The sequence below is a fragment of the Protopterus annectens genome, chromosome 8.part0, assembly GCF_019279795.1.
Source record: "Protopterus annectens isolate FY-2018-M chromosome 8.part0, PAN1.0, whole genome shotgun sequence".
NCBI lineage: Eukaryota > Metazoa > Chordata > Ceratodontiformes > Protopteridae > Protopterus > Protopterus annectens.
In genome coordinates this window covers 1,880,060,991-1,880,133,079 of record NC_056741.1, presented here as the reverse complement: position 1 = coordinate 1,880,133,079, position 72,089 = coordinate 1,880,060,991, and the positions used below count along the sequence as shown (strand labels likewise).

Below are 72,089 nucleotides of genomic sequence, written 5' to 3'. Positions count from 1 at the left end.
GCAAAACCCATGTGAATAAAAGCAGGAGCACTACCTATCTTTTAGGACATACTCCTAAAAGACTTAATACCAGTCAGATAATAATTTAAAACAACTACGCTCCTCCCAAAAGCTAACAGTTAACATTACCAGAATTTCAAACTCTGCAGGGAACTGCCTTTTCTCCAACTCAGTTGGCAAAATATGGAATAACCTTCCCTTACATATCTCCTCTCTAGCCACTTTTCCTTTCTTTAAGAAACAACTTCTTTCACATCTGAACAATTTCTGGCTCTGCTCTTGTACCAATCCAGACTAACCTACTTTCATCTTTCAACTATATTTGTATTTATTTAACACTCCAATCTTTCTCTCTAATCACAAATAACTTTATGATTCTATTGTTACTACTGATAAAAAAAAAAAAAAAAAAACTTTTATTTATTTATTTTTTTGTTTTAATTACATAATTAGTATTACATAGTTGGTATTATTTGTTTTTTGTTAGATTTGCATTACCTGACCTGAACTAATATCCTTGTATTTGACTCTTTGCCTATATCATATGTGATTATTTTACATGTATTTCTATAACCATGCTTTAATCTGTGGAGCTTTTCTCCCCGGGCCTCCACTGAAAATGGACAACGATCCAGTTGGACTAACCTGGTCAACAAATGTAAAATAAATAAATAAATAAAATAAATTAGGGGGTGATACCCTCTTCTGTTGATAGTTTTATAAAAATATAAAGTTATTTTTTAACTGCCTTGATGATTGAGGATTATTTGGCTTAATGTTATGCAGGGATAAAGGAGCTTTGTTGCACTGAAGTAGGGGGACATGGTTTATTGAACCTGATAGAGAGTCGGGACTTGGCTGGAGGATTATTTGGCTTAATGTTATGCAGGGATAAGGGAGCTTTGTTGCACTGAAGTAGGGGGACATGGTTTATTGAACCTGATAGAGAGTCGGGACTTAGCTGGAGGATTATTTGACTTAATGTTATGCAGGGATAAGGGAGCTTTGTTACACTGATGTAGGGGACATGGTTTATTGAACCTGATAGAGAGTCGGGACTTAGCTGGAGGATTATTTGACTTAATGTTATGCAGGTATAAGGGAACTTTGTTGCACTGAAGTAGGGGGACATGGTTTATTGAACCTGATAGAGAGTCGGGGCTTGGCTGGAGGATTATTTGACTTAATGTTATGCAGGTATAAGGGAGCTTTGTTACACTGAAGTAGGGGGACATGGTTTATTGAACCTGATAGAGAGTCAGGACTTGGCTGGAGGATTATTTGACTTAATGTTATGCAGGGATAAGGGAGCTTTGTTACACTGAAGTAGGGGACATGGTTTATTGAACCTGATAGAGAGTCGGGGCTTGGCTGGAGGATTATTTGGCTTAATGTTATGCAGGGATAAGGGAGCTTTGCTACACTGAAGTAGGGGGACATGGTTTATTGAACCTGATGGAGAGTTGGGACTTGGCTGATTATTCTTTTCTGTTTTGTACAGTGAATATGGCATGTTAGCTTTCGCTGGGCCAGTGAGAGATGTCAAAGGAGTCACTTGAAAATGAGGAGTGGTTCACTCCATGGAAGCATTTACTTCTTTGTGTATATGTTAGTTAAAATGACTGTTATAGAGTGTTAGATTTTGATTTATTTTCTTGAATTGCATTGGATAATTTGATGCAGATGATACATTTGTTAAATAGCATGCACATGCATGCAGGGTTGTCCTGAAGTACATTCCTGGGATGGATGGACAGTTAGGAATTCATTTAGTATCACTCTTTGGTAGTAACCTAATTGTAAGATGTGATATATCTTACATGTTTATGTCATGTCAGGCAGTCAGTACTAAACCTTCTACAAGGAAACAGCTCCAGTACTTATTATTAATGCCCACCCCTCCAGACATGTCTAAAGGTCAGTTCCCTGTGCTTTCTCCTGTTAGCCTGGTGAACTTGGGCATTCTGAGGCAATGTAACAACTGCCTCATGTACACAGACAACCCTCTCCTCTTACCTCCCAACACACAGACTTACGAGAGATGCACTTATATATCCTAACTGAAAGCCACGCACTCTCCAGCCAAGACTGGAATAGCTGGTCAAGAGGAGGTCAAAAGTTGCACGCCATGACATGGAACACATAGCCCTCCAGAGCACACACCAGCACTGCTTTCACATAAAAACACAAACCACACACTACACCTTTGTGGGGGCTCTCAATAAAAATCTATCCAAACACCAGAGACCTCCAAGGCAGAAATGGACTCGACCACCAAAACACAACACTAATCATGAGACACATAACTCTCCTAAACAGTGTGCCACTCAACCAAAGCCCCTAAGGCAAAACATCAAGCCCAACACACTAGTCATAGATGACTCAATAGTGAGGCACACTAATGTCCCACTCACTAGGGTGAATAAGGAGAAAGTAACAGTCAGCTGCCTGTCAGGTGCCAGGATCTGCCACATAATGCATGCACTCAGGTCCCTCAACAACAGGTAAAAATATGACTCTGTCATTGTACATGTGGGTGTGAATGACCTGAGACGTACCTCCCTGGACTACATGAAAAGAGATATGGAGGAGCTCTCAGATTATGTACCCCAGGCAGGTATGACCCTAGCCCTGAGCAGTATTCTACCATCACCCAGAATGATAACACAGTTCAAGCAGAAAATTATTGAATTCAGCAACTGGTTAAGTTTCTGGTGTCATTCTTAGGGGATCTCTGTCTGCTTGGTATGACATGATTGACAGACCTCAATGCTTTGTCAGAGATGGCCTGCATCTGTCATCCCTGGGCTTCCGGATACTGGCCAAGGCTCTTGCCACCCTTATAGTGCCTTTTTTAGGTGGTGTTCAAAAGACCAAATTACCACCGTAACAGCTACAAACAAATGCAATCTGAGCATCATGCTGCTCAATGCTAGAAGTCTAAATTTCAAAATGCACTCACTGGAAGCACTCCTTAAAATGGAGAACATGGACATTTGTGCTATAACAGAGACTTGGTTCAAGGCAGCAGAAAGCATCCCTACACTACCAGGCTATAACTCATTCCACACCTTTCACCCCTAGAACTTGGACTGAAGCTCCAAAGGTGGTGGTGTTTCCATATTCATAAAGGATGCGCACACCTCCAGACTTGTAGCCCAACATAACGCATCAGAGATACTTCAGGTGCAGCTAACTTTGGGTAAGACAGTGATTAAGTTTGTAACCTACTATAGGTCCCCACCATGTCCCAAGACTCACACTCCACATTCTTAAGCACCCTGGAGAATATTAGGGTCCAACCTAACACTCTCATACTGGGTGACTTCAAGTACCCCTCCATTAACTGGGAAAACAACTCATGTACCAATACACTTGCCCAACGTTTCCTGGAATTCAATAATTCCAATGCCCCAATGACTGGTGTCAGAACCATGGCCTTAAGCTCAGTGTTAAAAAATATGTAGTCATCCCATTTGGGAAAAAAACTGTTCCCATGAATTACCACATTGATGGTAGTCCACTGAACACAGAAGGAGTTTTAAGAGATCTGTGAATACAGGGTTGATAACAACCTCTCTTTCGACTACCACATTGCCACTGTGGCACATCTCATTACTAAGGATTTTGCATCCAGGAAGAAAGAGATCATTGTCTCCCTCTACTCTTCCCTCATTAGGCCAGTCATCGAGTACAATGCCCCATTTGGGATGTACCTCACTAGACATATGCAACAACTGGAGAGGCCACAAAAGTACCTCACAGAGAGGATTCTAGGCCTTAAACACTTGTTCTGTATGGACAGACTGAAAAAACTCCCAACTATTCTCTGTCTCATATTGCCTGCTTAAAGGCAATCTCTGCTTGACTTACAAAGCCATGTCTGACCCAGCTCTGTTAGAAATGCTATATCTAAAGAAATCCCAATCCCTCTGCACCACACACTCCAGATACCTCAACCTCATTGCCACAATCAACAGAACATGCTGGAGGGACAGGTTCATAACCCAGAGACTGCCCATGCTATGGAATAGACTTCCCATACATGTCAAACAGACCACTTCACCGGGACACTTCAAAAGAAATCTTGATGAGTGGATGGGAAATAGAAAATTTACCCCAGGGATCACTCCAGTGGCTCTACTTGACAGAGGCACTGGGAACTAAGGTCGGGTGGCACAATGCCAGGCAAATCCTATGGGCTAGGCTTGTAGAGGCTCCAGGGCCATTAGCCTAGTACACACCTATGAACCTATGAACCAATGAGCTGGAACATAAATGGGATTAATAGCCCCATTTAGCAATATAGGGTTTAGACACTGAATGGATATGGCAGCTTTATGAGAGGCACATTTGGTGGAGCAAAATAAGGAGTGGCTGAATAAGAAAGGCTTTAGAATGCTGGCCAGGTCAGTATACTCCAGTATATTTACTTCTTAACTCTAAATATTCCCACATACAGAAGCTTATAATTGCACTGTTGGATTTTGCTATAGGCATTTTAATTAAAGCAAGCAACTAGAACTAGACAGTAAATACAAAATATGTGAAGGTGGGACCTAGAAGTACTACCCTTCCCAAATTTAGTAATCAACCATGGAACCTTTTAAAAAATGTAGTTAGATGCAAGTTTGAGGCATGCTAATGGGATGGATCCAGGATGTGCACATTAAAATAGATAGACTATGTCTGTCTTTAGAATACATATATGGGACATACTCCTATACTGCTGGTCCCCTGTACCTGCGTTATCCTGCCTCCTTGTTTAAAGATATCAATCCCCATCTCATAGGCAGATATTTGAAGCACTGGCAATTTCCAGTCTATATGTTAGAGGATTACAATGGTAACATTGTTGCCTCACAGCAAGAGGTTCTCCTGTTCGATTCCCGACTGGAGTGCTTTCTGTGTGGAGTCTGCATGTCCTCCCCACAGTCGAGTGGCTTCTGAAAGACATGCGTGAATGGGTGTGCTTTCGCTGAAGGTTGGGCATCGGGCTGGCAACTCGGCACCATAAAAATCTACTGCCAATCATTAACAGACCAGAGTTCCGCTGTGGTGACCCCTAACCGGGAAAAGCAGAAAAGACAAACAATGTTAGAGGATATTAAATTTGAAGAATGGATTCAGGAGTCTTTGAAAGAAATATTTGAGGGCAACATAGATGGGAAAGTTGAGCAATGGGACTGTTTGAAGGAGTATTTTGTTGACAGGGTTGAGAATTTTTGTTCAGAAGAGAGAGAGGATAGTAAGAAGAAATACAGGACATCACTGGATGATAATAGAGAGGTGCAACTACTGAAGTATTCATTACACAAAAGACAGAAGGACAAACTCAGACAGCTAATCAAGAGATACAACACTAAGCTTCCTTTCAGAAGGATGCTTTTGATAGCGTATTTGCCGTTTTGTCCCCAGATTAATACCTAGCTGGTTATCTAAGAGAACAGAAAGTAGAGAGAGAGAATGATGACACAGGTTAGCAATAAGGGATGCAAAACTAAAACAAATAACCCAGATCATATTCTCTGCATTTTTAAGAACTATTACGAAGATTTGTATACTAGCCAGGGTTTAGTTAATAGGAAGGGTCTACCATGCTCATCAATTTTTAAGTGACAAGAATATGACTCATTCTCTGGGGTTCTTATGGCTCTAATTACCCTGAAAGAGCTAGATGTGATAATGTCAAATCAAAGGAAGGGAAAATCCCTTGGGTCCAATGGGATCCCCACTGAGATTTGGAATAAGCTTGGGTTTGAATGAAAAAGGTGTGGCATTATATGATGCATAAAATACTGTCAGATGAACCCCCTTCTAAGTCCTGGCAACAAGAAGTCATATCTGTAATCTTAAAAAGTGATAAAAACCTACTTTATCCCTCATCATATTCACTCATAACAGTTTTGAATCATGATTATAAAGAATTTCTGGGCATTTTGGGAAAAATGGTCAGCTTATCAAGCACAACTGGTCCACATGGATTAATGTGGCTTCATACCAGAGAGAAGGGCTTGCATAACATTATAATATTCACTAATCTGATTTAAAGACCTGAGGTAACTGGGCATCTGCTTCTCCTGTTAAGTCTAGATGTAGCTAAAAATCCAATAGGTATCCAGGAACAAGAAGGCAACTCCGAGAGTTTTAGTACACTCAATTTAATATATCTCGGAGTTGCCTTCTTGTTCCTGGATACCTATTGGATTTTTTGAGTTACCAGTTCTAGTTCTTGTTGGATCTAGATGTAGCTAAAGCATTCCAAAGGGGTAGAATAGGAGTTTTTATTTTTTGTCAAGTAAACAATGGGATTTCCCGGAGCATTTTCCCATGCAGTAAGAAATATATATTGTGGGGCACAGACTAGGGTGAAAGCAACCACAAGTCTTTAAGACACATTTTAAATTTTCAGGGGAAACCATCAGGAATGTCCCATACCACTCTTTTGTTTGCTATTTATTTGGAGTCTGTGGCAAAATAAGTCCATGATTTTGACATACAGAGATGCCGGTGGGGAAGACTGCATTTAAAGATTTGCCTTTTCACAGATGATATATTAACATTCACCAATCCACAGAGGGACTTGTAAAACTTAACTGACATATTACAAAGAAATGGGGGATACTGAGCTATAAAATTAATTTGGCAAAGACGAATGCTGTTCCTCTTAAGTGGCACCCCCCACAGAAGACATGATACAGAATTTTATCATTCTCCCTGGTATTCTAAATGAAATACTTGGGGAGTGGGGTTGTTACCTGCTACACTGCAAAAGGCCTCTTCAGTTAATTTTGACCAACTCTGTGTATATTTTGCTCAGCAGATTCATAAATGTCAATGTTTAGTAATAGATCTGGATAAAAAAAAAATCTGGTCTTTCAAGTATTTTTTACCCCGTGGTTTATATCTGTCTCAATCAATTTGGTCACCACCCCCTCCACAAGACTCTTAAAAGATTAAAGGATATGATGAATGTGTTTTTATGGGAGCAGGCATAGCCCAGAGTTTCTTGGAAAAAAAATAATATTTCCATATACAAAAGAGAGTTGGGAGTCCTATATTTTCTTAGATATTAGTGGACAGTTCAAGTTGTTGACCTTTTTTATCTTGTCATCACATTTTACCATTTGGTCTAGAAGCAAATGCTAGTAGAAGTGTCCAAAAGGGTATGGTGGCTGACCGGGGGGCTCATTTTTATGGATGTTATAACATAATGCAACTGCCAGATCCATTGGTTGGGATGTGGAAGGATATCAACAATATTTTGAACAGGGCATTCCAAGCTTTTGATCCTAGTGAGGTCATGCCAATTGGTTTATCTCAAAATTATGTTAAATATCCATCTGTCAGTCTTTTAGCATTTTCAAAAGCTTAACACCAAACTGACTCATTGGTATCAAATGGTCGACAGAGCCCATATTGTATTCTGGAACAAGGCATGGGTTAAATTTCAACTACCACAGATGGCAAAGTTCTTATATTCTTGCCTCTGCATAAAGATTAAAAGAATGGATCTGAGCACCAGAGATAAATCTGAGTGGTGGAGTTGATTTTAGTCTTACCCCATCCAATATTTCAAGTTATGGCAATAGAGGCTAGAATCTGCTGGCACTTTATTTGACTAAGAGCTCAGCAGTGGCCAGGCAAAAAGTCATTAGGGAAACATTGCTTAAATTAAATATAACTCAGACTAGACTGATGCAATTAGTCAAATATTTGCAGGTGACTACCAAACAAAGGAAATTCAGGATATTCAGCTGTAAATGTTTGTATTTCTCCATGCCACATAGACTAATTGTTTTATTTCCAGGCTCAGGCCCTTAGTGTTGGTAGTACCAGACAGGAGAGATCAGACACTGGCTCCATATTTTTCTGGGATTGTATCAAACTGGAGCAATTTGGATAGACTTGGGAGTACTGACCATTCAAATATGTGGGAATACTTACACAAGAAACACATTTCTGTGACTGGGGGAAAGACAGGAGGCCAGATAGTTAGTTAGGTCATTACTGTTTTTAATAACTCTCTGTGCTAAGAAACCAACAAGTAAGAGATGGAAAACTACTGACCCATCAAACTTAGAATGTTCAATGGTTAGTCACAGCTCTAATGGAGGTAGAGGAAATGAGAGGAATATGCTCAGAAAGTGAGTGTTTTTTCAGAAATGGGATCCATGGGTTAAATACTTCGATAATGAGACAGGTAAAAATACTCTGTACTTTGGAGATTAGTGTACTGTAGACTGTTATTATCCCCAAGTAAATGCAAATGAGGCAAAGTAGCTTGTGGGTTGTTATTTACTTATATTTATGATTTGGATTTCTTGCCATTTTATTAATCTATCATTTTACAGACATCAAATATTCTTGATGTTAAGAACGCGTTTTCTATGTTGCATGAAATGTACAAATTTAATATTTGTGTTTAGCCGTTTTCTTTTCTTAAAAGTTTTGTACACTGTTTATATATTTTTTTGCAATAAATTATCTGGCAAAAAAAATAGTAAGTATTTGAAACTAAAAATAACTGAAAATATGTGTACTTATGAAACAAAACTGGCTAAAGATGCAATAAATAAAATACTTTTATAAATACATAAATTGGAATACTAAACAACAACATATGTTTACCTTATTGATGGAGGATAAAAATAACATATGACCTAAATGAATAGCTATTGAATGTAATCATTATTCATAAATATTTGTGGCAATGTTTATTTTTGTTGCTGTAAAACATTTGAATGGAATATTCCTGTCGACCCTCTTTGCCCTCATATCATTAGTATAAGTATCCATGGGACTGCTTATTATTCTGTATATTCTTATTAATAACATTAAAGATATTATAATGCCATTACTAGAATCCATATTTAATAAAGTACTGTGCAGTTTGGAAAATTTCACATGTAACTCCAATATAAAACAAAGGAAACAGAAATTACCTCAAAAATTACTGTTGTAAAAGCTTAAAAAAATCTTATAATGAGAGATACTGAATGCTTAGCTGCTGCTTTGTATAAATCTTACATTAGACCAGCCCTTGAGCATAATAATATTTTTGGGGTCTACAGTAAAAAGTAAGCTAAATGCCTTCTTGTCAGAATAATCTCATAACAACTCTATGGTTAGGCCCCATAGTGTTCTCGTGGTATGTTACAGAAGTAAATTGCCAGATCTTTCTTTCACACAGATACTGCTGCTGCCCAGTTATGATCCAACCAAGTTTCAAACCTAGGTCTACAAGTTGGTAATCCTGAACCTTAACCTCTAAGCTATCATTATGCAGTAAAGGCAGCTTAAAACCTTGGAAAGAGTACAACATAAATTAACTAAGAAAATATTATGGCACAGGTACATGTTTTATATGAAAAGATGTAAGAAACTAAAATTATATACCATGTACTAACATTATATCAGAGGCAAACTGATGTTAGCATTCAAGATTTTTCAAGCCATGTTAAATGATGAAGAGAACACTAGTTTTGCTTCCCAAAAGCAGTCTTAAACTTTGTACAAAATGTTTAGGACTAGGAAGAAGCAGTTACTTAAAGCACTCAGTATACTAATGATGTAGAACAAACTTCATCCCCTGTTCAGAAACTCAGCGAATATGAAAATCTTTAACACTAACCTGGACTTAAGATTTGCTGGTTTGGTGTATGATCTGCATTTAGTGGAGACCTTATTTCTTCATGGTCTTTGGACTTAAAACGCTGTCCCTCAAACTTATGAAACTTATAATGTTCATATAGTATTGGTCCTTTTAGACCGAGGAAGTGATGTATGGAATGTTTACATAACTGAGGGTAGATTGCAGTGGCTGAGTGATGGAAGGATTGTTAAAATAATAAAAATAGTTTAAGAGAGCAGCAAATAGAGGAGTAAGAATGGTTTGAGACATGGATACCAATAAATTCACCTCACAAGTAAAGCTACTCTTTGTAGTACATGAAGCTTTATCTGCTCCATGTACTACAAGTTACAGTAAATATGAAATAAATAAAAATTTTACCAGCTTTCAAAGCTGTAAAACACTTAATGAGCGCTGTCAGAAAGACAGTGTAACACAGTCCCGCATGTTTAAACTCACCTTCCATGTCCCATTACTGTCCAAATTCTCACAGAATGTCCAGATTTTTGCCTCGCATGTTTGATCTGTTCCTCATAAAGTCTGTGGTTTTCCAATTAATTAATGAGGACTAAAGTTACAAAATTATGCCCTACATTTATGTTTCATACTATGCAGGAGAACATACTTCCTGTTATTCTAGAAACTCTCTTAAGGTTATAACACAAAGTCATGACACATTTCTGGTAAGGGTGGTAGGCAGAAACATTTCTTTTATTCTGCCTACTATCCTTTGCTACTCAATAGTCGCAAATTAGAGGGCCTAGCACTAGAACCGACCTTAAAACGTAAACTTGGGGTGCTTAACTATTGTTAAGGTCAGGTCTCGTGCCACTCTAGCACTTAACTGGCTTGCCTTTTTCTGAATATTGGAGTGTAATCACCACACTCCAAGTACTACATATATTTAAACAAAGTTACCGAGTATAAAACAGCTTCTTTTAAGAGGAAGCAAAAAAAAAGATTATATGAGATGATAATGATTACAAGGCTAAAAAGTTCTACTCTAGCCCACAAAGAGGAAGTGAATTTAAAGAAAACAATAGTGTGCTTTCCAGCAATAATTCAGACGAAACATATGAGGCCCATGTGGAGGAAGTTAATGGTCACCGAAGATCGAAGAGAGTGCAGGAAAGGAGGGAAAGACAGGCCAACAATGTCTACAATTCTGGTGGAAGTCATTACAACCAGGATTTTCGGAAGATTACTTATCAAAACAGATGATATCAGAAGTAATTTCTTCAAAGCTAACAACTGATGGAGACCACAGTACCAATTTTATTTTCAGTTTTGGAGGTTGTAAGATATACAGTTTTCTACCCTCATTGTTACTAACACCTTTGGTAAATACATTGCTTACTAGGAAGCTGAACTGAAACTGTGTTTTGTCACCCAGGGACAACAGTGCACTTAATTCTTGCCTGAGGAGAACTAGCACATTCAATCCTCCACTACTACTCAGTGTACACATATTTGAACAATTGTGTGAAGCAAGTATGAGGGAATGGTGCAACGAAAATAGAAAATCTAAGTTTTATAACCTCACTAATGAGGAGAGAGTTGTTACATGTATTGACCTGTGACAAAAACTTACATTACATTATGAAATCAGATAAGGGTGGGGGGGCGTGGTCATAATGGACAAACACCTTTATTCCTCCAAGATTTTGGACTATTTGCATAATTTATTTATTTTATTTTATTTATTTGAATTTGTTGACCAGGAGAGTCCACTGGGTCAGAGCTACCCATTTTCAGTGGAGGAACGGGGAAAAAAGCTCCACAAGTAGTTACATTCATGGCATAATTTTTGAGAGAATATAGTCTTAGAAATATATATATAAAAAGCCAAAGGCTTTCATGCATAACATTCTTTACAGGAGGATATACAGACACACAATGCATTGGAAAGTATCATATGAAAATCAGTTTATGAACATTTGAACAGCTTTGGCAAAGATAACTCAGATAGTAATTTCTTTGTCAAGGTTCAGTTTAAAATCTTTAAACATTTTAAGTAAAGAATGTATAGAGGTTACTTGTTGATTTAGGTAGTTCATTTAAAATCATTCAAGTAGTTATAGTGCATATAGAATATAATTGATTAGCTTGAATAGCATTTGAGTAGTTATAATGCATATAGAATTCAATGTTCTAGTTTGACAGAATATAGAATAGAATACAACTGAAAAAGAGAATGGGTAGAATACAAATAAGAGAAATGGATGCAGTACTGTGGGACAGTATACTGATCCTATATCTTTTTAAAGAGTGGTAAGCATTTAATAGTAGGGGGATTGTTTAGGTAGGAGCATGAGAAGCGCATTCCCATTTGGAGCACAGATGAGACAGCAGGACAGATATGAAGTTGTTGTGGTTTGGTATACTGCATAGTGGGGGAGGGGGGGTTCCATAGTTTGGCTATGGTATAAGATAGTAGTAATTGGCCAGGGGGGTGCAAGGGTTTGTGCACTTGTAGGAGGTTTTGGCTTTCAGATCTCTGGGAGTGGCTGGGTGTGTAGGATATTAGGGATTTGGCAAGAGAAGGACATTCTCCAGGTTTGAAGATGAGTTTGTGGGCTGTTGTAAGTTGTAGGTATTTTAGGTAGTTGGGAAGTTCTAGCCATTTGAGGATGTGTAGAGAGTGGCAGTGATGAGATTAGTTTTTAGAATTGGTTGCAAATTTGCAGATTTTGGGGTAGCAGGATTCGAGTTTGGAATGCAGGCCAAGTTGTAGGTTGGAGAATGGGGAGCACCATACATGAGGGGGGAGAAGGAAGGTTGATGTGAGAGCTTGTCAGGTGGAGGGGCTAAGGTAGTGTTTATGTCTGTAGAGGAGACCGATTTTTGATGGGTTTTCTTGATTGCAGATTAGATGTGGGAGTCAACGGTTAGGTTTTCATCAATGGTAATGCCTAGTAGCTTGGTACTGGGAGCAATTTCTTGGGGGTGTTATTTTGGTTTTTAATGGAGAAAAGGTTTCTGTTGAATTGGGAGTTTTTGGTAGGAGTAAAAATCATTAGTTTTGTTTTGTTAGCATTTAGGGCTAGGTGATTGGATTGCATCCATGATTCTGTTTTGGAGAAGGCTATTTGGGTTTTTAGTAGCAGTTCAGAGGGGCAGGAGGCTGAATAGATGGTGGTGGAGTCATCTGCATATTGGATAACTAAGGCATCAGGGATGGAGTGGTGGAAGTTGTTGATGAATATGTTGAAGAGGAGTGGGCCCAGTACAGATCCCTGGGGAACTCCTGTGGTTGTTGGTAAGAAGGAAGAGGTTGACTCTTTCCATTGGACAGCTTGTTGGTGCATGGTTAGGTAGCTGGAGAAACAGGCTAAGGTTGAGGGAGACAGGTGTAAGTATGAGAGCTGGGACAAGAGTAAAGAGTGGGAGATGGTGTCAAATGCCTTTGAGAGATCTAGAAACAGTGGAGATACATATTTGCCATTGTCGCGTGCTAGGTTGATGGTTTCAAGAAAGGATAGAAGTACGCTCATGGTACTGTTGCCTGAGGTTAAAGCTGTGTTGAGTAGGGGAGAGGAGTTTGTGTTGGGTTAAGTATGGAATGAGTTGCGAGTGGATAGTTTTTTCTAGTATTCTAGAGAGAGAAGAGAGTATAGCCATGGGTCTGAAATTGGTTGTGTCTGTGTTTTACCACCTTTATGGAGAGGGATTATGAATGCATGCCGCCAGATGGTTGGGACATAGGATTCTTGTATGGATCTATTTATAAGAATACATATGGATAGGCTATACTTTCAGCAGATAGCCTGAGGAATGTCAGTGGTAGGTTGTCTGGCACATTGCAACAAGGTTTTAGCTTTAGGAGTAGTCTTTCTATTGTGTTTGTGGAGACGGGTCTAAGGTTGAAAAGGGGATAGGGAGGAAGGAAAGTAGGACGGTGAGGGGGCAGGAGGGGGTTGGGTTGGAGGGGGGTTAGGGAAGGAGGAGTATAGCTTTGCTATGCAGTCTATAAAGGATGAGTTGAATTTTGTGGCAGTTTCAAGGCTGATAAGGTTAGGATTGGGTCATGGGTTGTCTTTATTACCAGGGTTAAGAATGGAAGAGATGAAATTCCAAATTTTTTTAGGGTTGGTTGAGTGCATGGATTGCAGTTTGCAGTAGTAGGTTTTGCAAAACTGGAACATTTTTCATTGAAGTATCTCACAGTGAAATTAACATTGCATACCATGCTATTGATCTATTGCTAGAGGATATTTTTGTGACCTATGACCTGCCTTTGAGCCTGAGAGAGTTTCTAGTGGTCAACCAACCACGAATACCAGTGATTTTCAGGACTCTAAAGATCCATAAATCAGTCACTGACCCTCCCCTAAGACCCACTGTGGCATGTGCAGGGTCCATAACAGAACCTCTGGTCAAATTTGTAGACTACAAACTCAAATCATTCCCTGAGGACAAACAACACTTAGTTAAGGACTCCTGGCATTTTCTTGAGACCATTTCTGGAATTACATTTTCTAGAGAGGTTTTATTTGTCATCGCTATTGACATCAAAAATTTATTTTCTGTAATCCCTCATGAGGAGGGTTTGGATTGGTTCCACCAAGCAATGGTTTCAGTACCAACCAAAGCATGACAGAAACTAGAGTGATAGTACAATGTATGGAGTTAATGCTGACAAATAATTACATTTACTAAGAGGATGGATATTACAAAACAACACAGAGGTGTGACTATGGGGCAGTTTAAGCCCCAGTTTTTGCTAATATAGTTTTACGGTTATTGGAAACCTCCATGGTTTTGAAGTCACTCTTTTCTTCCAAGTCAGAAGTCTATTTGGGTACCTGGACAATATTTATATTCAGTGGAAGGGTGACTTAGAAGAGTTGAAATCATTTATGGATTATATAAATCATTCTACTGACCTCTTAGAATTTACCCATTAATATGATAGACATATTTAGAAAGAACCCTTTTTCAAATGCATATTTGCATTTTGACAGTCAATAGGGATCTGGCAAAACAGAAATTAGTGAGGGGACAATTATCTAGACTCAGCAGCTTGGTATCTGATGGCACACAATTTAAAATAGAGGTCAACATACTGTCTGATATGTTCAGAAACAGGGGTCACAGAATATGTTGGACAATGTTGGTCGATTTGTTTTGGAATATTGGAATTCTCGCTATGGTCCCATTATTAGACAGTCTAAACATATGATGGGTACAAAGAATATCAATGAGGAAAACATCAGTTTGAGTGCTGGGGATCATACAATAGAGACAGTTACTATTTAAAGAATGTTATAAGTAGTCATTGGTGCACTCTCTTTGGAAGCCTTGGGCTAACCAATAGACTGGGGGAGCAGCCCAGATTTGTTTTTATGAACAACAAAAATTTCAAAACATTATATGAATCCAGTGGAAGCTGTCTAAGTACATTTACTAAAATTGGGGCAAGAAACGGTGTGGAGTGCGCAAGCAGTGTAGGTTCATTCTAGAAGGCAGTAGTTTCCCAGGACATGGTTTTCCATGACTGATTACAGTCAAAGGCAGATTTGACTGTAACACAAAAGGGGTAGTGTATATTGCCTTCTGTTCATCTTGCCCAGCATTTTATGTTGGGAAGACTGTTGGACCATAAAGACAAGAATTTACAGGCATGTATATGCAATCAGTAAGTCACATCAATTAAATCCACGTTATAAACATTTGCTGCACTGTGGTGATTTCAAAACATTTTCTTTCACTATTTGAGAGAAAGTAGAGCTCCTTGAAAGAGGTGGTGACTGGGAAACATTTGATGAAAAGAGAAAACTCCACTGGCAAATTTTACTGAATGCCACCCCTCCCAGGCATCAGTGATTTAATATCTATTAAGCCTGATTTGAAAATCAAATCTATTTGCCTGTCATAATCTTGCAAGGTCAATGATATCTGCAATTTTTAATACCTTTACATGAACATTTTATGACAGAATACTTTTTATGGCATCCACCAATTTTTTCTTACTTATCTTTACGAAAGCTTTTAAACAACTTTTTTACAATTAAAGTATTTGAAGAAATTTCTATTGACATATATTTTTTGCAATAATATTTCGTCTAAGTATATTCTATGCAACTATTTTTTAAATGTGTATTTTTAGTGTTACTTTTAAGAGTATATTTACAAGTGTGTGTTCCTTTAAATGATGCTGGTCTAGGCATGGTGCCTCTTTCTGAGGTTATAAAAATGAAGGAAGTCACTTTTTACAGTTTCTGATGAAGTTCCTGTGTTTTGGAATGAAAGCGCTAAAACTGTGGTGAATAAACATTTGGCTGGGGCTACTGGTGCAGCGTTTTTACTATTTTTAAATACCTTTATCTATGTTCTGCATAAACACAATCACACATATCTATGTGTGTGTGTGTGTGTGGGGGGGTGCAATGGTGCAGAGGTTAGCATTGTCCCTTCAGAGCAAAAGGTTTTCCTGTTCGATTCTTGCCTGGGGTGCCTTCTGTGCATAGCCTGTATGTTCTCTGTGCGTTCATGTAGGATTCCTCCCACATTCCAAAGACATGCATCTGAAGCATTTCTTCCTGGGCCTCTGCTGAAAATGGGCTTTGTCCCCGGCAAACTTTCCCAGTTAACAAATGTGTTTTTATATAGATATATATTATAAGCCCATACATCGCCATGAATATGTATTTACTCACTTAGGGGTACTTTTGAATACATAACTGCTTATAAGAGGGAGTTATACTGAACAACCTTTAATAGCCTACACACACGTCTTGCTTAGAAAATGCAGTAAAGTAGCAGAGCTATAAGATATTATGAAACAGGAGCACTATAAGTACACAAGTCCCACGTGCTCAAAAAACACTTCCTCAAAGCCAGGGACTCAAGTGTCCAGTAACTTATTTAGGCTACTGTGCTCTCTTGAACTCAGATACGAAATCAGGCAGTCATGCTTTGCGAGATAGTGGCAGGGGTGGTTTAGGGTTAGGCAGGAATCAGAGAATTTAGGATCAGGGAGGAGGGTTGAAGTTTTAGCTTTAGGGATTGATCTGGAACTTTACTGTAAGGGAGGGGGATTGTCATTTTCAGGTAAAGGAGCCAAGAACTAGGTGGGAGTTTTAAGAGTAGAGTTTAATTTCTGGGAGGGCTACATTGACAACCAATTTATTCTTAAACAAACTGATGTTGTATGTGAGAGATGTATTTACACAATGCCGCTGTAGGCAAAGCTCTCACATAAAAGCACTCCTAATGTCAAGCAAGTTGTCAGTACTACTCACACTGCACCCATCACACACAGTACAAAGCAGAAACATAGACCCACGGTATGCTGAGGCACTTAAATGTAACCTTCCTAAACTCCAAAGACCTCCTAGACAATGTACACATAACAAATACCTTCAGCAGCTCCGAATGCACTGTTTCAAAACAACATCCTCATCAGCATATACATCCACATCTCATGGAGCCTTTACTTCTAAGCCCATAAGGCAAGCCACCACACAGTCTTCTGCTGTTTGGAGACTGTATTGTGAGACACACTGATGTCCCTGTCACTAGGCTGAGTAAGGAGAAAGCCATGGTCAGTTGCTTCTCAGATGCCAGGATCCATCACATTATGCATGTACTCAGGTCATTGGACCACAAGTACCAGTATGACTCAGTCATGGTCCATGTGGGTGTAAATGACCTGAGATATACCTACCTAGATTATATGAAGAGAGACATCATGGAGCTATCAGAATATGTGTCCCAGGCCGGAATGAGCCTAGCACTGAGCAACATTTTACCTTCACCAAGGATGATGTCATAATACAAACAAAATATGACTGACTTTAATAATTGGCTTACTTTCTGGTGTCATTCTAAGGGGTTGCAATATTTATCAGCATGGAAGGAGATGGTCAACAGGCCATGCTGCTTCATCAGGTATGGGTCTGCACTTCTCCCCTCTAGGCTTTCAAATATTAGCTAAATATTGTGCTCCCCCATAGTGCCTTTTTTAGACAATGCAAAACTGAAAGTACTTCCAACATGGCAAATCAAAATCAAGAAAATCTAAAGGTGTTACTGCAATGCTAGGAGTCTAAACAAGAAACTCCACTTCCTAGAAGTTCTCCAAACACTAGAGAATGCTGACGTCTATGCAGTCACTGAGACATGGTTTGAAGCAGTGGCTAGCACACTGTCAGTGCAAGGCTATAATGCTTTCCACACATTTAGACCAGCTACTATACAGACAGGGACTAAAGGTGGAGGTGTCTCAATTTATATCAAAATAAATATACCTCAAGGCTGGTCAAACAGGATGATGTACTTGGGGTTCTTCATGTTCAATTTACCATGAGAAAAATACCACTTCCTTCCAAGCTATATGTCCGCCTCTATGACCCAGGAAACCCATAACATGTATTTAAACTTACTGGAAACACATCATCCTACCAATACCATATGCATGGGCAACTCTAATTACCCCATTAATAACTGGGAATCATATACTGGACCAAACGTGGAGTCACAGGGATTCCTAGATTTTGTAAATACAATCTCTCTGGACCAGATTGTCAATATGCCGACCAGTAGTACAAAAATACTGGATCCAGTCCTCACTAATATGGGAGAGCACTGAACACCCCATAGTGTGATGTTCTCTTGGGTAAAGTCAGGCTGCAAAATGATCTCCTTTGAAACAAAAATAAAATCTGGAACTACAGGTCACCCTGAAATATTCAGGTAGTACTCTAAGGCTAATTGCCTAGTATTAAGTGATAACGTAACAAAATTCCAAGCACCAAAAACAACAAAAATGTCTAGCACACAGAGTGTAGGATTCAATCAATTTTGAATTATTTGTTGAGCAGCAAAAGAAATTTCATTACAAGATGATAACAATACAGACTGGTTTCAGCATACTAGCCTTCATCAGTGTATAAAAATAATAAAGCCACACAACTCAATAAATACCAGCGCATACGCTAGCAAACAGACTGTCACTGGATGATTATAAGTGCTCATTTAGAACAAGTGCTAGTCTAATTATCCAAGTTTTCTCCTTTTTAGTCAAAATATTGTGCTATCCTGCTTTATAATTCCTGTGTCCCTGAACTTTATCAATTCTAACAAACATGAAATCTGCAGTGGGATGTTTAATTGTATATTTATATAAAGTAATGTGTATGCGTTTATTCCTAATGTCATTCAGATTGTCTGTAATACGCATTCTAAAAGGACATGAAGTTTATCCCACATAAAAAGTGGCACATATACATGTGACTAAATATATGATCCAGTCGGTACTACAATTGTCAACTATTTTGATGTCATAAACCTTAAAAGTATTAATGGTAGTGAACTGTTTGCTCTTCAGAACAAATTTACACAGTGAACAATGATCACATGGGGCACAACCACTGAAAATATTCCCACTAGTCATAGTTTGATGTGAGCTGAGGTAACTTTATTTTTTCTCATAATGTTTAAGTAAACCATCCAACTTTTTGCCTCTTCTGAATGAGAAGAGGCATCTAGAGATCACAATATTACACAACTTATCATCAGATAATAAAATATTCCCGTATTTCTGAACCAAATCAATAAACAAAAATGTATTACAACCTAGCTGGTTTTCACCTCACACACTGTGTGGTGGCCATTTTTGTTGTTTTTTGGATCTGATTTTGGCCTTTGCACCTTGCCATACATGCAGAAGCATTGTTTTGAAAATTTCAAGCCCCCCCCCCCCAAACACAGAACACTTCTGCCCATGTGGCACTGTTTACAGAAACCCTATGCAAGCACATTAATAGCTGCACAGAGGCAGCTGTATCCACCAGGAATAAATGCAGAACTAACTCAAAAAACAAGCCATCCTGGTGGAATCACATCAGTAGGCTGCATAACTAAAGGAAGAAAACATGGCAAAAATTCAAAGGTCTAGCACCCAGCAGGATAAAAGCACCCTCATCAAATTAAGCAAACACCTCAGAGGACAAATGTTGCCAACAAAAGCCAAATTTGAGGTATATTTGGCCTCCTGGGTCAAGACAATCACAAGGCATTCTTTAGCTATGTTTACAACCTCAAAGGCAATACACAATTGTGTGCAGAGTTCATTGTTAATGGAGCTACATATACTGAGCCAAAAGATATAGCAAACCTATTAGCAGATAAATTCAGCTCTAACTTTACCCTTCTCATCCCCCCTCAACCTTCCCTTAAGAAATACCATCAAATATAACTCTCTCTAATATCACTCGGGAACAGGTCCTCAATGCCCTCTCTAAAGCCAAGAACACTGCATCGATGGGGCCAGACGATATCTCAGGATGCCTTCTAAATAACATGAAACATGACCTATCATACTGTCTGAAATCACTATTTAACAATAGCTTTCAAACAGGTTTTGTGCCTCATGAATAGAGAACAGCAGCAGTCATCTCTTTGCCCAAAGATGGACCACCTACAAACCCTGGAAACTACAGATCCATAAGTCTAATTAGTCTCATATGGAAACCAAGGAAATAATTATCATGGATATGATCAATAAAGGCATAGGAAACTTCTAAACACAGGACCCAACTCAGTTTGGTTTCATCAAGAGCAGATTATACCTACTCAACCTAGTGGAGAATGGATGAGGGCAAAATGGTTCACAATATCTGCCTTAACCTGGAGAAGGCATTTGACACAATATCCCACTCAGCCATCACTGATAAACTCAAGAGGCTAGATATAAGTCCTACTGTCACCCAGTGGATAGCCAGCTGACTCACAGCAGGACCCAGGAAGTTATAAATGGGGAGTCTACCTCTACAAAGAGGCCAGTCACAAGTGAAGTCCCTCAGAGATCAATCCTGGGACCTCTCCTTTTTGGCTTTTACTTCTCTGAAGTCAAGGCCAATGTCAAAGACTTCTAACTGGCCAAATTTGCAAAAAAACTGCAAATTAAGAACAGACAAATAACTTGTATCAGAGTCATGGACTAAAACAAAATCCCAAGAAATGCATAATAGTATCCTTCAGGAAGCCATCCACCCCTGGTAATGATCATGTTGACAACACATCCCTAAAAGGTGACCTAGTAGGTAGAGAATTGGGGACACATGTAAATAGTAATCTAGCCTTTGGCCATCCCTTGTCTCCAGTAGTGAGGAAATCATTCTATGTTATGCAATTTATAAACAAAAGTATAGTATCTAGGTCCAAGAAGGCCATTGTTCCACTATATTCAGCATTTATCAGGCCTATCATTGAGTACAATGCTCCCTTTGGTATGTACTTAACCAGCCACATCCAACAATTAGAACATCCACAGAGATTCCTCATTAAACAAAATAGAGGGTGTAAATAACATGTCCTGTACAGACCACCTCAAGGCCCTATCTCTGTACTCTGTCTCCTACAGGCTGTTGTGGGATGATCTGTGCCTGCCGTATAAGGCATTGTTGGATGCCACCCTGATGGACATCCTGCATATCCTCAAAACAAAATACACCAGAATTACTCATTCTAAAGACTTAAACATTGCCTGTGATATAAATAGGACCTGCTGGAGAGACAGGCATGTATCTCAGGGACTACCCATTCTCTGGAACAAGTTCCCTATCTATATAAATCAGAGTTCCTCCCTAACCCAATTCAAGTGTAACTTGGACAACTGGATGGAGAACAGGAAATTCATCCGTGATTTGGCACCTATGTCTCTAATGGGCACAGGCCTTCGGTAAATGGCTCATCTCTCAGGCCACTGCTAACACTTATCAAGGGTACAGAACTTGTCAGAGATTTGGGATGCATGGCTCAGCTTAAAAAGACCCTAGTGGTCCTTAGCGTAGTACACACCTATGAACCTATACAGTTTAATAGAGGCAGGTGTTGGGAGGAATACATCGAAAAGGAAGAGCAGGCTACTGAGAGTGTGAGCACTTGCTTTTTCAGGCAGGTAGCAGTGAGCATGTTTGTTGTAACCTACTAGCACCCAAGAACCTGAAGTAAACTTGCTCTTGGCATTATGTTTCCATTTAGGTGACTCTTTTTTGCCTTCTTTAATTTACAGTACAATGCAGTAGCAGAGTTGCAAGTTGTCAAGAAAAGCATATTGTAAGGTTCTTGACATGTTCATATTTGGGTGAGTGTTTTATTTCTTTTTGTAATTGGCAGTATATCAGACAGGAAAAGGTTCTTGCTAATGATTCTTGTTAGTTTCTTACATTGATGATCACCGTGAATATTTAACCACAGGCCTCACGGTTTAAGATCCAAGCAGGATATACTAAGTGAGATGAAAAACAGTAATTAGAATCTGCATTCACTGATTAATATAATTTGCTTCATCAAGTTTTCCTGTTTTAATATGCTTAAAGCATGATATTTATTTTTTTTAATGAAAACCATGTTTAGTTTTAGTACATCTAGTCTAGTATATCTGAAGAAGTATATTTTTATACTAGACTCGTTACTAACCTAAGTTCTGCTCAGTCATGCAGCATAAAGTATACCAAGTTTGTTTTGGTGTGACATTTATATTCACTTTTCTGTTGATGAGTAAAATAATAGTGACTTGTAAGTATATTTTAATTCACTTTTGTGCATCTGCAACAGCTGTCCATCTATCTGGATGCCAGGATACTGCCTAGCAGAAGACAATCACTGTATGGTCATCAGGCAGGAAGTTATCAGGAAGTTTTTGTTATATGGCCCAGCCTTCCCCTATGTGCTACAGAAAGTATACCTGAGATGATTATATAATGGCTATAGCTTGGGAACATCTTTTCCATGAGAGATGCAGCACCCCCAAACAGCCCTGCACCTGATAACTAGATGGCTTCAATATGATTTCTGATGTCCATCAGGGATTTATTTACATGAGATGGGGCTTTGCCATATCCTTCCTCTCCCAAGGAAAGGTAATCAGGTAATTTCATCTTACATTCTGTTCCCTCCATCCAGCTTCACCAGTGCTTGAGTTAGTACTTGAACCTGGGCCCTCTGGGCTGCAGTTAGAGCCTTATTCCTCTACAATACTAAGCTGACATAACAAGTTCTATGAGAAAGAAACTGTGCCTTTAATTTCTAGAATGGTCTGAATTTTTTCAGTGTACGATTATTACATGGGATTGATTTTACCAAGCAAGCTAAAAGATGAAATTATCTGTAGACTGGTGTATATAATATTGGCTCACAATCTAAGTTTATATTCACAAGAGGTTCATCAAAGCATTTCCTGATGCTACTTAAACTGTCAGACATCAGATTCAATTCTTCCTTTTTATTAAAGGTATTGTCAAGTTGTATACAGATGAACAGCACAATTAATTGAATTAAATCAGACAAAATGACAACACGGTATTAATTGCCTTGTAATAGTTTTCATACACAGTGCTAATCTTTAAGCTATCTCATTGGGCTTTGTGTAATTAATAATGGTTACTTATTGGTAAATACTGTGTTAACTGTTCTTATTGGCCATTTTTGGTCTAACCATTTTGGCTTTCAAAGGTGAGGATCAAACCTTGCACTTTGTGACTGTAAGGTAAACACCTTAACCGATATACCAACTGCCAACTCTTAGCTACATCAACCTTATCTAACTAGTACAAACTGTGATGGAACCACAGTTGTAAGGTGCTTGCATAACCTGACACATGGTGGATACAAAGCAACTCATTCTTAATCTTGCTAGTAAATGTTTTCATAAACCACCTACGTACCTGATGTAAACATACCACCATTATTCCCCATGCTGATAATTCTATACTCACCTGCACTGCTAAAAGCCTGCAATTTCAAACCCAAACACAATAATTCTTCAGCTCTGTTGAAACATGACCCTGTAATTTTAAATTGGTATTAAGCTCTATGAAGATCAAACTTACTCTGTTCCTTCATAAACAATACTCTGATGATAAATCTCATCACCATTGCTTCTTTTGACCAAACCAAAATTGATCTTGTAACTCATACCACCTCCTAGATGTCATTATAGATGATGCCGTGACATTTGACTACCACATAAAGCAAAATATCAGCAAAATGCACAAAAAAGAATGCATGTATGTAGCTGACTTTCTGTCTGTATCCTGTGGAGCTTTTCTCCCCAGACCTGTGCTGAAAAGGAGTTTTCCACCAACTCAGACTTTTCCAGCCAATAAATGCAATAAATACATAAATAAGTAAATAATCTAGCAACCTTTAGAGAACTATATACATCACAATTCACAACAGAGCTAAAGTATTAACGTATGGTGATTTTGCAAACTGGTATAACAGATATCTGGGTATGTGGTCGACTTTGGGAAATAAAAGCAAGGAATAACACAAGCTTCGCAGACTATTAAAAAATAACCAAGGATATAAATGAAAGCCTAGTGTGAACACATTTTGAAATAAGAAGAATGAGGACTTGCTGTTTGTATGTAGGAATGATATCAATAAAAAAGAAAACAGTTTTTAAGTTTGACCATAAGTTATCTATGGTGCAGAAGGCCGTGGGTTCTTTTCCCATATCAGGTAAATTGATTGCTGACACTGCAGTGCAGTATAAGAAGGGGTGGTACTGTACTGCTGAATGTCATCCTTCAGATGAGGCATTAAACCGAAGATAGCTGCTTGAATTTGTGGCAGCTCAGGTGAATGTAAAAGATCCCATGGTACTTATCTGAAAGTGTAGGGGAAGTTCATTAGCGTTTGGCCAAATCTTCCCTAATAGGTATGAATACTACCTTGAAAAGAGGCCACAAGTCTAGTGGGACTAATCTGGACAACAAAGGATAAATATAATAAATAAATGAAAATACATAAATATATCTTAGCCTAAGTATGAGCAAATGGAATGGAAAAAGAGAAAAAATGTTTTACATGAGTTTTGGCTACTAGAGCTCCACTGTTAACATTTACAGATTGCAAGAAAATGCCAGTAGCCTATACAGAAGTGAAGTCAAGCACTGTAATACTGACTGAGGTTTCCTTTTTGGGACCAGCATGAAAATGATTCTGGCTCATATCTGAGGGTTGGGAAGAAAATTATTATCTAATAATATCTGGAGCATTTCTCCCTGGGCCGCTGCTGAAAATTGGCTTAGTTCCAAGTCGGACTTTCCCAGTTAACAAATGTTAAATAAATAAATTTAAAAAAAAATTAGTCTTCCATTTTCTGTGAAGCAACAGATTTGCTCTCATTCATAAAGCATGTCTTAACAAAGACATATTTATTACAACGTTCTCTGAAAAACATTTTATAAAATGAATGTTTCCCTTTCATTCCAGATGAGCAGTCATGCATTACAGCCTTTATTTTTAACTTATTTCTCTTATAAAATCAAATCAGCTTGGTTAATTCTACAACTATCCACATTATTATGTTATGTACTCATTTTCTGGTAGCTTGTGTATACCACTGGCAAAATATTTTGCTCAGATTTTATTTTAAATGCCTTGTTCATGAGCATGTCAAAGTCTAGTACCATGCACAATACTAGTTATTTAATTTCTTATTTCTCCCCCTTCTAATAGTACTTTTATGTTTCAGCTTCAAGAAGTTAACCAGTCAGTCTGTGTTATAAAAACTATGCAGAAAATAAATAAATAAATGATCAGAATATATTCAACTAATTTTCTTAATTGAAATGTACAGCAGAATATGTAATTATATTGCAGATACTTTGTATAAAACAAAATGAATAAAGCTCTGTTTATTTTTTTAGAATATCAAACATCATAAAAAACATAAATTATTCAATTTCTGCCTCTTTTTAAAAACAAGAAACATGTAATGTTGCTTAGGTTATATTATTTATAGCAAAATATGTGAAGTATAATGTTTATTAATGTTAATTTAATACCGTTTGTCTACTTATGAATAAATGTCTATGTCACAAGTGATAGTTCAATAATGGTGTTTAAACAAATTAAAAAAAACATACAAATATGGTTTAATTAGCTGCAATAGTTTGGTTGATCCAGGAGACCAGAGCAGTAATACGAGAGTAGACTGCAGGGGTTTTCTGTGGGCATGAGCCACTTCCCCAAGAAACGATACCCACAAGGTACCAGGCACTTCCCTGCTGGCAGACGAGAGGGCCTCCAGAATCACCCTGTGAAAATAACCAAGGGAAACATTATTATACAGCCATTTAATAATTTCCATTTCATTTCCTGTAATCCTTATTACCAAATAACTGAGACTTCACTGGAAAACCATCTATGCTATTTATCTGCCTATGGAATGTACAACAAGATTTTCCCACCCTGTCCTGTCAAGATGCTGGACTTCCTAACCATTAGAGTGGTGTCTTGTTAATCGTGGATTATAGATGTTTTCTACAAGGGCCATTGAAGAGTGTTGTGTAAACTGAAAATAGATCATTGCACTCAAAGAAGCAACTCATCTATGGCTGGTAAGAAACACATATGTAGTCTTTACTGAGTCTGGTGAGACATACATGGATACCCTTATCCTCAAATGACTGAAAAATGTTCATTCCAATCCCCTACTCTAAGAATACTTAGCTACTTATTACAAATATGCCAATAACATCAACGATATATCATCACACTTCTAACACTCTTTTCTCATGAATTGGGAGCAAATATCCATAAATCTGGAAAGTATAAACCATAAGCAGCTCAAGGACTATCTCAGTGGACATAATTTAACAACATCCTAGCATGGTTTTACACGCAGACACAATACGTATGCTGCTTTACTCAATTAGTGGATTATATAAAAATAAATAGATACTGAACTTAACACAGCCACAGTACTTCTGGATTTCTCTGAAACATCTGATGTCATTAATCATCCCATAGGCTACAAATCACATGATGATCCAAAGATGTAGTATCCTAGTCTGCTAAATACCTGTAAAGCAGGTAAAAGAAAGCCAATGGCAGAATGTAACACAAATACACATCAAACTTTAGAATACCTCATGGATGAATACTTGCATCTCTGTTATTTACAAGTTTCACAAAAGGTATGTGTATGTGTATGTATTCTAATACAGTCCAGATGATGCAATGTATGTATGACTCAATTATCATCTATACAGTCCACTTCCAACAAAGTTTAATATCCATCCATCCATCCATCCATCCATCCATCCATCCATCCATCCATCCATCCATCCATCCATCCTTCAATCCACAACCTATTTTTTCCATTTCTCCAAATCGGGTGGGGGTGTCACATCAACAATTACAATCGTGTAGAGCCAATGTTTATATTGCCAGGTCACTAGCCCTCCTATGGCTGTGCTTCCACACCACAAACACACACACACACACACACACACACACACACACACACACACACACACACACACACACACACACACACACACACACACACCTATGGCCATCTTAGTGTGTTCAGTCCGGTCCACCTGCTGCATGTCTTTGGAATGTGGGAGGAAACTTCAGCACCTGGAGCAAACCCACACTACTACAGAGAGGACATGCAGACTCATACAGAAGGCACCCCAGCTGAGACTCAAACCAAAGAACCTCTTGCTGTGAGGCGACAATGCTACCTGCTACAACATCTGACTTACAAAATGTCTTCGGTACCTTCACAGACTGGATACAGCAAAGTAACTTAATATAAAATGACAAGGAAACTATACTATTAATATTCAAGAGATATACACAAGCATCTAACAACCTAATACAAACCACAGCATTATATGGATTCTGCAGTCGTGTAAATACCTTGGCATCCCATGGGCAGATTTAGAGGGAGTGCTGGGGGTGCTACAGCTCTCCATCAATGCTTATGTTAAGATGTAATCAGACAACAAGTCATAAAATAGTTTTGAATCAGGGTTTTCCATATTATATTTCATCTGTTACTGGCACTTGCAGACAAGTTTATTTGTCATTGTTGACTTTGTTTATTGTGAAAGCAGTCCACCTGGAGATGTAAAATATTGTTACTGGAGCAAATGGCATTTAATCACTTGAAGATTTTGTACTTTGCATCTCGGCAGAAAAAAACCTGAAAAGACGTAGGAACTTACGATTTGTAACAGTAAAACATGATAACCTCCTGGAGTTATTTTTGCTTCTGCTAGTAAAATATGTATGCAGTTGTTGTGACTCAGATAATACTATCAAATAACTGGATGCAAAATAAAAATAAAAATAAATAAAATTTACATATTAAATAAATAGTTTGTTAATGCTGCTACTTTCATGTCCTTCTGATGCTGTAATATGCATTGGTATCTACAAATCTACTTAATATAATAATTCAATAAATGCATAATTTATGTGATATCAGTGAAATGCCATTTTATTGCTTGGTTGTGTCACTCCTCAGTTGGCCTAAGCAGTCTTTTAATTTTTTGTTTTTTAACATGAAAATGTCATTGAAGGAAATAAATACACATTTATATATAAAATGGTGGATCGTGGAACAACATATCTCATCAAATTTAAAGCTGCAGTAAACAAAATGATTTCATATACAAATTATCAAACTATAATGTTTCTCCAACCTATACAAACTCTAGCCTTAAAAATCTTACAGAAAAGATCATGCTTATATGCACCATGCACAGCATAGTGGCAGAACTGGATTCTGTATTTGGTTTGCACCAGACTGTTCATCATGGACAAAACCACTGATTTACTTTTACTAAAATGGAGAGACCCGTTTTCATTACCTGAAATTCCATGTGTTATGCTGGTGATTGTTACTCTGGCTTCCAGTCAGATTCTTTGAATTTGTTTGTTTTTGTACTTAATACCAATTTATGAATTTTACAGAATTTTGGTGGAAAGTGGGAAAAGAAGGGGGTATGAGTAAGAATTCACAAAAACATGGCATTGTCTGAATTGAAAGCCCAACTGTTTTTGGTACTAGGTTGCCCAACACACAATAGGATATGATTCGATTAAACCAGTCACCAGGAGAAATCAGCACTGGCAATCATTGTGTGAAATCACTTCCTTACACCTCAATGAGTGCAAACTGAACAGAGTTCTATCAGTTGACTTCAACTCATTGATATTGAGGCCTTTTGTCACGTTTTTCCAAAGGATATTACTACCAGTGCAGTTTCTCAATGTTCAAGGGTAACATTTTTCTTGTTTTCACAATTTTCTATTCTCTCTGTGTTGATGCAACTGTGGAGATAGTATAAATAAGTTCAGAGTGCCGGAGGTGGTGTTTGTCCTCCACATAGACATTGCAGGGGAAACAACAGGAAGTGTGCCGCTATCTCCTATCCAGACCTAGGAGATTCAGGCAGTACTATATGAGTTTGAGAAACTATTTACTACTGGTAAGCCAGGGTACAATCACCTAATAAAGCAACATGTTGACACAAGGCCTCAATGGCCTACCATACAGGGCCCTTATGGTGTGCTTTATTAAGTTAGCCAGATCTAGAGAGAGAAACTAGACAAGATATTGGATGTGAGGTGAACCAGATGTTCAGTAGTTTACTTATGTTTTAGCTCGTGTAATGGTAAAATGTAAGGTAATAAATAAAAATTCCATTTTCGTTTTTAATATGTAGCATTTGCATATATTTCTGATAACTAATTTGAAATAGTCTTAAGTCCAGGAAGGCAGCATAAAAAGAGTGTCGGGGTGCTAAATGAAGGGGGCAGGTCAGATGAGGGGGACTCAGTAAAATGGTCCAAATTGGGCCACACAATTGCTAAGACCAGCCCTGGTACATCATATCTAATTTGCCTCACCACCATTCTAATATAGAAAGTAATAATTTTCTACAGGAATTTTACCTCACTGACATAGCACTGAGTGACAGTCCTTGCCAGACAATCAGGCTTATGCTTTGCCTAAAATGACTCCTTAGCTATCACTTCTGGATGCAGATGTACTATCCCCCTCAGCTAGACCTGTGATGTGACAAGGTGACAAATGTTCCACTACAATGCAACTCCATGTTCAATAATTGCACTCACCGTTATCTACTTATTTTAGAAAATGGCTGCCGACTTTCACTACACATTTTCATATCTCTTATAAAATCTGCCACATTCTAGGAGAGCAGAGGAAAAGGCTCAAGCAAAGTAAAATGTAATTACATTAATAAAACAATAATGCCTCATATAGTAGGAAATAGTGGTGACTTACCATGCAGGAGGTAGCCCCAGCTCCCCCTGCGCAGATCATCATGTCAGTAATGCCACTGCCCCAATAACTCTTGCACTGAGTGTTTGTAAGCAGGGGAAGAGCAGTCTGTTGGAGTCGGCATGGTGTATTAGAAGCTGAAATTCATAAGCAATTATCATAAGTTTTTTTCTCGTATAAACTTTAGTTAAGCATTTTGCTACAAGATTCTATAAAAGTATGCTTATTATACTGAATGTTAATGATTACTGCATTTTTATATCCATTGTTTGATTAACTGATTTATACTTTTTGTTTTCATACTTGTATACTGCTACACATTAATTAAGTACACATGTCCTGTGTTTTGCGCTTCATTGCTTCTGCACAGTTTTAACACTGGATAATAGGTTCCAATGTTGATGTTTTGGATAAATTATTGCTTGTTTTTTTGTCTGCTAGTTTACAATAGACATATATCATATAAGCAACTTATTTTAATCAATGTACTTGGATGTTACCCTCATTCTGAAGAAGTCTTTATTACTAATGTTTTAATATATATATATATATATATATATATATATATATATATATATATATATATATATATATATTTAATACTGAAGCATTTTATTTATTTTTTTGTCATTACATCCATTATCCTTATATTGCATACTGAAATAAAATAGGCTTAGTAAAAACATTGTTATTATACCATGACCCCCCCAAAACGTGCACACTGATTGGCCAGCGTGCCCGTTGTAAATCGAGTTATACAAATGGAAAAAGGTCCGGTCGCCCGGACTTTTTTCCATTAGTATAACTCGTTTTTTTAAAACACTGTCTCGCTATGTTAAATGGGTTTAACATAGCGAGACAGCTTTAAAATAAGCAACGGAGATCCGTTGCTTATTTTAAAGCTGTCTCGCTATGTTAAACCCATTTAACATAGCAAGACAGTGTTTTAAAAAAAAGCAACGGAGAAAGCAAGATCTCCGTTGCTTTTTTTTAGTGTCTCGCTATGTTAAATGAGTTTAACATAGCGAGGCAGTTTTAAAATAAGCAACGGAGATGTCCGTTGCTTATTTTAAAACTGTCTCGCTATGTTAAACTCATTTAACATAGCGAGACATAAAAGCAACGGAGATCTTGCTTTCTCCGCTGTTCACAACTCTGTTGTACTGCGCAGGCGCAGTACATCAGAACTGCCGCGGATGCCAGACATCTGCGGAAGGGCAGTAACCAGGCATTATACTATGCCATTATTTAAGAAAAGTAATAGTTTCTTTTCTTAAATAATGTCATGGTATAATAGCAATAACCCACTTCTGGGTGTGGGTAATGCTAAATTTACCCACGGTTGTCTTTGTTTGGTCCCTCGGGCTTCGCCCTCGGGACCAAACCACGCCAACCGTGGTTAAATTTAGCATTACCCACACCCAGGCATGGGTTATTACTATATTAGTAGGCAATCTTAATGAAAAAAAAGTCACTATGTACTTTATTTAGGAATTTATAGCAATGCCCTACTACAAGCAGATTTCAACATTTCAGAAATATGTACAAAGTCTAGCTACCTCTTAATTTATTTGTAATTTAATATTTACTTTCTGTCTGTAAATATGGTTAGCATGAATTCCACTTTTTAACTATATAAACACAGTCATGCTTTCTCACTTGATTAGCAAAGAAGCAGGTCCTGGAATTCTAGTTTAGGCTAGGGTAAGTCTCATAAATTTACACAATGCACCCTTCTGAAGAGTCTGCAACAGTTGAAAGAAAAAAAATGGTTATTTTGTTCTAAGGTTAGATAGTATGCCTATGAAGAAACAAAAACAGCAGAAAGCAGGACCAGTTATTTTGTTCTAATTGTGTATGTGTTGTTCTGGTGAACCGAACCAAGCTTATCAGCAATCCAAAAGGAGAGACTATAGCCATTACTTTTATGAAGACTTTCCCTTCCATTCCATTACTAAGACAGATATATTATCTGCATAAGATAATAGTTTGTGACAGATTGTAGATTCTTAACACAGCTTTTAGTATAATGCATTTCAATCTTGTCCCCTAGCATCCACACAGTAGTTTATCCATACAACAGACAAAACAGTAAAGGACTGACTGATAAGACAACATACATAAAAAATGTTTGCATGCATCTTTAGTTATCCGTGTGCATGTATAATTGTGTGTGTGTGTGTGTGTGTGTGTGTGTGTGTGTGTGTGTGTGTGTGTGTGTGTGTGTGAGTGTGTTTGTGCTTGTGTATGTGTGAGCAATTATGTATGTGTTTCTGTGAGTATCTGTGTTTAGGCTCAATGACTAAAGTGCATATCTTTTCATGATTGGCATTTCTAAGTACAATCATAAATGATTGCAGTTACTAAGTATAAACTATATTAAACAAAAAGGCATTTCTATGTCATGGGAAAGAGAAATCCACATGATCTTGTACTCTCAGTGTTAAAAGACAACATCCCAGAAATGCACATTAGTGATTACATGTAATAATATTGTCTGCGTATTTATAAGCATGTGAGCATGTGTTTGCCTCTGCCTGTGAGCACACAATAGCGTGAGAGTGTGTGTGTGTGTGTGTGTGTGTGTGTGTGTGTGTGTGTGTGTGTGTGTGTGTGTGTGTGTGCGTGTAGCTGTATGAGCGTGTTTCATGTGTGTGTATGTGCATGCACATATGCACGTGTATATGTGTATGTGTGTGTATTTTACATGAATCTGCACCAAACAAATTAATTCTATGCCTGTTTGAAAAAAAGGTGTAAAATCCTCAAATAATATTAATTTCTCCAGGAGCTTAACAGAAACTAAAGTTCATTTGACAAATAAATAAAATATTTAAAAACAACCATTGAGCGTTGCCCTGATAGATATACCAGCAGCTCTAAAGCATATCAGTGCTATTCTACACTTTATATATACTGTAATAAATAATTTTAAAATTTATAAATATTACAAGAAGAATAATCTAGCGGACTGGATACCACATCCTGGGATATTGCTTCCAAACATTGTAGCTCTTTAGATTACTTAAGAAATATGGAATATAAAAATGTAGGCCATTCTAGTGTTTTACATAATAACCCCTGTATCTATGAAATTAATATGATAAAGGGAAAAACAACTTACCACTGGGGCTGGTCAAGCCCCATCCAGAAGTCACACACAACATGCCTCCGGTGAAGTTATCAGATGAAGCAGGCAGGCATACTTTGGAAATACGGTCAGTAAAATTAACTCTTGTAGATAGCTTTAAAAGTGTGATATCGTTATTGATTGTATTGGAGTTATAGCCTGGGTTCCGAAAAACCTGCATTACATAAAAAGGAAACACAGCAGTATGTTTTATTTCATATTATTACTATTAGTACATGCATTCCATTGCATGATTCTTGCAACACATTTAATACGTTTATTGTGTTTGGCATTGTGAAAAAGTAAAGAATTTCCTGTATAAAAAATAAAACTGTGAAATCAGGGCAGGTGAACTTCCAAAAACCTTTACTGAACTAAATAATGAAGATATGATACATCTGACATGACAAATGAAATGCTGGTGACTGAACAATTTCTCATACTGTATACAGTATAACAGACATATACATACTTTTGGGACATATTAATACATATCCCATTGATACACAGTGTATTAATACACAGCCTTCATCTTTTGAGGGAATAAATAAGAAAGAAAAATGTATCAAACTGGTGGACTCACTGGGACTTATAAATAGTGAAGATGTCAAAAACAGTTAAAGAAAGTCTTGGCTATTTATATCCAAACTAACTCTAAGAACAAGCCTTGACAAACCATGTTGACATATATGCATATTCAGAGATACACTCTCCTTACGTGGTGTGAATGAATAGGTGTGAAGAAATTGTGAATGAAATCCCAGAGGAGCTGAGAGGAGCTTCTGGAGTGCTCCTTGGTAAAGGTGAGGTTATTTGGTTTTGGGAAGTGGAAGGTAGAATGAGCTGTTATGAACGCATTGGGGTATTTGTTAATAGTGGGTAACAAAGAAACTAAATCAAGACTGGAAGCTTGATTACCTCTGAAAGAGAATGAATGGATTAAAAGATAATGCTAGATAGCTGAGGAGGCTGAAGGTAGGGATAAAGCAGGAAATGGGCAGAAGGAAGAAATAATGACATTTAGGGATAGAATAATATGGGAAAAGAAGATGCATATGGTTATAGTTCAGGGTGGAAAGAGCTTTACAGGAACTGAACAGCTACAAAAAGTGGTAATATTCACTGAAAAAGGATAAATCTATATGAGAAGAGAAAGCAGGATGGTGAAAATGTCTATAATGGCAGAAGAGGGTAGGTCGATGAGATACCTCAGCCTGTGTATATTGAGGTTGGAAAGTACAGATAAATAAGAGCATCTTCATGGTGCTATAATGTATTAAACATACAAATGCTGCCACTATAGTCACTTATAAACATAAACAGCATATTAACAAACATATGTTATGCTATGTTAGGATGCTTATATAGATTATATAAAGGGAGTATATTAGTTTGGACATTATTTGCTGACTGACCCCATCAGTGTCATGGGGGCTAGAGCAGGGGTGAATTTCAGATTTTCTATCCACTCATCCAGGTTATGCTTTAATAGGCTAGGAAGGCACTCATCTTCACATGGATTTGAAGCCTATTTCAGAAAATGGGAACTGTCTGAGATACATAGCTATCTCTCAACATGTCCTATTTATGTTGCAAGCAAAATTTAGATCCTTAGATCTTGTGATTCTGATGCTGTTCATTTTGTGGATATGCAAAAGGGCCTTTTAGAGCAGGATCCAAGGATGTTTTTATGTCAGGCATAGATCACCTATCAGAAGTCTGTAAAAGACTATTAAGATACAGCTTTAAGGTGATTCTCATAAGACATTGTATTTATGCCCTGAAATATTTTTGTAAGGAACCTTTGTGGTTATTCTAGTTGTTGCATATGTCTGTTCAGGTACATACTAAAGGGGGCATTATACTCAATGATGGGTCTGATGTGGGCCAAGTACTGTGGTGTGATGTCTTACCTGGACCTAGATGCCATGCCTTTATTTATAACTTGAAGACTATAGATTGATTTCCTTACTACCTTGGACACATGTTGGTTGAAGGCCAGATTAGCATTTACATGAGTACCCAGATCTCTGACTACAGTGCAACTCTTAGGGGTGTTTTATCAATGACATAATTTTCCTGGTTGGCTGACTTTAAGAAAGGTACTATTATGTATTTCTTGTCATTGAGTATTAAACCAAGGTTTTGGCACCAGTCTTTTGATTAAGTTAGACCATCTTGTAGGCTGTTAGTATCTTGGGAAGATTCTATGATTGCTCCTAGTTTGCAGTCATCTGTGAACTTGGCCAGCAGGAGTCTTTTAATATTGTTCTTGACTTCTGAGAAGTAGAAGCCAAAGAGGACTTGGCCCAACAATGAGCCCTGAGGGAATCGGCTTGTGGCCGGCTTCTTTGTGGAGGTAGTCCCACCAGTCCTACCTTCCTAGGTCCTATCTGTCAGCCAGCTGACAATCCAGCATGTTATATAGGGGTTTATGGCAATTTCTGTGAATTTATTAAAAATGCCTAAGTGAGATATTGTATCAGATGTCTTAGCCATGTTGAGAGTAGGCAGTATATATCATTTTCTTCTCATCCAACACCTTGGCAACTTTCTCAAAGATGTCCACTATGTTCAGTAGCCATTACCTTCCTTTGACCTTCCTTTGATAAAACTGGACTGAGTTGGGCCTAGTGTCTGAGTTTCTTATGTTGTGTTGACCATTTCCATGATAACTCATTCCCTGGCTTTGAATATAAAACTAGACAGACTAATGTTTGTATTGTTTCTGGAGTCTGTTGATGGCCCACACTTATGAAGGGGAATGAACGTTGCAGTCCTCCATTCTCAGGACACAGCCCTTTCTGAGATTGTAGGTAAATAGTGACTCCAGTGACCCTGATAGGTTACATTTAGTCTATTCAGGAGGCATTCTGGGATACTGTCTGGGCCCACTGAGGCTGTGCCTTTGGCCTTGATGAGCACAGCCAGGACTTGCTCCCCATTAATAGTTGGGGGAGTTAAATTTGAAGGTATTTCTTTCGGGGTTGATGGGGTGAGTGGAAGGTAAAGTCAGAGATATATTTGTCAGCCAGCAGATTCTATCCCCCCAACCTGTCTCAGTAAATGTGGCACTATTAACCTTCAGTTCAACACACTGCTGTATGCTGCATTGAGGTTTTGGACATACCTAAGGAAGGCCTTGTGGTTGTCTTTTGCCTGGGAGGCTATCTTTACCTCAAAATTTGCTTTATTGGGCTTAATCAACCTTATTTGTTTCCAGTTTAGTCTGCTGAAAGAATTTTTCTGTTTATGGGAGCTGCCTTTCCTGATTTTAGCCATGGCTTTTTTCCTTTTGTTGTGTAGCCTGTTTAGATTAGAATTCCACCAGGGTGCTTTGTTTTCAACTAGTTTTGGGTTTACTTCTGGTAGATACAGCAGCCTCTGTGCAGTCATTGGCATGGCTATACAAAGCCTCTGTGAACAATTCTACCTAGGTTATTGTGAACTCGGGGCTGGGAGGAGCACTGAATTTTGACAAACTATCACTTAATAAGAGGTAGTTTGCTTTTGAATAGTTCCAAACTGTTGAGGGTTTACTGGAGTTACAAAACTGATTTTTATTTTCAAGGAGATAACTTTGTGATTAGACCTTACCAGAGAAGACAATGGGGGGAGGGAGCATTTTCCCATAATTGTGACTACAAGGTCTAATATGTCAGAACCTCAAGTAGGAGTGTACACTGTCTGGTTAAGAGTGTTTGTGTTTGCATAGTCCAGGAATCTCTGTGTTTGCAAATTTGAGGCCGTGCAGATTTCCCAGTCTATGGAAGGGTAATTGAAGTCCCACATGAGCAGGGTAATTGATTGGATGGTGAGTGTCTCCAATATTTTAAATATGAGCTATGGGTTTTGTGGGACATATAGGGTGACCTATAGCATGCTAGGACATGGTATGGGACTTTGTCTATGATGACTGGCACGTTTAGAAACTCCAGCACCAGCCTAGAGTATGTTTGTTGTTTCTGTAGATCAAAACTCCTCTAGTACCTTTCTGTGTAGCTGATGGTCTAAATGTGTGCAAGGCAGTGAAACTTTGCACTGCCAGGGCACTTTCTGTGGCTTTAAACCATGTCTAGGTAACTGCACAGATATGTACATTCTCCAGGGTGAGAAAAACTTGCATGGCATTGAGGAGAAGGTTAATCACTTTGGCATTATCTAGTAAAGGATCTATGGAGGAGGATAAAGTTTTAACGAATATTCAGAAGCCTAGGGGGGACAGGTGCAGACCATCCTTAGCAAAGATTTGTGGTTTGTTCACTATATCCTTCCATGCTGACAATTATTGAAATCAATCATATTTTGTTCATATTGTGGCATTATCCTTGGTGAAGGTAGAATGCTGCTCAAAGCAAGAATCATACCAGCCTGAGATACCTATTCTGAGAGATCAGTCTGGTATGTCTAAGTTCATTTTCACCCACAAAGACTATGATTGAATCATACTGGTATCGGGGGTATAGCAACTTGAGTGCATGTGTAACTTGTTGGATTCTGTCTCCAGATAGGCAGCTAACCACTACCTTCTCCTTGTTCATCCCAGTGAGTCATCAGTATGTCATACAAGGGAGTCCCCTATGATTAGAGTCCTGGATAGTGTATTTTCTAGCCTTATGAGCTTTGTATCTGGGGCTCCATTGGGTGTGATTGTATGTGTGGTGTTAGGTGTTGTTTTAGGTAATTGCATTTGTCTTTGCGGAGGATAAGCTTTGCTGGTGGAAAGTTTAAGAGGTCTTTGGGGTTGGGAAGTTTGCATTTAAGTGCCTCAGCATACGTTGGGCAAAGTGTATGGTGAGCTGTATGTACGGTGGATGCAGTGTGTGTTTTTGACAACCTTATTTATATCATATATGTTTGAGATATTTTTGCCTTTAGTGACATAGTGTATGCACTTCTCTCACATACTGTGTCTGTTTCCTTAAGTGTTAAGTGTCTCAAGATCCCCATATCTACCAAGCTGGCTGCAGCAAAGTTTGAAAATTCCATACCCATGTTGCCCAGTCCTATAATTTGGTGAGCTAAAGGGGTGTGGCATATGGCAAGGTAACAGAAGGTTACCAAGGGTGATCTATGGGGTTAGGCACTAAACTTGGCAATATAATACTAAATGTTAGCTGTAGTGCTAATCATCACACAAACTGGCTGCTCTAAGCTTATCCACATGCAAAATAGTTGCACTAAACTCACTAAGTTACAGAGTATACATAAATCTATGAGCAGTTTTAAAGGGAAAATTTGCTTCCTAGATGTTTTTGTCTGCATGACAAGCAGCTCCTTGTAAATGTGAAAATATGAAAAACTGACTTCTAAAGCCTCTGGCCGATAATACAACTAAACTTAGAGGTCTTTTGTGTGTTTCCCAAATCAGATAGACTAAGCAAACACCTGCTGCTACTGGATTAATATGTAAAAACGCAGTAAAACATTGCACCAATTTCAGTTCTACCAAAAACATACTTAAACAAACTTAAACACCTGGCTAGATAGCCCTTTTAGAAGGTTATTTCAAGGCAAGGTAAACAGTCTGACAGCAACAACAGTGAGAGAAAACACACTTTTTCTAGTAACATAGTATTTAAATACACAAATAATTCAAGGAAACAGTAGCAATTTGTTTAAGAAGTGCAATTATCAATCAACAAGTACTTATCTGAATGCAAGTAAAACACTTTAGGTTCATAGTCTAGGATGTAAACCTTTGCTGAGCTTTGTGGAAATAATCAATAGGCCATATAAATGGACCATATTTATACCAGCACTGAAAATACAGGAAATTAACTGCTGAGCCCTCTGGCCAATAAAACGACTAAACTTAGAGCACTTATGCATGGATAGCTTAGGAATTAATACTTACCGCGGAAACAGAAACTGTCTGAATCGTTTCTTCTGAAGAACAACGGTCATGCTCTCCTAGGATGACACGGACAGAGGTGCTACAAAGCAAAAACATATAAATCAGACCATGGCAACATATTTTCAAATGATGTGAAGAAATAAAGATAGCATGGCCTTAGCTTCACAGTAGGCTATGCGACTATGAACCTGTTCTAGGTATAAAATATATGAAAGTACTAAAGTCCTTCAACAGCTGACAAAGTATAGGATGGATAATAATAATAATAATAATAATAATAATAATATTAATAATAAAGTGACTTTCTTTCCATATATGCATGAACAATGTACTTATGCCAACAATGGGCAGCCACAGTGATGCAGCAGTTAGCATTGTTACCTCACAACAAGAGGTTGCCCAGTTCAATTCTCAGCTGGGGTGCCTTCTGTGTGGAGTCTGCATGTCCTCCCTGTGGTTATGTGGGTTTCCTCCAGATACTATGGTTTCCTCCCACACTCCAAAGACATGCAGTAGGTGGCTTAGACACAATAAGTTGGTCACTAGGAGTGAACTACCGCAGCAGGTTGGATGGCATGCATATATATCAACAATTTACTACCTCATAGGCAAAGGAACATGACAACAAAAAATATTTATAAGAAAACTAGTAAGAAGCAGCATAGAAAAGTTACCTTAAACAAACAAAGAGAAAAGTGTAGGAATAGTGTTTTTTAAAAGATGGACTACTACAGACATATCTGATGACTTCATAAAAAAACTTGCATCTGAATTTATTATAACCTGATGCACACATTTTTCCTGAATATAGATTCATCATGGTGCGAGCATTACATTTTGGAGCCACATTCTAGAATGCTTTCATCCTCAGTCTTTGACATTATGTGTTTATTTATTTGTTTGTTTTTCTGAGCTGCCACTTTTTCCTGAATATAGATACATCATGGTGCAAGCATTACATTTTGGAGCCACATTCTAGAATGCCTTCATCCTCAATCTTTGACATTATGTGTTTATTTATTTGTTTGTTTTTCTGAGCTGCTTTTTATTTTTTATTTTTCTTCTGTGTCATGTAAATTGTGTCATATACTAGAGGAATGGCAAGCAGGTGGGATTTGTAGAATCTGCTTTGACAGCTGTAATCTATTTACATACTTTCCCTTGGATGTTGACATTTTGTATGCAGAAGTGAGGCTCACTCATGCTTCTGTTGTGTCATCATTAAGATGTCACTCCAGTGATAGAGCTGTAATGCAATGCTACAGTGTTATTACTATGGGCCATCTGTAACAGCTCTGTTATTAAGTCTTAGTTCATCTCGAAGTAACAACTTTTTTCCTCCATTAATACTGCGGTGGTGGTGCTGCGGTAGCGTTGTCACCTCATAGCAAGACGTCGTCCCTTCGATTCTCAGCTAGAGCGTCTTCTGCGTGGAGGCATACGTGAATGGAGCATGCCTTCGTTGAAAGTTGTGCGTCAGGGCTGGTAACCCGGCACATAAAACTTCACTACCAATCATTAGTGGACCGGAGTTCCATTGTGGCGACCCCTAACCGGGAAAAGCCAAAAGACACAAACAAACAAACTTCTAGAATAATTGAGGTCTCGCAAACAATGTTAGCCAAAAGATGAATGCTGGCTGAGGGACTCTTCTGTACACATGTATATCAATTCCTCTCTAGTGTATGAACTTAAAGCTAAGGTGATACAGTAACAACTCTGTGTGGAAAGGGATATGAGACACAATAACAGCTCAGTGTGCAAGGTGTATAGAAGAAACAGTAGCAGTTCTGTATGGAAAGGGAGAAAGGAAATACAGCAACAATTCTGCATGGAAAGAGATATACAAGTTAGAATAAAAGTGTAGAAAGGGATACAGGAAGAATAGTACCAATTCAGTGTGGAAAATGATTATAGGAGACAAAGGAAAAGTTCAGTGTGGAAAAGGATATAGGAAATACAGTAACACTTCAGTATGGAAAGGGATATGGGCGATACAGTAGCAGTGCTGTGTGGAAAGAGATGTAGGAGAAAACTTTTTCACTTCATTGTGGGAAAGGATAACAGGAGAAACAAAAATGTTTCAGAGTGGAAAGGAAAATGGACCGTAACACGTCTGTGCAGAAAACAATTGTAGGAAACACACTATGTATGTCCTCACATTCACTGCTGCAGTATTCGGAACATTCAGAATTCCCTGCTATGGAAACCTGTCATCCGGCCAGTACACCAAAGACTTGCTATTCCATTTAAAGGTTAAAGGTACGCCTGAGTGTCACTCAAATGCTCCTTGCATATCATAGGGCATAAAGGTGTCAATCAAGCTTACCATAAACAGAACTTCTTTGTACCAGTCCGAATGCATTTTTTTCACAGTCACTCTTTTTACCTGCGGCCGTTTTGCCAATTTAATGCATTTTCATTCTCCAGAGATTACCTACACCTGTTTGCCGTGCAGATAAGTGTTGTTTTTTTTTTTTTTGTGCTCCTTGGGGTTAATGTCATCCAGAAAGGGTAAACCCTAGTGTGGGAGATAGATTTCCCCTAAAGACCATCATGATAAGTGTCTTTTTTGTCTAGGAGTGTCTCATGACTATACATATTTTTCTATTTGCCAAACATTCATTTCAAAAACCCTTCACAGTAGACTTTCTTCCCTTTCCTTGCATCTTGAGAACCAGCATCTTAAGCTTCTTGCTGAAGCTACAGTGGATGGAATCTCATGCCCTGAGGGTCAGCCTTTAGGGAAGAAAAAGGTGAAAAAGGCACGACCAGAATCTTCCACTGTCCGCCCTCTGCCAGGTGTTTCTCCTGAGGTTGTTACAAACCCGAAGGCTCACAAGGCTGTGTTGTTGGATTCCTCTACAGAGACCATGTTGGAGGTCGGTGAGGTTTCAACTGGCAAAATGTCCAATGAGGCTTTGCAGGAATCCAACTTGGACATTTCGGAAAAAACACTGTTGAGGGGCTTAGTCAAGTCAAGTCAAAGAAAACTTTATTGTCATTCAGAACTACACAGCAGTGTAGCTAAATGAAATTACAATGCTTCATTCTCAATGCAGGAAACAGTTGCACATATAGATAGAGAAAAATTAATAAAATATCACAGTAGAAATTTAATAAGTAGCAATTTGTAAGTAAAGTAGGACAGCAGTGACCCACACCCATCCCAGAACAGGAGACAAGTAAGACAAGGAATAATATGAAGGTAATATTGTCAAAGTAAAATTGAAACAATAGCAGCATATCTATGATTAGACTGAATTTTAGCACAGTTTGTATATTGCACTTTAGATTTTAGTTGGGGAAGAAGTTCCTGCCACAGTTCTTGACTGCCATCTTGGGTCTGATTCTTCTCCGTGTTTTTGGAGACGACTTCCCGTTAAAAAAGAAACAAAAACGTAACCATGTTTTTTCTGCTGCTAGGGATCCTCAAAGTGAATGCCAGGCATTCAGGGGTTATTTTCAGCTTTAATGTCTTGTAAGCTTCCTCATGATGTTTCAGTTCCTGTTCCTCCTTGGTCCTCTACTCCCCTTAAAAGGCCTAGAGAACAGGATCCTTCTGAGACTGAGTCAGATTCCGATGATGTATCCCTGACATATTCTACTCAAATTCCTTCTTCTCTGGACTATGGGTCAGATGAGGAGGAATCTCTTAGTCCTGATGTTCCTTTTGAGGACATTTCCTTCAGGGATACACACTCTCGGATGATGGATTTTTTAAGTGGGATTGTGTTCAGGTCCCAGATATCCATAGGAGCTACTATGAGTTGTGGGCTGCTTTGCTGAATGTTTTTTCCAACACCTATAAATGCTCCTGTTACTTTACCCCTTGCTCTCAAGAAGCCTGATAGGTTTTATAGGGTGTTTGAGAATTATTTCTTTTTGTATAAATGTCCTGTTGTTGACCCTTTTGTGGTTTCTGTAGCCTCTGATAAACTATCTCAATTGTTCCTTCACCCAAGTTATTGCCTTCTGACAAAGATAACAGAACTATGGAATGTCTGGGTAAGAAGGTTTACACTTCTGTTGCCCCAGGATTTAGGGCTATTAATTATCAGAACCATATGTCTTGGTATGTGTTGGCTCTTCTTTCTCAGGCCTGTCAACTTATTTCTGATATTCCTGAGTCTGAGGGTGAAACTTATGTTCTATTCTTGCTAGGGACTTTCTCTCAAGTCATTCATCATTCTATTAAATGTAGTTATGATGTGGCAGATGCCTCTTCTACACACAGTTTACAATTATTTATATTAATAAATATATAACCAATATTATTAATTTATTACATGTTTATCTTTTATACAAACATATTTATACTATTTATATTTCATATATTTTTACACAATATATTTTACAAGTAATTCAAAGTGTATTTTATACATTTTTTATTACACTTTTGTATTAATCAAATTTATTCTATTCAACACACTTTTTTAGGTCTTACCTACAACATGTGATATTATATTCTTATTATATTTTACATTTAAATATTTAAATTATTTAAATTATTTTGTATAATTCAAGTGTATATTTATAAATATTGTATTTGAATGTGAAATTTATGTCATCACAAATAATTTTCAAATGTATTGGTTGAGTTTAAACAATCATTTATTTTAATTCTTACTATAATTGTATTTTTCCTTTAAGACAAGGAACATTTGCATTGGAAGTTTTAATTATTTAATTGATTAATTGTTAGTTCAATCTATTTGGTATGTACTATATAAAGGGATGACTTTGTAACAAATGTTGTACTCTGATGATGCCCCCTGTGTGTGGGTGAAAGCGCTTAGTATTCATTTTGTGGAACATTTTGTCCTGTTCGTCTGATTGTTCGTGGTTTTGAACATTAAAGGCTATATTGAGAAATTCCGGGGCTCAAGGTTTGCAGCTCTTTTTGCTTATTGGTCTGTTTTGTTCTGGAATTGAATCTGCAGATGCCTCTTCTAGGGCAGCTGTTTTTGGTTCGATTATGAGGAGATATTCTTGGCTTAGGCATCAGCTTCTACCTGATGATATTAAAGCTTAGTTGATGGATACTTCCCTTGATTCTAAACTTTTGTTTGGGAAAGCTGCTGCTGGTTTGTTTAAGTCCCTTCAGGATAAGGGTAAGGCTTTACAGGAGCTTAAACACGTGTTTGTTTCTCCTGTGCCTATATTTCAAAGGAACTATCCCGCTATACCTGCCTTTGTTTGTGGACATTTCTGCCCTTTTACTAAAGGCAAGAAGAGTGGCAAATGAGCTCCTCCTGCTAAGGCTACTCCGTTTTCAGGGTTTCTGAAGCCTTCCTTTCCAGACAAACCAAGTGTTGTATGACTATCCATATCCTCCCAGCCACATTCCCCTTTCTCTTTGTCTTTCTTTTTCTCTTCCTGTTTGGCTTCAGATCACTCAAGATTCTTGAGTTCTGTCAATCATTTGTCAGGGGTACTTCATAGTGTGGAGATCCCTCCCTTGTTTTATGGCATTCCTCAACCTCCTCAGGAACAGCTTTCTATTTTTCCCAGAAGTTTTTCAAACTCTCTTGACTCAGGGTACTATTTTAGTGGTGCCTGTGTCCCAAAGAGGAAAAGCGTTCTACTCCAGGCTATTTCTAGTGTCAAGAAAAGAGTGTGCCTGGAGACCTATTCTAGACCTCTCTCATCTAAACATGTTTTTAAAAGTGTCTTCTTTTTGGATGTTGTCTCCTCAGATTCTGTTTCCTCTACTGTTCCCCCAGGCTTATATGGTATCTCTGGGTCTTGAGGATTCTTATCTCTATATTCCAATCCATCCCCTTTTCAAGAAGTTTTTACATTTCTCTGTTTCTTCCTGGATTTCTTAGTTCTCCACTTTGCCTTTTGACCTTTGTACTGCCCCAAGGGTGTTCACCAAATGCCTTGTTCCTGTGATTGCTTTTTACAGACTTCAAGGACTCCAAATATTTCCTTACTTAGATGATCTGTTGATTCAGGCATCCTCTCTAGAGACTCTTTTGCAAAATCTTCATTTTGCCATTTCCCTTTTTCAGATCCTGGGGTTCACAATACATTTTATAAAGTCTTCTCTGACTCCTTCTCAGGATTATGTTTTTCTGGGTTGCAGGTTTCAGTCAGTGCCTATAATAGCATCCCCGCCCCCTCCTAGAGCCTTAACTCTCATTTCTTTCTTTCATTCTCTTCTTCTGGCTTCCATTATTGATAGGGAATTTCTGAGAGCTCTGGGTTTCATGGCATCCACCATTCTGATGCTCCCTCTGGCCAAACTTCACATGAGAAAGTTTCAGTGGTTTCTGAAGTTGGTGTGACTTCAACATGCCTATCCTCTAGATATTGTAGTGCCTGTTCTTCCTTGTCTCAGACAGGAACTTCACTGGTGAATTCTGCAGTTGTCTATGAACCCAGGGATCCCTATTCCTCCCACTCTTCCCTCTCAGGAATTGTTCACAGAGGCTTCAGACATGGGTTGGGGATGACTTTTAACTCCCTAAAAGTACAGGGCATGTGGCCACCTCGCCAGTGGAGGGAGCACATCAACGTCAAAGAGATGAGAGCTCTTTTACAGGCCCTTCAGGCCTTTTATCCTCTTTTCTCTCCAGGGCCTCTCAATGTCTTCACAAACAATATCATAGTGATGTGGTATATCGACAAACATGAGGAATTAGACCCTACCTTCCTTGCTGGTTGGCACTTCTGATATGGGATCTTGCTATCAAGTATCAAGTGACTCTGCAGGCAGTTTATATCCCTTCTGGTCAAAACTCAGTCCCATGAATGGATGCTTCACATGGATATGTTTCTGGACATTATTCACCAGTGGGGTACTCCTTTGAACAGACAACTTCCTCCGTTTTGTGTCAAAGTCCTAGGTCCTCTGGCATGGAAAGTGGATGCCCTCTCATCTTCTTGGGAGGGGATGTTTCTTTATGAATTCCCCTCCCCTTCCTCTGTTCAGGATTCAACAGGATGCTCCCAAAATCTTGTAGGTGACTCCCTTTTGGCCACAACAGCACTGGTTCCCGCTACTTCTGCATATAGCTAGGGGCAGTCATCACAAGTTAACTCACAGGATGTATCTAATCACACAAAACAAGGGCTCTCTCATCCATCCCTATCTGTCCATGGTTTAACTGACATTGTGAGTAATATGGTTTTGATCTCTCATAGACACCTTTTTTTAATGAAGATGTTCTGCAAGTCCTGCAGGAGGCCAGGAAACTTACTATTAGGAAATTCTACTTATCCAACTGGAAGAGGTTTTCTATTTGGTGTTTGTCTCATAATCTGAACCCACTTACTGTGGATGTTCCTTTGGTTCTGTCTTATTTGTGTGAGATGCTCAATTCTGGTTTGGCCTATTCTAATATTAAGGCCCATTTATTAGCCATCTCTGCTTGTCTGCCTTTATCTCCTCCTTTAGCTTCTAGATGCAAAGTTAAACAATTGCTCAATGACGTCCTTAATATTAGACCTCCCAAGAAGCCTGTTCTACCTCCCTGGGATCTTAACTTTGTTTTGGAGAAGTTGACTTTGGCTCCTTTTGAACCTGCTGTTTCACCTTCCTTGAAATATTGTTCTTGGAAGACTGTTCTGTTGTTAGCTCCCACTTCTGCCAGATGGGTTTCTGAGTTGCAGGCCCTTATGGCTTGTCCTCCTTTTTTGATTTTTCATGAGGACAGGGTGTCCTTATGCATTAATCCCTCCTTAATGCTTAAGGTAGTTAATGAGCTTTCCCTTAATCAGTCTATTTATCTGCCTACTTTTTTCCTCCTGTCTACAGTCTGACAGTGAGAGTGTGCTGCATACTTTGGATGTGCATAGGCAACTCAGAATTGATTTGGATCAGACTAAGGCTATTCGTAAATCTGATCAGTTATTTGTTTCTTTTCATCCTAGATCTTTGGGTATAGCTGTATCCAAACAAACTATTTCTTCTTGGCGTTCTAAGGCTATTTTCCTTTGTTACACATTTCATGGCAAAAGGCTTCCTTCTTTAGTTGAGGCTCATTCTACTAGAGCTGTGGCCTCTTCTGGTGCTTTTTTTCAAGGGTTTAGATACTAATTCTATTCTTCAAGCAGCTACCTGGTCTTCTGTGCATAACTTTACTAAACACTGTATACAAGTTGGATGGTATCTCTAGAGCTAGGGCTGGTTTTGCTAGTGCCATTCTCCATGGCATCTTAAAGGGGCTCTTCTTCTTGTCCTTCCCCCTCACACATTTCCTTTTGAGCTTTGGCACTCTCCTGAATGTTATGAATACTGCAGCAGTGAATGTAAGGATATAGTACAGTTCTGTAGAATCTTACCATAACGGTAGATGTCCATGCCATCACTGCTGCAGCATTTGGTCCCTCTCTCCTTCCTCCTAGTCCTTTCCTTCCTGGGTGTACAGGTTACCTCTTGGGTTCCTTGGACTGGTGTTCCTACTGGGGCAATCACTTCTGTTTATGGTAAGCCTGATCATTTCCTTTATGCCCTACAGTACACAAGGAGCATTTGAGTGATGTTCAGGTGTACCTTTTAATGCAACAGGAAGTCTTTGGTTTACTGGCCAGATGACAAGACTCCATGGCAGGGAACCCTAATTGTTATGAATACTGCAGCAGTGAAGGCAAGGACATCTACCATTATGGTAAGATTTTACACAATTGTACTTTCTGTATGGAAGGCATCTAGGAGAAATAGTAACAGTTCAGTGTGGAAAAGGATATTAGAGAAATATTAACAGTTTAGTTTGGAAAGGGATATTGGAAAAACAGTAACAGTTTAGTGTGCAAAGGGATACAGGATAAACAGTAACAATTCAGTGTGGAAAGCATTATAGGAGATACAGTTACAGTTCAGTCTGGAAAAGGATTATAGGAGACAGTAAAAGTTTAATGTGGGAAAGGATAAAGGAGATACAATAAAACTTCAGTGTGAAAAAGGATATAGGAAATAAAGCAACAGCAACAGTTCTGTGTGGAAAGGGATATAGGAGAAACAGTAACAGGTTTGTGTAGAAAGAGATATAGGAGAAACAGTAAATATATATTGTAGAAAGGGGTATAAGATAAACAAAACAGTTATGTGTGGAAAGTGATAAAAGGAGAAACAGAAACAGGTCTGTGTAGAAAGGGATATAGGAGAACAGAAATGTTTCAGTGTAGAAAGGGATATAGGTGACACAGTAACAGCTCATTGTGGAAAGGAACATAGGAAAAACAGTAAGTTCAGTGTGGAAAGGAATATAGGCGAGACATTTAACAGTTCTGTGTGGAAAAGGATTATAGGAGACACAGTAAGAATTCAATGTGGAAAGGGATATAGGAAATACAATAAAAGTCCTGCATGGAAAAGATATAGGAGATACATCAATAGTAACAGTTCTGTGTGAAAGGGATAAAGGGGATACAGTAACAGTTCTGTCTGGAAAGGAATATAGGAAAAAATGTAACAGTCATGTGTGGAAAGGGATACAGGAAAAAAAGTAACAGGTCTGTGCAGAAAGGGATATAGGAGAAGGAGTTACACTTCAGTGTGAAAAGAGATAGAGGACAAGCAGAAAAAGCTCTCTGTGGAAATGGATATAGGAAAAATAGTAACAATTCTGTGAGCTCTGTGTGGAAAAAGGTATAGGAGGTACAGGAACAGTTATGTGTGGAAAGAGATATGGAGATAAAGTAACAGTAACGTGGGGAAAGGGATATAGGAGGAAAAACATAACAGGTCCATCTAGAAAGAGATATAGCAGAAAAAGTAACATGTCTGTGTAGAAATGGTTATAGCAGAAAAAAAGAAATGTCTGTGTAGAAAGGGATATAGGAGAAACAACAACAGTTCAGTATAGAAAAGGATATAGGAGAAAAAGTAACTGGTCTCTGTAGAAATGGATTGAGGAGAAAAAGTAACAGGTCAATGTATAAATAAATATACAAAAAACAGTAGCAGTGCAGTGTGGAAAGGGATATACCAAAAACAGAAACATGTCTGTGTGGAAAGGGATACACGAGAAACAGTACCAGTTCAATGTGGAAAGGAATAACAGGAGAAACAGAAACAGGCTGGTGTGGAAAGGGATATAGGAGAAGCAGTAACTGTTCAATGTGGAAAGGGATATAGGAGAAGCAGTAACTGTTCAATGTGGAAAGGGATATAGGAGAAGCAGTAACTGTTCAATGTGAAAAGGGATATAGGAGAAGCAGTAACTGTTCAATGTGAAAAGGGATATAGCAGAAGCAGTAACTGTTCAATGTGAAAAGGGATATAGGAGAAGCAGTAACTGTTCAATGTGAAAAGGGATATAGGAGAAGCAGTAACTGTTCAATGTGGAAAGGGATATAGGAGAAGCAGTAACTGTTCAATGTGGAAAGGGATATAGGATAAGCAGTAACTGTTCTATGTGGAAAGGGATATAGGAGAAGCAGTAACTGTTCAATGTGGAAAGGGATATAGGAGAAGCAGTAACTGTTCAATGTGGAAAGGGATATAGGAGAAGCAGTAACTGTTCAATGTGGAAAGGGATATAGGAGAAGCAGTAACTGTTCAATGTGGAAAGGGATATAGGAGAAGCAGTAACTGTTCAATGTGAAAAGGGATATAGGAGAAGCAGTAACTGTTCAATGTGGGAAGGGATATAGGAGACAAATTAACAACTCTATCTAGAAAGAGATATACCAGAAAAAGTAACATGTCTGTGTAGAAAGGGGATATAGCAGGAAAAGTAAAAGGTTTGTGAAGAAAGGGATACAGGAGAAACAGAAATGCTTCAGTGTACAAAGAGATACAGAAGACAAACTAACAGCTCGATGTGTAAAAGGATATAGGAAAATAATAGTTAAGTGTCAAAAGAAATATAGGAGACAGTAACAGTTCAGTGTGGAAAATGATTATAGGAGGCAATAAAAGTTCAGTGTGAAAAAGGATATAGGAGAAACAGTAAATGTTTGGTGTGGAAAAAAGGATATAGAAAATATACTAATAGTAACAGTTCTGTGTGGAAGGGATATAGAAGAAACAGTAACAGTTCAGTGTGGAAAGGGATATAGGACAAAAAGTAACAAGTCTGTGTACAAAGAGATATACAAGAAACAGTAACAGTTCAGTGTAGAAAGAATTATAGACGAGACCGAAACAGGTATGTGTGGAAAGGGATAACAAGAAAAAAAGTAACAGGTCTGTGTAGAAAGGGATATAGGAGATACAGAATCAGGTCTGTGTGGAAAAAGATGTAGGAGAAATGGAAACATTTCAGTGTGGAAAAGGACAGAGGGGAAAAAGTAGCAGGTCATTGTACACTGGGCTATATAACAAACAGTAACAGTTCAGGCTGGAAAACGATATAGTTGAAAGAGTAACAGTGGATATAGGAGAAATGGTAGCTGTTCAGTTTGGAAAGGGAAACTGAAGAGCTGAATAGCTAAAAGAAAGGTGTAATAAGTGGCTCTTCTTTTTCTTTTGGCTGCTACCATTAGAGGTCGCCACAGCCAATCATCTGTTTTCATTTCTTCCTATACTCTGCATCTTGCCCTGTCACACCAACCACCTGCATGTCCTCTCTCACCACATCCATAAACCTTATTTTAGGCCATTCTCTTTTCTTCTTACTTGGCAGATCCATCATTAGCATCCTCATCCCAGTAAACCCAGCATCCCTCCTCAGCACATGTCCAAACCAACGCAATCTTGCCTCTCTGGCTTTTTCTTCAAACCATCCAACCTGAGCTAACCCAACCCTCTAATATGCTCATTTCTAATCATATCCATCCTCATCACACTCAGTGCAAATCTTAATATCTTTATCTCTGCCACCTTCAGCTCTGACTTCTGTCTTTTTGTTAATGCCACCTTCTCCAACCCATATAATGTAGCTGGTCTCACTACCATCTTGTAGACCTTCCCTTTCACTTTTACTGCTACTCATCTGTCACAAATCACTCCTGGGACTCTTCTTCACCAAATCCACACTGCCTGCACACTCTTCTTTACCTGTCTTCCACACTCACCTTTACTCTGAACTGTTGATCCCAAGTATTTAAACTCGTCCATCTTTCCCAGCTCGACTCCCTGCATCCTCACCATTCTTCTGTCATCCCTCTCATTCACACACACATATATTCTGTCTTGGTCCTGCTGACCTTTGTCCACTGCCAACTTCCTCATACAATACCACAACTCCTTTCTAGGCACCCTGTCATATGCTTTCTCTAAGTCCACAAAGACATAATGCATCTCCTTCCGAACTTCTCTATACTGCTGCATCAACACCCTCAGAGCAAACATCACATCTATAGTGCTCTTTCCTGGCATGAAACCATACTGCTACTCACTAATCATCACCTCTCTTCTTAACTTAGCTTCCACTACTCTTTTCCATAACTTCATGCTATGGCTAATTAATTTTACCCTCTGTAGTTACTACAGCTCTGCACATCACCCTTATTCTTAAACATCAGTACCAATACACTTCGTCTCCACTCCTCATGCATCCTCTCACTTTCCAAGATTCCATTAAACAATCTGGTTAAAAACCCCACTGCCATCTCTCCTAAACACCTCCATGCTTCCACAGGTATGTCATCTAGACCAACAGCCTTTATCATTTTCATAGCTGTCCTTATTTCCTCCTTCTAATCCATTGCACTTCCTGATTCAATATCCCCACATCATCCAACATTCTCTTTCTCATTTTACTCATTCATCAGCCGCTCAAAGTACTCTTTCCATCTGCTCAACACACTCTCCTCACTTGTGAGTACATTTCCCTCATTATCCTTTATCACCCTAACCTCCTGCACATCTTTCCCAGCTTGGTCCCTCTGTCTAGCCAATCGGTACAGGTTCCTTCCTCCCTCTTTAGTGTCCAACCTTTCATACAACTCACCATATGCCTTATCCTTAGCCTTAGCCACGTCTCTCTTCACCGTATGCATCATCACCTTGTAATCCTGTCTACTTTCTTCATCTCTCTGACAATCCCACTTCTTCTTCGCCAACCTCTTCTTCTGTATAGTCTCCTGTACTTCCTCATTCCACCACCAGGTCTCTTTGTCTTCCTTCCTCTATCCAGATGTCACACCAAGCACCTTTCTAGCTGTCTCCCTTACCACTTCTGCTGTGGCTGTCCAGCTGTCTGGTAACTCTTCATTGCCACCCAGTGCCTGTTTGAAGTCTTCCCTGAACTCCACCTTACAGTTATCCTTTTTCAACTTCCACCATTTGATCCTTGGCACTGCCCTCACTCTCCTTCTCTTCTTCCTGATCGCCAACATCATCCTACAGACCACCATCATATGATGCCTAACTAGGCTTTCCCCGTCACCACTTTACAGTGTCCAATCTCTTTCAGACTGGCCCTCGTGCATAGGATATAATCCACCTGTGTGCATCTTCCTCCGGTCTTGTATATCACCCTATGTTCCTCCCTCTTCTTAAAATACATATTCACCACAACCATGCCCATCCTTTTTGTAAAGGCCACTACCATCTGACCTTCTGCATTTCTCTTCTTAACACCATACCTACACATCAGTTCCTTATTCCCTCTGTTCCCTTCACCCACATGCCCATTGAAATCTTCTCCAATCACCACTCCCACCCTTGGGTATACTCTCCACCACTTAATCTAACTCGCTCCAACATTTTTCTTTCTCGTCCATCACAGACCCAGCTTTGTGAGCATTATACACTAACAGCATTCATCATCACACCATCAATTTCTAGCTTCATAAGCATCACTCTGTCCAACACTCTTTTTACCTCCAAAACACTCTTGACATACTGCTCCTTCAGGATAACCCCTACCCCATTTCTCCTCCCATCCACACCATGGTGGAGCAATTTGAACCCACCTCTGATACACCTGGCCTTACTCCCCTTCCATCTTGTCTCTTGCACACACAATATATCAACTTTCCTTCTCTCCATCATAGCGGTTAACTCTCTCCCTTTACCAGTCATACTGACAACATTCAAAGTTCCTACCCTCACTTCCACACTCCTAATTTCCTCCTCTCTTCCGGCATCCAGGCATGACTTCCCCCTTTTCTTCTCTTTCTCCTTCTTTGGCCAACAGTAGTCCAGTTTCCACCAGCACCCTGTTGGCTAACAGTACTAGAGAGTGGTCATTGTTAACCTGGGCCTTGACCGATTCAGTATAAAAATCTGTATTGTTGTCTGCATATTTGCTCTGGCAAAAATTTTACACCGGATGCCCTTCCTGATGTAACCCTCCTCATGTGGTTAATAAGTATAAATCTAAATGAGAAAAGCAGTGTAGTTAAAAAGTCTGCAATAATGAAGTATGGATGGATGAGGTATCTCAGCCGGTATTTATCGAGGTTTGAAAGTACTAATAAACAAAAGTATTTTCATGGTGCTTTAATGTGTTAAATCCTTATTTGGAAATTAGGTGTAGAAATGCTGCATATATTCACTTAAAAATGAAAATAATACATTTAAAAAAATTAATAATAAGTAAATCCCTGACTGCTTTTCTGGCAGAATTATTAAACTTTGAAACAAATTAGCACAACTAAACCAGTTGTTTATATCATATGAAGTCTTTAAAACTAAATGGGATAGTGAAATGTGAGGAAAGCAATTGAAATATGGTAATGGATGGCAGATAAAAGGAATTCAGTATTCATACCCTGAAACAATTTACGTATAATAAAGAATACAATGAATGTTTTTACTTGAATTTTCTGTTTGCCTACTTGAGCACTTATGAGGAGTTATTAGGAAGCTTAAACACATTAAATTAAAATTAAAATGTAATAATTATCTCTGGTTGAATTTGAGGTGTACATGCACAGTTTTTTTGTGGATGGAGTTAAAGCAGAAATTGATCTATAGAACATCCAACTTACCCAGTGAAGAAATGTAAAAAAAAATGCATACTTTTATAAATAGAAAATAATCAGAAGCAGATTTTCTATCCCTATTGTACCATTGACATCCTGGTAGTATTGGAGGTCTCTATAGAAGACTGACTTCCCATTATTAGCAAAAGATGTTTCAGTAAGCACTCCATTTCCACCATTTCTCATATGGTTACAATTATATCATCTAATATAGCTGTACCTTCATTCCAATTTTGCTACTTCTGTTAGCTTACTTCTATTTCTGTAGTTTCTGATGGAATGTTTGTCACCCAGGTGCATTGTTGTGCATTTCCTCATGTTAAAACTAGGCTGACTGCCTATTGTTCTTTTAATCTTGCTACATCTCTGCTGACTGCAGCATTTATGTACATTATATATATATATATATATATATATATATATATATATATATATATATATATATCGTTTAGTGAAATGACTATTCAGTAGTTACTGGTAGTTAAGGAACAGGATCTGCTGAAGTGCTTCCGACCGAGAAGTGTAAATTGCATTTCTGTAAGCCAAACAGAACAAACTTAAGGAAGTAATTTCCTTCGATTTATGAACAGTGGAAGCCAATAAACCTTAAGTTTGGGTAGCAAAGTACCATTCATGGAGGAGTGTTGAGAGTTTCATGGCACAAGCAAAATGGTTGCACAGTTTCATTTCTGATTCCATTCAAACTGTTTGCATTTCTAAGGTGCAAGTCCCACTTGAAGCAAAAATATTTTCCATGATTATATTCTTTGGTCACTGTAGGCCGCAGTGGTGCAGCAGTTAGTGTTGTCACCTCACAGCAAGAGGTTCTCCAGATTGATTCTTGGCTGGACCAGCTTTTGTGTGGAGTCTGCATGTCCTCTCCATGGTCAAGTAAGTTTAAAGACATGCAGGTAGGTACAAGCGTGTGTGTGCCTTCTTTGAAGGTTAGGTGCCGGGCTGCCAGCTCAACACTGTAAAAAGTCACTGCTAATCATTAGCGGACTGGAGTTCTGCTGTGGCAACCCCTAACCGGGAAAAGTCAAAAGACAATTATACTCTTTGGTCACTGAGAAGCACAAGCCATTTGAAAGCAAATACACTGCAAGCTATTATTTAGTGTTCACAATAGTTCATATCTACAACATTCAGTTCATCTACTTGTCTGTCTTCTCATATTTCCAATCACAGTGTGTCCCTTAGCTTTTTGTCTCATTTGCTTCCTATTTATACTCCCAGTGTACATTTGTCAGTGTCTTCTATTACCAAGAAGTAATGGAAGAAAATTCAGACTGCATGCACATATTTAAAAAAATCCTCAAACTTTACACTAGTAAACCTATTTCCCTTCTGCCTGTACTGTATTCTTTCTCAGTGTCAGGGATATTTACATTATTTTCTTGCGCTGACATATACCAGAAGGATCAAATTACTGTTTCAGATATCTGCAACCCCTAAATATCATGCACACTGATTTATGTTCAACTGACTTACCTTACACCACAATGGGCTGCAGTGACCACCCACTGGTCACTGATCAATGAGCCACCACAGAAGTGCCAGCCACTCTGGGTCTGAAACATAAAAAGTTTTAACACTTAGAACCAATGGTCAATTTAATGACTGAAACTATACTTTAATAGCCATAAAAAATATGGCACCATAGATGGTCAAAACACTGAAAACAGACCTGTAAAAAAATACATACATCAGTCGCTTATATTACTATGATTAATGTATGGGGCGATATATGTTTGAGAAATTACAAAAGTATGAACTTAGTAAGACATAGTTATCTAGCTGAAATACAGATTCTTACAAATTATTTATTCAATCAAAACTGGAAGTATGGAGAATAAAGGACTTCAGACATGATGTCACTTTAATGATGGCTTAGACATGAGGCCTGCTGGCAAAATGGCATTATGTAGCATTATGATAATCGTGTGTCATAAGACCACATATTGATTAATCAGCTTTTCTATGAGTTCAGCATATTTAATTACCTGACAGCAACTCATGTGACAATATGTCATGTTTCATCCATATCTCTCTGCACTAAAGGCAAGTTTTCCCAATTTTCCTGCTAGTTGTAGTCAATATGGGCAAATGCACATAAGACTGGACAGCCTTGTGCCTGTAGAGACTGAGAAAAAGGAAGCACGAGTGAATCCTAGTTGCACAGTCATTGTCAGCAATAATGCTGGAATGTACTTTTGTTTGCTTCTTTTAATATACCTGGCAGTTGTGAAGAGTTTTACAGGTTGTGTCTAATATTGCCTTTTTTTGTTAATTTGTTTTTTTGCAACTGAACTCATAAAATGTTTGATTTTGTTGTTAATTACTGAAGATTATGCTAAGTAAATTATGGTATATATTAAACTTTCTTATCTGTTATTTTTTGGAAGTGAAGTTTGATGTGAAACCTATTGTTATATTATTTTTTAATGAATTAAAGTCATATTTAAAAGTTTTGCCTGATTTTGGGTGTTTTTCTCTACATGGTGCATTTTGGCATTACCATTGAATGGCATATTTTGTGTTGTTTTTGAGTTAGTACAACCACGGAGAAAGCTTACCTCCACATAATTGTACAGGGGGGCTTGCGCTACTTGCAAAAATACTTTATTTGTCACTGTAGTGTGTAGTTTGATGTTTTTTTTTATTTCAGCCAAATGATAGGGCTTATTATTTTTTCATTTTCTTTTCATTCTTTTTATGTTCAACATTGCAGATGCTAATTGTTACCTGATAAAATCATCTTACTATATCTTTCACCCTCGTCTGTGTGTGTGTGTTTTGTGTGTGTGTGTGTGTGTGTGTGTGTGTGTGTGTGTGTGTGTGTGTGTGTGTGTGTCTGTGTGTGTGTGTGTGCATATGTCTGCACTAGTGTGTGTTTGTATGTGAGTGTGTGTATGTATTTGTGAATGTGTGTATACACATGGAGAATCCTTGGATTGCTACATCTGTGAGGACATGATAGCTTAAAATTCACTCTGAAATGTTTTCATTGAAAGTGTTTTAATGTCTACATTTAACAAACTTCCTTTCTACTTCAAGTTGAGAAATACACAAAGTGTACTATAACTGTCTGAAAAATTATACCAAACTAGTTCCCCCCACACCTCTGAAGTCCTATGCATTCAGAGTGTAGGGACTTGTCCCCATTCAATAAAATGTGACTTATTGTGTCTGAGTTTTTAGTTAGAGGTAAGCCAAGGACAGAAAGCAAATCTATTTCTCTTTGTATTCTGCTACATTCCCTGGAATAGTTGCATTAAATTAAAAATAAAGGGCATGCTTTTATAAAACTTTAAAATAAATACCTGTAAAGAAACTTGCCATGGCCAAGACCCTGAAACAGCTTCCTCTCCATTCACAATTCTGGCGTACCCACTGATTACTGGTTTAATGGCTGGAATGCCACAGCCTGTTAGAAAAAAAAACGTCAAAATTCAGTGCTACCTGTTAGCTATTCATTAATACACTTCCGATATATTTTGCTTTATTCTTGTGCATTACTTCCAGCTACATTACAATCACTAAAATGTGAGATTTCACACAGCATCAAGGATATGGCAAGGAAAAGACATTTCTTAGAACTAACGGTACTTTACACCTTAGAGGGTAACAGAAAGACTTTGATTTTTAAACTTTCTGATGAAATATGGTCCAAAAAATATTTTAGTATTTTTTTCTGTTAATGTCATTGTACTTGTATGATCATTACTTTTCTAACAACTGATCAAAGAATAATTGTAGTACCATACATAACCATACGAATTATCTAGTTTTTATACCCATTAGTTCTATTTTACACAATTTAAATGTTCTTGCATTTGCTTCTGCATGTGATTTCAGCTTGCATTCCTTCCTGAGAATTATCTTTATTAAATTCTATATATTTAAGCATAAAAACTGAATCAGTTTGTCAGGCAATCACAGAGTGTTATTTGTAGCAGATGAATTTACATCACATCTAGAACAGTTTGTGTCAAGATCTAGATTCAGATTGAAAGTGTATCAGGATAATATAATAAATAGCATTTATATAAATAAAAACATATTGAATCCTGTTATACACACTTACAAAATACATACATTATTTTATGCCTGAATATCAATGTGTGTGTGTGTGTATGTGTGTGTGTGTGTGTGTGTGTGTGTGTGTGTGTGTGTGTGTGTGTGTGTGTGTGTGTGTGTGTGTGTGTGTGTGTGTGTGTGTGTGTGAGGTACGGCACTGGGGAGGCACTGGATGCTAGAACCAGACTTCATGCCACCCACCCTAAAATGAGATGAGGCAGATGTAGAAAATGCAAAATATAGAAACAAAAGAACAAGAAAAGGGTAAGATAGTGATAACTGGTAGGAGGAGCCTAAGGGTGGGGAAAGGGAGAAGGCAAAGTGGATAGGGTAGCATATGGGAAGTAACATATAAAAAGGACATTATAAAAGTATAAAACATCATTAGAAAGGGAAGGCAATACAAAGGATTAGGAAGGAATGCTACTGATGTGTAAAATTGGTGAACACCTACTGTGAAAAGCTCATTAAACAGAAGAGGGTAATTTTACAGAAAGTCATTTGGGTCACTCAGATATATCATGGAAGTTCAAATCAGTGAGGATGCTGGTAGAGTAACGGTTCTACTGTTCATACCTTTCAACTTCTTTTGCTCAAGAATGCCAGACAAACTGTCAAAACTAATGGGGTTACAAATTTTAAAAATCAGGGACATATTATATTAATTTTCTTAAAACGTTAATAGACTAGGTTTTGCTTGAAAATGTATTTTCTGGACAATAAGAAGTGTGAAAGGTTAAAGCCTAGCATTACTTACTGACAGCAGTCCTCAGTGATTTACCAGAAAATCAAAAAATAAATAAATAAAAAAATAAGAGACAGGACATAAAAATGTGATGGAAGATCATGGAAATTGTGCAAAGTCAGCAGCAGTTGTGAGGTATGATATTGTTAATGCCACATGGTAGAAATACCTGAACAGAAAGAGTAGAAGTTTATAAAGAAATGTTAGTGCTGTTTTCTTTTTTCTGTGACTTGAAAGACATATGGAGGATAAAGCAAGGTGAAGCAGTTGTACTGATTGTCAGATGTGTACATTTAAATACGTACACAGAAGAGACTGAGCTGCCATTTCTAGACTGTGGAATACTGTAGTTTCATGATGCATTAGTCATGAGTTCAGATAATACTAGTACAATCCATGTTAGAGCAAACATCATTGGGATTATCACATTTCAGTATACCATAAATAGGGAAACAGAATGCTATGTTTTTGGATATGGTTAGGATTTATTAGCTTATATATAGTAGTTATTGATTTTGTAGCAGGTGTTAACACCTGTTTTGTATTTCCAGACTGAAGATATGTATATGATAGGTGAAGCAGAAAACTATTTCAACTGCTGATTTGGTATATTAAGGTTAGTATATTTTCATATCTTTAAATGCAGTCTTGGTGATTTCATGTTGAACATTAAAAAACCCTATGCCCTTTTGCCTTTTTGTGATGCTGAAGCACGCTGTGATTATTTAACCTTGCTTCAGATGCATTATAGTTGCACAGAGTTTGTGAGACAAATATAAAAGTTCACAATAGGCAAAAATCCCATACTGCTTCCATGCAAGCTATTGTTCCCCCTACCTAGGAAACCAGTAACACATACTTAAGCTTACTGGAGACACTCACCATTCAATTCAATACCATATTCATGGGCAACTTTAATTACCCCACTATCAACTGGGAATCATGTACAACACCCAACATGCAGGCACAGAGATTCCTGGAGTTTGTAAACACAAATTACCTGGACCAGATTGTCAATATGCAAACCCGAGGCACAGACATACAGATCTTTGTAAGGTCAATCTACAAAACTGCCTTCTCTGAAGTAAAAATAAAACCTGGAACCCCAGCTAACCCTGTAACATTTGGGAGCTACGCTAAGGCTAACTTCCTACTATTAGGTGATAACCTGGCAAAATGTCAAGACCCCTAAGCCCCTGAGATCACTGTTCTCTATGTGGAACTGTTCATGGAAACTCTGCACAAGTAGGTTAAATAGCTGGATAGAGGCATCCGTACCCACAAGGAATAAGTACAAAACTAACTAAAAATACAAGCCACCCTCATGGAATCACATCAGTAGGCTGTATAACAGAAGGAAGAAAATTATGGCAAACATTAGCAGGTATAGCACCCAGCAGGATAAATGTGATGTCATTAAACTAAACAAACAACTCAAAGGACAAATAAAGTCTACCAAAGCCAAAGTTAAAATAAATTTTGGTTAAGGTTAAAACAGTTTGTTCCTTCACAAGGCACCAAATTTCCAATCTTCAGATACATACCAGTAAATGGATGCTTTTTTACAAGTTATCCAGTTTTAGCATATATGCTATATTTTAACTTCCCCATTTAGAATATAAATATATATCACAGGGAAAAATGTAAGTTATGCTGGTAGGAAGGTAAATGTGCTGGAGTTTGGTTTACATAAAAAGCTGTTGTCAGTCCATTTCAATAATTTCATAAATTATCTGAGCACGGTCTATTTTACATTTCATCAGTTGTGTGGTATTTTGTACCTTTTAGAGCATTCCTATGATTCTGTGCAATTATAATGAAATTAGATGCAGGAGAGAAGCAGGGCTATTAAATGCATATGACTTTGACATAACTTCCCATCACCATTCAATCAAACAGGAGTTTTCTCTGCTCTAAGTTAGATGATGAAATACCTCACTGAACTGTTTCAAGTGACTCATAGAATGCAAGATGATTTAATGCCTCACTAAACTGTGTAATGTGACTCATATGGGGAACACAATATGATTTAATGCCTCTCTGACTTGTGTGACTCAGATGGAGAACACAAGGTGATAGAATACCTCAGTAACGTGTGCCATTTGACTTAAATGCAGAACACACAGATATCCTTTCACAATGTGCATTTCATTTCCCTGAATAGGTGTAGAATAAGAACAGTCTTTTTTACTGTTTGCATAAGCAATCTTCCCCAAATCTGTACTGTAGTAACAACACTCACTCACTCTGGTCTCTTGTTTGTTATACATCATACTTTAAGCCCACTTAATATTTTACTTCCTTAACATTCAGAGCTGTTTCAAAGTTTTCAGTCACATAACCAGTACAGAATCAATTTCAGCTATGCTACATACCACACAGCAAACATAAGAGCTCATAAACAATATTTAACTTGTCTGGTGACCTCCATGAACAGGTCCTTTAAAAGAGTCAAAAAAATCTTTCTGTCTTGGAGTATCAAATATATCAACACGAGAAACTGCACATCGATATGCTGTGTCCACATTGATACTCAGTAACAACGAATGAAACATTTTTGTACTTTTGCATGTGGAGGACTTTTGCCCTCCCAAACCTCTCTAACTTATATACATTGACTCCATACTCACATTATTATGGAGAAAAGGCAAATACTATGTGAATGAAAAAAGTGTTCCCACTCCCAAAACAAATGCATACCTAATATATATGTTTTATCACCTTTTTATTCACACAGTAACTGTTTGATATTGAGATAAACATTTACCACAGTGACTGTATTGCTATAATACAAGCCTCAATCAACCCACTTTGGTTTGCTGTCCATTAATAAGTTATATCTCATTAGTAATGGACATCTATACAGTTGTGCAAAGGGCTGACCAATCCATGTAACCATTATTCCCAAATACCATTGGAATGGACTGGTAGAATTTCTCACCTGCAACACTACACCAAACAAAATAAATAAGTCTGTCTCACTTAAATCCTGTTAAACTTAAAAAACAATCCAAATCAAACAAAAAAGGCCAAGGAACCATGCACCAGTTTTTGTTATTAGAGTCAAAATGTACATAACATGTTCATGCTTAATCATACTTCTACAAATAGCACAGAATGACCTCCTGGAGTTCATTCAACATTTGGATATATAATGCTGGATAAAGAACACATTTTCTTCATGTTTATAGCTCCTGTTTCTATCATCTAGCTAAAAAAACATACCATTACACTAGAGCATCAGTCTTTTCAGATAACTACTAAGCTCTATCCTCCTAACCAAATGCTTTGTTCCAAATCTCTAATGCCTTTCTCTTTGTTTATCATTTTGTAGGGATAAAATCATGAAACATTTTAACTGTCTTTTCTGCTGTCACATTCTGCAAAGAGTAAAAGCTGTAACACAAGACTGCACTGGTTAATGTGGTGTATAATAGATACAAATAAGTAAGAACAATCACTGAGCTTTTTTAAAGTGATTAACTTTGCTTAATGTTGAAAAATGTTGATAACAAAAAGGCACTTACTTTGACCATATGCTGTGCCTGCTAAGGCAACACAAACGAACACCCAGAGAAATGCCATTGTAGTTCACAATTCCAGACTGAGATGAGAGAGTGAATTTTATACTGTGAGTTGTTTACATCCCATTCCTTACAGGTATGGTAACATGAGAATAAGGAACTAAAAATGGGCATTTTGTTTATTGTTCTAATCCCTTACAGTGACAATGTGCTACCTTGCATGTTGACCTTTTAACCTGTTCACATACTTGTCTGATGGATTGCTAACAACAGACTGCTAACCTATATTTGTATGTGAAATATTTACTATTGTTCATGCCAGAGAAGTGCAATCATTCATTACCACATCAGGAAGGCCTTGACAAAGACTCTTTTACATTTTAATATAAATATCTGTAAAGAATGTTTATTCAATAATAAATTAGGAAAGACACTCTCAGCGCAGACACATATTTGCTGATGCTTCATTATTGCAGCAATGATATAGTATAAAAAATATACCAGAATATATATGATTTTTTTCAATTTTTCAAAAATGAAGTGCCTGCATCTGATATTATTTCAAGTAAATGAAGTATTGGTGAAAAAAATACTTCACATTTTTTGCATGCTGATTATTTTGGTAATGATTAATCTCTAAATATCTTGAATTAATTTATTCATGCTAGAACCAGGGGATGGATTCATAAACTTCCATACCCTTCTGTGGTACCCTATAGTAAGTATTATATTCAATTATACCATGACCCCCCCAAAACGTGCACGCTGATTGGCCAGCGTGCACATTGTAAATCGAGTTATACTAATGGAAAAAGGTCCAGTCGCCCGGACTTTTTTCCATTAGTATAACTCTACTTTTAAAACACTGTCTCGCTATGTTAAATGGGTTTAACATAACAAGACAGCTTTAAAATAAGCAACAGAGATCTCCGTTGCTTATTTTAAAGCTGTCTCGCTATGCTAAACCCATTTAACATAGCGAGACAGTGTTTTAAAAAAAAAGCAATGGAGAAAGCAAGATCTCCATTGCTTTTTTTACTGTTTCGCTATGTTACATGGGTTTAACATAGCGAGACAGTTTTAAAATAAGCAACGGACATCTCCGTTGCTTATTTTAAAACTGTCTCGCTATGTTAAACCCATTTAACATAGCGAAAACAGTAAAAAAAAAAGCAACGGAGATCTTGCTTTCTCCGTTGCTTTTGCCCACAGCTCTGATGTACTGCGCAGGCGCGCAGTACATCAGAACTGCCACGGATGACAGGCATCTGCGGAAGGGCAGTAAACAGGCATTATACTATGCCATTATTTAAGAAAAGTAATAGTTTCTTTTCTTAAATAATGTCATGGTATAATAGCAATAACCCACTTCTGGGTGTGGGTAATGCTGTATTTACCCACGGTTGGCTTTGTTTGGTCCCTCGGGCTTCGCCCTCGGGACCAAACCACGCCAACCGTGGGTAAATCCAGCATTACCCACACCCAGGCATGGGTTATTGCTATATTAACCTGGTCATAGCTTGTAGTAAAGCTTTAAGAATCAGACCAGTAGTCCTTTATAGCAGCCGATTTGCACAAATATGATTAGGATTATAGATGTATTTTTATAGTAAAGTTCCAAATTGCTGCCAGCCATTGGAGATTGAAGTTACTAAATAATGACTCCATATCCATCTTAATTCAAGTACAAACATAAAGAACCTCTGGGACAGCTGTGCAGTCAGAATCTGTGTCAAGAAATGGCTTGAAAATAAACTTCCGACAAAATAGCAAAAACAATACAAGATGGTAGAAAAGTAGATTTCATCATGGATACTAAAAGACATTTATGAGAGGTGGAGAAGTTTTAAAGGCCGACAGACTGCTAACCTACTCTTGGGGGTGGGGGCACCTTTAAAAGTGGCCATTAGCAACCCAAGTAGAAACTGGGGACCCTAAAACAGTTGCCATATTAGGGGGAAGGTGCAAGGATGTGAATACATGAGGGAAGCACATGTGAGTTATGCTTCAGGCTGCTATTTGAATCCACTGTTTGACTTTTGTCTCCCTGACGTGAGGCTGGATACTGAAGAGCTAAACTGTATAGCCCTTCTATTTGATGATAGCTACCAGAACCCAAGTAACCCACTGATCACAGCCTGCATGGGAAAGTAAGTCTAGTAGGCTATTGGTAAACCTTGGTCATTTGTAGTCAACACGTGGCTGGTGCAAAAATTAGAAAAAAAGTACGGCCCAGAAATGCTGAGGAATATTATTTATTTATTATGTATTTTTCAAGATGCAGTGAAAGTTTAGTGAGGGGGTCTAACCAGAGACCAAAATAATTGAAAGAAGGCACTTGCTCTAAGTCATGGTTGTTGTGCTCATAGATAACATATTTTGGACCTGCTGAGTTTTTGTTTAATAGCAAAAAGCATGGATTTAGTTTCAGATGTATTAGTATGAGGTTTTCACTAGTGATCCACTGAATGACATGGCTGAAGTCAGATTGTAGACCTTGCTGTAAAGTCGTTAGGGAGTGGATGGAATGGTAGAGGACCATGTCATCTGTGTAGAGGAGGGGAAAGAGGCATGGAAGATCAAGTGAAAATTTATCGATGGATATAAGGAGAGAAGGGGTGCAGGAATGCATCAATGAGGTACAACTTTGAGTAGTGGAGAGCAGAGAGAGTTACAGGAGTTATAGTTCACTGTGAAATGCTAGTTAGATAGATAAGTCTGAAACCAAGAAATGATATCAAAGCTAATGCCTAGTTCTGAAAGGCGGATTATGAGAGAGAGCAATAATTTCATGAAAAATCTGAGCATGGTCTATTTCACAATTCATCAGTTGTCTGGCATTTTGTGCCTGATGTCAAGCATTAGTGCATTCCTATGTTTCTTCATATTTATAATGAAACCAGATGTGAGAGAGAAGCAGGCCTATTAAATGTTTGTGACTTTGACTGACACAGCTCTCCATCACCATTCTAGCAAACAGGATTTTCTTCTCTTCCAAGCTAGATGATTTAACACCTCACTGAACTGTCATGTGACTCGGATAGAGAACACAAGATGATTTAATGCCACACTGAACTCTGTCATGTGACTCAAATGGAGAACATAAGCAAGCAAAAATGCCCGACATGGTGTGTGTTAATGTGTAATTAATGCCCACCCAGGGTGGCAGAGGGCCTGTACACCCCATGGAAAGACATTAGTTGCACATTAACACACACCCTGGTGGGTATTATTGCCCTTAAAGAATGGGCTCTCTATAAAATGTATGCATTGTATTTATTTATTTATTTTTTAAATACTACATTTTTTTACATATTTTTGATGGAAAAATAGTTCCTCCACCTAATGTTTCAAACTTGCTGTAGTATATGTTAATAGTGTTGGAGGAAGCATTTTACATCCAAAATATAACACTTAAAAAAATATCCAGGCACTTACTTTATTTTTTGGTCCCTTACTCCTAAAACGTTTGGTTTGCTGCCAGCCATTGGAGATTGAAGTTACTAAATAATGTCATACATTTGAGTTTAGACTATTTTCTTCAGAAAATTCATACTAACACAAATCTTTTTAATTAACAGGTTTGTAATTTTATAAGAGCAGTAATTAAAGCCTGCTCCTATTTTTGAGCTTTTGTTCTCTCTTTATTTTAGGCTTTAACCAGATTTCTTCAGCTGAAAGGTCCAGAGGTAAGCAAACATCTTTACTGTCACTCTCACTCAGTCTCTCACGCACACCTCTGTTTCAGAAAATCTATGCTAACACAAATCCTAATAATCAAGTAAAATCAGTTCCTATTTCGAGCCTTTGTCCCTGTTTATTTTAGGTTTACCCAGATATTTTGAGCTAAGAGTCAATAGAGTATACCTTTCAACTATCCAGATTTTTGGCTCATATGTTTAATCCCATCCTTATAAAATGTGTAATGTTCTAGTAATTCACTGAGGATTAACTTCATTAAATAATGACAGACATTTGAGTTTCAGACGTCATATCCTTCAAATATTACATGCTATTGAAAACCCTGTTATTCTAGCAATTTTCTAAGCTTATAAGAGCAATATTTAAAATCTGCCTTATTTTTCGTCACTTGTTCCTCGTTATTTGTGGATGTGTCCAGATTTCTTGTGCCAAGAGGTTGAGAGATATGGTCAAGAGGTACACAAACCTCTTAACTGATGCTGTTACTGCCAGGGATAGCTTTCCCTCTTCACTCTCTCACACTCACACACAAACACACACACATGCACACATACATACATACACAGTCTGTTCTGCTTTCATGCATGCATTCACTTACACGCAGACAGAAACACACACACACACACACACACTTTTTTGGTTTCATTTATTTTACATTAGCTAAACAGCAAAAGAACTACTTAGCAAGTGTAAGATAATGACTCGAACAAGCTCTCACTCTCATACACGCATACACTCTCACACAGACATAAAGACATACTTTTTTTTTTTTTTAATTTTTTTTTACTTTATTATTTTACACTTGCTAAACAGTAAAACCACTGTTTAACAAGTGTAAGATAATGGCGGCCATTAGGTTTTTTTAGTCCGAGCTCCACAGCCATGAAGCAGCAGACTCGTGTTTCAACGGGCATTCCTTGCATATTAATACCCTGCAATCAGGATGTGATGTATGGATCGACCGTTCTCCAAGATGATTTAATGCCTCACAGAGCTGTGACATGATTGGATGGAGAAACAAAATTATTTAATATCTCATTTACTTGTGTTTTGTAAATCAGATGGAGAACACAAGATGACATAATACCTCATTGACATGCGTTACTTGACTCAGATGGAGAACACAGGATGATATAATAACTTACTGACTTGTGTCACTTCAGTCAGATGGAGAGCATAACATGATGTAATGACTCAGTGACTTATATTATGCGACTCAGAGGGAGAGCATAAGGGGATATAATACCTCAGTAACTTGTGTCATGTGACTCAGATGGAGAGTATAAGTTAATACCTCAATGACTTGTGACATGTGAGTCAGATGGAGAACACAAGATCATTTAATATCTCACAGACTTGTGTGATTCAGGAGAACATAGGATGATATAATAGTGTATTGACGTGTCATGTGACTCAGATGGAGAACACAAGATGATAAAATACCTAAATGACTTGTGTCATGTGACTCAGATGGAGAACACTTAGATTATCTTTTGTGCTTCATTTCCCTGAATGGGTCAGTACAAGAACGGTCTTTTTTACTGTTTGTTTGTTTGAGCAATCTTCCACAAATCTGTACAGTAGTAACAACATCTACTCCCCCTGGTTCCCTGCTTGTTATGTACCTCACTGAAAGCTCACTGAATATTTCAGTTCCTTCTCACTCAGACTTATCTCAAGACTTCAGTCCCATTGCCAGTACAGATGTAATTTAACCTAAGTTGCAAGCTTCCCATCACAAAGGAAACATAAGAGCTCATCTACACTAGTATGCAGTGTCCTAGTGACTCCCATGAACAGGTCCTATCAAAGAATCTGTAAAACCCTTGCAACTTTGAGCATCAAATGTGGCAGCATGGAAAACAGCACATTATTAATTACATACATTGATGTTTAGTAGCAATGAATAAAACACTGTTTACAACCCTCCATATGCAGGGCTTTAGCTTTCATAACTTACCTTACTTACATACATTAAATCCATGCTCATATGACTATGCAGACTGGGAAAACACTGCAAGAATGAAAAACCTGTTCCCATTCCTTAAAGAAAAAAGTCAAAATACACCTGTACTTTTCAAACTAAACACCCACAGTGCACTGTGCCCCCTCTTACATTAATGTCCTAGATAACACCAAAAACGTTAAAGCATCCAGCTACAACGACCATATAATAACTGACACATTTGCTAAAAAAGCACTCAGCATTACAGTTCCAGTACAGTATAACTAGACAAAATGGCACAGAATAAGCCATTGTGCTAACTTCTTTGAATACCTGTCTAATATATCTGTAATCATTATCCTTTTACTCACATAGTAACTCTGTGATTACTGAGCTAAACCTTTCCACAGTGTTGCTATTGCTATAACTCAGGTTTCATGCAAACTACTTTTATTTGCTGCCTGTTAACAAGCTACATCTCACTGGAAATGGACATCTGTATAGTTGTACACAGGACTGACTGATCCCTATAACCATTATGACCAAATACCATCTGAATGGACAGGCAGAACCTTTCACCAGCATCCCTACACCAAACATAAGAAATACCTTTGTCACAGTTAAATACTGGGCAACTTAAAAAAATGATTCCAAACACCAAAAGGATGAGGAACCATGACCCAACCTTTGTTATTACAGTCAAAATGTAAATAAACATTTTCATGCTTAATTATGCTTCCAAAATTAGCACCAGATGACATCCTGAAGTTACTTCAATATTTGGATGTATAATGCTGCATGAGAAAAGCATTCCTTCATGTTGAGAGCTTCTGTTCATAGGTTCATAAGTATATACTAAGCTAATGACCACCAGGGCCTTTACAAGCTTAGCCATGCAACCCAACCCATTTGTGCCCCTATATATTATGGGTATTTATTAGGAGGGGGTATATTAGTTAGAAAGTATCTATAGGTTATGTGGTGGGAGATATGTTAGTTTGGCCATTACTGTCAGCCTCTGTCTATCAGAAACATGGGGACCAGACATGGGATTAATTTCTGATTTCCCATGCTTTTGTTAACATTACTTTTAAATATTGTTATGGATAGACTCTGTTTCACATGAATGGGGGAGCCTGTTCCAGAGCAGAGGGATCCTCTGAGACATATAACTGTCTTGCTAATATGTCTTATTTATGTCACAAGTAAAATTTAAATTCTTGGAGCTAGTGATTCTGTTGCTGTTTGTTTTGTGGATGTGTAAAAGGTTCATCAGAGCCAGATCCAAGGATGCCTTGTATGCATGCACAAAAAGCTTCTCAGTAACCTGTAGGAGCCTGAATATAGAGATAAGACTTTATGGTGATCCATATAGGACAATGTGCTTACACCCTGGATTCTCCTGGTAAGGAACCTTTGTGAGTGTTCCAACTGTTGCATATGTCTGGTCAGGTACATTGTACTAAAACATGGGTTTGATAGAGGACAAATAAAATGTCTCAATGACTTTCTTGGACCTGGATGCCATGCACTTACATATACAGTGGGTGACATAGACTGATTTTCTTACTACCTTGGCCATATGCTGGCCAAAGGTCAGACTACTGTCTACGTATGTTCCCACATCTCTGACTACCAGGGCAACTATAAGGGTATCGTATTAACTGAGGAATTAGCCTGGGTGGCAGTTTTCCTAAAAGGCACTACAATCCATTTCTTAGCCCTGAGTTTTGATCTGTAATGCTGGCACCAGTCATTTGTCTGTGTTAAACCCTCTCGTAAGATGTTTGTGTCATGGGGAGAATTTATCATAGTTCCCAATATGCAGTCATCTGCAAACTTGGTCAGCCAAAGGCCCTTGACATTAGCCTTTACTTTCAAGAAGTAGGTACCAAATTGTTGAAGTCCGAGCACAGAGCAGTGAGGTACTCCACTGGTAACCAATCTCTTAGTGGAGGTGGTCTCACCAATTCTGACTTACGGGGTCCTGTCTGTAAGCCAGCTGGCAATTTAGCAAATTATGTAGGGGTTTATGTCCTGTGTGATTTATATTTGTTGCATTATTATATAGCAGCTTTGATTTAAAAACAACTTTAATTACAAAGAACTTTTCAAATTTTGTTCTTTTTTACCAATATATGTAACACGGTCTTCATACGTTGTTTACATTTTATATAGTTTCATGTTTCCTAGTTATATTAGATATGCACTGCATAAAAGGATACAGTATTATTTGTATTTTAAACAATATAGAAATTTAAGTATTTAAATATATTGCCAGGCTTCAAGTACGCTTTAAACATTCAGAATATTTAATTATACTCAACTAATTGGTTCAGTATAATGCAATTCCTTGTTTTAATCTGATAAAATCTGGTTTCAAGACAAAAAGCTAATCATACATATGTCAGCTTAAGTAAACTTGGTTTATGGGGTTTCAAAGCTATTTGTGTGAGGTTTCCTTTCTGGAGTTGGAGTCTGCCCACAGCTGGAATGTGTCTTCAGTTTTGTAGTTTAATGAGTTTGTCAACTATACCTGAATGGGTTATTGTATTGAACACTTTAGCCAGCTCCAGGTAGGCCGTACACATCATTTTCCCTCATCCATTGCCTTGGTAACCTTCTCAAAGATGTCCACCAGGTTTAATAGGCATGACCTTTCCTTGACAAAGCCAAATTAGGTTAGGTCCAGTGACTGAAGTTTGATTATTTCCATGATAATTCATTCCATGGCTTTGTATATCAGACTAGTTAGACTGATAGATCTGTAGTTTCTAGGGATGGGTGATGGTTCACCCTATTGAAGTTGGATAACCATTGCAGTCCTTCATTCTCATGACACAAAGCTTGTTTTGAGGCTATAGCTGAAAAGTGACTCAGATGTTCCTGTAGGTCATGTTTCAAGCTATTTAGGAGGCATCCCTGGATATAGTAAGGACCCACTGAGGCTGTGTTTTTGGCTTTAGTGAACACCGCCAAGATCTACTCTCCATTAATAGTTGGGGGGAGTTATATTAATAGGTATTTCATGGGAAGAGGTGGGGAGCAAGGGGTGAAGTTTGAAATGAATTTGTCAGACAGCGAATTCGATCAGGTGCTCTGTTCAGTGAAGGTGGCACCACTGACCACCAGTTTGGTGCCCACTACTGTGTTCTGCCTTTAAGGTTTTGGACATAACTGTTGAAGGTCCTGTGGCTGTCTTTAACCTGTGAGGTTATCTTGACCTCATAACTGGACTTAATTAATCCTCTTGGTTTACTGTTTTGTTTAATTAGACAACTCCTGTCATTATTGGGGTTGCTCTTTCTGAATTTAGTCATGACTGTTTTCATTTTTATCTACCCTATTAAAGTTAGGATTCCACCAGTGTGATTTGTTTATAGAGTCTGTTTTGGGTTTACTTCTTCTAGGTACAGCAGTCTCTATACTGCCATTTATTTGTCTGCACAGGGTCTCTGTGAAAAATTCTGAATAGGTTGCTGTGAACTCGGGGTTGGGAGGTACACTGAATTTTGATAACCTGTCGCTTAATAGGATGTTGTTTGCTATGGAATAGTTACCAACTGTTACATGGTTTGTTGGGGTTACAGAGTTGATTTTTATTTCAGAAAAGGCTTTGTGGTCTGTCCACACTAGTGAGGACTTAACATATTACAGCACTTTGCCATATTGGTAAGTACCAAGTTCAGCATGTTTGAACCTCTAGTGGGTATGCACACTATCTGGTAAAGGGTATTTGTGTTAGTAAAGTCCAGGAGCTATTGTGCCTGCAAGTTTCAGGCAGTGCATGTTTTAGAGGCTATATAAGGGTAGTTAAATCTCCCATGAATAGAGTAGTTGGTTTAATGGTAAGTGTGTTCACTAGGTCTAAGTATGAGTAATAGGATTGTGGGGACATAGAGAGTGACCTATGGCTTGCTAGGATATGGCATGGGGCATTCAACTATAAACAGCATACTGCTATACCAGAACATCAGTCTTAGATGCTTTTAGATAAATTCTCTCCTCCTGACCAGCTGTTTTTCTGCAAATGTCTAATGCCTTCAACTTAATTTATCATTTTGTCAGGATAAATCCATGCAGCCAGTCTGTAGGCTACCTTTATACTATTTCCAATATCTGTTACAGAGGTGCAAGGATTGTTCTAAAGATACTGTATGCTCATAACAATAAATTATTTTCTTGATATATCAAGATATTTTGCCTGTAGGAAATTGCATTCATTAAATAATTGTACTGTCTTTTCTGCTATCATATTCTGGAAAGAGTAAAAAGTTGTAACACAAGACTGCACTTGTTGTAATTATACATAATAGATACAAATAAATAAAAACAATTGCTTTAAAATGATGAAGTTAGCTTAATGTTGAAAAGTGCTATTAGTTTTGTCAAAGCAAAAAGATAGCTACTTTGACCATATGCTGTGCTTGCTAAAGCAAGACAAATGAACACCCACAGAAGTGGTGTTGTACACCTAGACAGTCCACAGGTGTAAGTGGGCAATTTTTATACTTAGAGTTGTATGCATCGACACAAATACGGCAGTATGGGCCTAAGAACTAAAATGTGGGCATCTTG

At 38.0% G+C, this 72,089-nt stretch overlaps 1 protein-coding gene across 1 annotated transcript; it reads right to left on the bottom strand.

Annotated features, from left to right (window-relative positions):
• Nucleotides 1-25,384: 25,384 nt before the first annotated feature.
• On the bottom strand, nucleotides 25,385-61,941 carry LOC122808129 (chymotrypsinogen A-like). The gene is made up of 7 exons (XM_044079098.1): nucleotides 61,868-61,941; nucleotides 56,839-56,942; nucleotides 55,007-55,086; nucleotides 38,687-38,765; nucleotides 32,824-33,004; nucleotides 29,703-29,836; nucleotides 25,385-25,689 (listed from the first exon to the last, which is right to left on the bottom strand). Exons 1-7 carry the CDS (start codon nucleotides 61,923-61,925, stop codon nucleotides 25,528-25,530), a joined length of 798 nt encoding a protein of 265 aa, XP_043935033.1. The 5' UTR covers nucleotides 61,926-61,941; the 3' UTR covers nucleotides 25,385-25,527.
• Nucleotides 61,942-72,089: the final 10,148 nt, after the last annotated feature.

Excerpts from the sequence above, each read along its gene's own strand:
- LOC122808129 (XM_044079098.1), bottom strand. The coding sequence starts at position 61,925 with ATGGCATTTCTCTGGGTGTTCGTTTGTGTTGCCTTAGCAGGCACAGCA. Across the intron at positions 29,837-32,823 it reads GGGCTTGACCAGCCCCAGTG|CTTCTAATACACCATGCCGA; the intron begins GTAAGTTGTTTT and ends TATGAATTTCAG. Across the intron at positions 25,690-29,702 it reads CTGGGGCTACCTCCTGCATG|GGTGATTCTGGAGGCCCTCT; the intron begins GTAAGTCACCAC and ends TTATTTTCACAG.